The sequence below is a fragment of the Marmota flaviventris genome, chromosome X, assembly GCF_047511675.1.
Source record: "Marmota flaviventris isolate mMarFla1 chromosome X, mMarFla1.hap1, whole genome shotgun sequence".
NCBI classification, from domain to species: domain Eukaryota; kingdom Metazoa; phylum Chordata; class Mammalia; order Rodentia; family Sciuridae; genus Marmota; species Marmota flaviventris.
Window position 1 is genome coordinate 46267028 of NC_092518.1, and position 57196 is coordinate 46324223.

General features: G+C 45.3%; 2 protein-coding genes across 4 annotated transcripts; one reads left to right on the forward strand and one right to left on the reverse strand.

Moving 5' to 3' along the window:
* Nucleotides 1-9603: 9603 nt before the first annotated feature.
* Nucleotides 9604-14511, forward strand: Tsr2 (TSR2 ribosome maturation factor). 2 transcript variants are annotated; one of them, XM_027950203.2, is made up of 5 exons: nt 9604-9698; nt 9862-9952; nt 12590-12681; nt 13216-13392; nt 13637-14511. In XM_027950203.2, the coding sequence occupies exons 1-5, from the start codon at nt 9615-9617 to the stop codon at nt 13769-13771; spliced, it is 579 nt and encodes a 192-aa protein (XP_027806004.1). In that variant the 5' UTR covers nt 9604-9614; the 3' UTR covers nt 13772-14511. The 2 variants fall into 2 exon arrangements, with proteins under 2 accessions (XP_027806004.1, XP_027806005.1); XM_027950204.2 differs by lacking the exon at nt 9862-9952 and having other exon boundaries at nt 9625-9698.
* Nucleotides 14512-14666: 155 nt separating this feature from the next.
* Nucleotides 14667-56541, reverse strand: Fgd1 (FYVE, RhoGEF and PH domain containing 1). Of its 2 annotated transcripts, none has more exons than XM_027950202.2 (18): nt 56191-56541; nt 38071-38244; nt 37561-37738; nt 36998-37439; nt 35326-35415; nt 34479-34627; nt 32492-32648; nt 32243-32381; nt 24973-25031; nt 24684-24830; nt 24203-24295; nt 23959-24038; nt 19448-19478; nt 18853-18954; nt 18390-18515; nt 18052-18213; nt 16357-16500; nt 14667-15606 (listed from the first exon to the last, which is right to left on the reverse strand). In XM_027950202.2, the coding sequence occupies exons 1-18, from the start codon at nt 56495-56497 to the stop codon at nt 15301-15303; spliced, it is 2886 nt and encodes a 961-aa protein (XP_027806003.2). In that variant the 5' UTR covers nt 56498-56541; the 3' UTR covers nt 14667-15300. The 2 variants fall into 2 exon arrangements, with proteins under 2 accessions (XP_027806003.2, XP_071462968.1); XM_071606867.1 differs by lacking the exon at nt 56191-56541 and adding an exon at nt 48613-48707.
* Nucleotides 56542-57196: the final 655 nt, after the last annotated feature.

Below are 57196 nucleotides of genomic sequence, written 5' to 3' on the forward strand. Positions count from 1 at the left end.
GCTGATGATATGATTCTATACCTAGAAGACCCCAAAAAAACTCCACCAGGAAACTTCTAGAACTAGTAAATGAATTCAGCAAAGTGGCAGGATATAAGATCAACACCCATAAATCAAAGGCTTTTCTGTATATCAGTAACTAATCCTCTGAAAGGAAAATGATGAAAACTACCCCATTCACAATATCCTAAAAAATAAAATAAAATACTTGGGAATCAACTTAACAAAAGAGGTGAAAGATCTATACAACGAAAACTACAGAACCCTAAAGAGAGAAATAGAAGAAGACCTTAGAAGATGGAAAGATCTACCTTGCTCATGGATAGGCAGAATTAATATTATTAAAATGACCATATTACCAAAAGCACTATACAGACTCAATGCAATTCCGATCAAAATCCCAAAGGCATTCATCATAGAAATAGAAAAAGCAATCATGAAATTAATCTGGGAAAATAAGAGACCCAGAATAGCTAAAGCAATTCTAAGCAGGAAGAATGGTATCAAAATGGATCAAGGATCTAGGAATTAAACCAGAGACTCTGTTCTAATAGAAGAAAAAGTAGGCCCTAATCTTCACATCTCATGGGGCCAGGCTCCAACTTCCTTAATAAGATGCCTATGCACAAGAATTAAAACCAAGAATTAACAAATGGGATGGATTCAAACTAAAAAGTTTTTTCTCAGCAAAAGAAATAATCTGTGAGGTGAACAGGGAGCCTACATCCTGGGAACAAATTTTTACCCCTCACACATCAAATAGAGCTCTGATCTCTAGGATATGTAAAGAACTCAACAAGACAAGCACCAAAATAAACAAATAATTCAATTAATAAATTGGCCAAGGACCTGAACAGACACTTCACAGAAAAGGATATACAATTAATCAACAAATATACAAAAAATGCACATCATCTCTAGCATTCAGAGAGATGCAAATCAAAACCATTTCACTCCAGTAAGAATGGCAGCTATTATGAAGACAAACAACAAGTGTTGGCGAGGATGCGGGTAAAAAGGTACACTCATACACTGCTGATGGGACTGCAAACTAGTGCAGCCAATTTGGAAAGCAGTATGATGATTCCTTGGAAAGCTGGGAATGGAACCATCATTTGACCCAGGTATTCCTCTTCTCAGACTATACTCAAAGGACCTAAAAACAGCATACTACAGGGACACAGCCACATCAACGTTTATAGCAGCACAATTCACACTAGCTAAACTGTGGAGCCAAGCTAGATGTCCTTCGGTGGATGAATGGATTAAAAAATGTGGCATTTATACACAATGGAATATTACTCAGCACTAAAAAAGAATAAGACCATGGCATTTGCAGGGAAATGGATGGTATTAGAGAAGATTATGCTAAGTGAAGTAAGCCAATCCCCCCCCAAAAAACCCAAATGCCAAATGTTTTCTCTGATATAAAGGGGGTGACTCAAAGTGGGGTATGGAGAGAGAGCAGGGGAGGAAGATTACCTCTAGATAGGGAATAGGAGTGGGAGGGAAAGGGAGGGAGAAGAGGAATAGCAAGGATGGTGGAAGGAGACAGTCATCATTATACAAATTACATGTATGAAGATGTGAATTTGGTGTCAACATACCTTATATACAAACAGAGATATGATAAATTGTGGTATAAAGGTGTATTAAGAATTGTAATGCAAAAAAAATCAATAAGAGAGCTCATGTACAATGGCATAATTTGCCATGAACATACTTTATATACAGAGTTATGAAAAATTGTGCTGTGAATGGATAATTATGAATGTAATGCATTCCACTATTGTCATGTATGAAATAAATAAATAAATAAATATGAACATAATCTCCAAAAAAACCAAAAATCAATAAATGGGATGAATTCAAACTAAAAAGCTTCTTCTCAGCAAAAAAGAAATAATAATAATAATCAATGAGGTGAAGAAAGAGCCTACATTTGGGAGCAAATTTTTGCCACATGAACATCAGATAGAGCACTAATCTCCAGGATATATAAAGAACTCAAAAAACTTAACACCAAAACCAAACAACCCAATCAATAAATGGGCTAAGGAGCTGAACAGACACTTCTCAGAAGAAAATACACAATCGATCAACAAATATATGAAAAGATGTTCAACATCTCTAGTAATTATAGAAATGCAAATTAAAACTACTCTAAGATTTTATCTCCCTCCAGTCAGAATGGCAGTTATCAAGAATACAAACAACAATAAGTGTTGGAGAAAATGTGGGGGAAAAGGCACACTCATACATTGTTGGTGGGACTGCAAATTGATGCAACTAATCTGGAAAGCAATATGGAGATTTCTTAGAAAACTTGAAATGGAACCACCATGTGACCCAGCTATCCCACTCCTTGGTCTATACCCAAAGGACTTAAAATCAGCATACTTCAGGGACACAGCCACATCAATGTTTATAGCAGCACAATTCACAACAGCTAAATTGTGGATCCAACCTAGATACCCTTCAGTAGTTGAATGGATAAAGAAAATGCGGTATATATACACAATGGAATATTACTCAGCATTAAAAGAGAATAAAATCATGGAATTTGCAGGTAAATGGATGGAGTTGGAAAACATCATGCTAAGCGAAGTTAGCCAATCCCAAATGTCTTTTCTGATATAAGGATGCTGATTCATAGTGGGGACTGGGGGGGGGGCATGAGAGGAATAGACAAACTTTAGATAGTGCAAAGGGGAAGGAGGGGAAGGGAAGGGGTATGGGGGTAGGAAAGATGGTGGAGGGCTGGGGTTGTAGCTTGGTGGTAGAGCGCTTGCCTCAAACGCGTGAGGCCCTGGGTTCCATCCTCAGCACCACATAAAAATAAAGACATTGTGACAATCTACAACTAAAAAAAAAATAAAATAAAAAAAGATGGTGGAATGAGACAGACATCATTACCCTAAGTACATGTATGAAAACACGAATGGTATGATTCTACTTGTGCTCTACTTGTGTAATTTGAATTTATTTGCATTCTGTTGTCATATATAACTAATTACAATAAATAAATTTTAAAAAAACAAGATACTACAGTGACGCAACCACATTAATATTTATAGCAGCATAATTCACAATAGCTAAACCATAGAACCAACCCAAATGCCCTTCAGTAGATGAATGGATAAAGAAACTGTGGTATATGTACACAATGAAATATTACTCAGTGATAAGAGAATAAAGTTATGGCGTTTGCAGATAAATGCATGGAGTTAAAGAATATCATGCTAATATCATGAAATAATCAATCCCCCCCAAAACAAATACTGAATATTTTTTTCTGATAAGTGGATGCTAATCCATAATGGGGGGGCATGGGATGAGTGGAGGATCTTTGGATTGGCCAAACAGGAGGGAGGAGAGGGGGTGGGGTGGGAAAGATGGTGGAATGAGACGGACATCATGTATGATGGAAAACTTGGTACATGTATGATTGCACAAATGGTGTGACCTACTTAGTGCACAACCAGAGAAGTGAAAAATTATGCTCCATTATGTACAATGAATTGAAGAGCATTCTGCTGTCATGTATAACTGATTAGAACAAATAAATAAAAGAAGAAAAACGTTAGGCACATGCAGTACTTGCAAATTTGTGCCCCCAACTTTCTTGGGGTTCATTATAATATCATTTACATTTTAGTTTTGACTCTCCTTGTGGTATTCACATAGATGGTTATGCTAAGCACCAGCACATGGGGCCTAAATTTACGTAACTTGTAAATGTCCATCAAATGACTTAGAAGAAAAAGAAGGGATTAATTTATATCCTCACTGGCATAAGAACAGTCACACAGACCCAGGTAGTGGTTCTCACCACTCCTTGGTGCAGCCTGCTTCACTTCCTTTGGAGCATATGTTTGTACTTTTGCTTTGTTAATAAACCACAAATCCACTGAGATTACACGCCTGTAATCTCAGTGATTCAAGAGCTGAGGCAGGAACATAGCAAATCCAAGGCCAGGCTAGGCAATTTAGCGAGACCCTGCCTTAAAAAAAAAAAAATGTCTGGGATGTAGCTCAGTGGTAGAGCAACCCTTGGTTCAATCCCTAGCACCATTTAAAACAAAACAAAACAAGCACCACAAAAACCCCACAAACCACTGCTGCTTTAACTGCTTCTGTTAAATCTTGAGTTACTTGACTGAAATCTTTCTTTCTGGAAGACAAGAACCAACCCCTCACCACCCACCTAATACCCTGCAGCTGGTAATAGGTTCAATCCCTAGCATGGCACACACAAAAAAAGTACAGCAAAGAGTTTACAGTACCCAGAAGTGTAGGAAAAAATTTGATAGAGGTGAGTTGGACAATGAAGTAAAATATTTTATTTTTCTGCAAAAAATAAAAATATAAATAAATAAAACAATTTTTTTTGGGGGGGGGTTGAAAATGTTCATGATATTTTTCAGGGTGTTTTGATTTTCACATATTTTTATAAGGTTTTTTCCTTCCATTTTTAAAATTTGTTCTTATTAGTTATATTTTTCAGTTTTTAAAAATTTGTTATTAAGGGCTGGGTGTGTGTCTCAGTGGCAGAGTGCATTCTTAGCATGTGCAAGGCCCAGAGTTTGAAACCTAGAACCAAGATAAAACAAAACAACTACATATATGACTGCACATATGGTGCAACGATACATCATGTATATCCAAAGAAATGAAAAGTTGTGCTGCAATTGTGTATAATTAATCAAAATGCATTCTGCTGTCATATATGCCTAATTAAAATTGATTAATTAATTTAAAAGACAAACCCCCCCCAAAATACCCCAAAGCAACAAAAAACTTGTAAAGCTTTAACATTTGTGATTTATTTTATAATGATAAAGAAACACTTTTGTACTTGGGGGGGGGGGGGGGCGGGGTGAAGCCAGGGCTTCCTGCATGCCGAGCAAGTGTACTACTACTGAGCTATCCCACCGGCTCTGTTCTCTTTTTCTTTCATTTTCTGTTTTCCTGTTCTATTTTTCTTAGAGAGGGCTGGAAAAATTGTATCTAATCAAGCCTAGATTCACCTTAGGCTCTGTTCATTCTCTGTGGTCTTTGGACAATCTTGCATGCCAGACCACAAGGTCCTTGAGCAACCCATTAAACATATGACCAAGCAGTGCTCATTACAGGCCCAGGCACAAAACTGTCAGGGCTGCTTGATAGCATGGTCTAATTCAAAGTTTGCAACCTTTGATGTGTGAGGAAAATCACCTAGGACACTCTTCTAAAAACAATTTTATTGAGATATTATTTACATGCCATGGCTTCAAGCATTTAAGGTATACAATTGAATGGTTTTTAGTATATGTTTTTAAATTGATAGCATACCTTTATTTTATTTGTTTATTTCAATGTGGCGCTAAGGATCGAGCTCAGTGCCTCACACAAGCTAGGCAAGTGCTCTGCCACTGAGCCACAACTCCAGCCCTGTTTTTAGTGTATATAGAGAGTAAACTCTACTATGTTTCTAGGTCTGCCATAGTAAAATATAACAGACTGGGTAGTTTAAACAACAAAAATTTGATTTTCTCAGTTTTGGAGGCTAGAGGTCTAAGATCAAACTATCAGCAGGATTGGTTTCTATTGATTTCCTCTTTGATTTTTTTTTAAAAAAATTCTTCCTTCCTTCCTTTCTTCTCCTTCCTTCCTTCCTTCCTTCCTTCCTTTCTTGGTGGGGAGGGGTACCGGGACTGAACTCAGGGGCACTCAATTAATGAGCCACATCCCAAGCCCTATTTTGTATTTTATTTAGAGACAGGGTCACACTGAGTTGCTTAGCACTTTACTTTTGCTGAGGCTGGCTTTGAACTAGTGATCATCCTGCTTCAACCTCCTGAGCCACGGGGATTACAGGCATGCATCACCAAGCCCAGCTTCTTTAATTTTCTTGCTGTGTGTTCAGCTGGTCATCTATGTATGAATACACCTATCCACCTGTTGGTGTCTCTGCCCCTTTTATCTCTCTCTCTCTCTCTCTGGCACCTGGGATTGAACCCAAAGGGGCTTAATTACTGAGCCACACCTCCAGCCCTTTTTAATATTTTATTTAGAGACAGGGTCTCGATTAGTTGCTTAGGGCCTGGATAAGTTGTCCTGGATAAGTTGTTCAAGGTGGCTTTGAACTCACAATCCTGCCTCAGCCTCCCGTGTTGCTGGGATTACAGGCATGCACCACTGCACCTGGCTTTTATCTCTTTCTTAAAAAAAAAAATTTAGTTGTAGGAGGACACAATACTTTTATTTTATTTGTTCATTTTATGTAATGCCAGGGATTGAACCCAGTGCCTCATGCATGCTAGGCAAGCGCTCTACCATTGAGCCACAACCCCAGCCCCTTTTATCTCTTTTTCAAAGGATAATAATCCTATTACATTAGGGCCTACCCTTATGACCTCACTTCACCTTAATTGCTTCTTGAAAGGCCTTATCCACAAATACAGTCACATTCTGACGTACTGGGCTGTAGGCTTCAACATGTGAATTTAGGTTAGGTGTGGACACAATTTAGCATAGGTGTGGACACAATGGCACCATATCTGCTGCCATTACAAATGTAATTTTAGAACATTTTCATTACCCCCAAATTAAACTCTGGACCCATTAAGAGTAAATGCTATTTCCTTTCCTTTCCATGCCCTGCAAAACAATTCATCTATTTTCTGTCCCTACACATTTGCCTACTGTGTACACATTTGCCTATTGTGTATAAATAGTATCATATAATTTGTGGTCTCTTTTGACTAGTCAGTAGTGATGTCCCCTCTTTCATTACTGATTTCAGTGATTTGAGTCTTCTTTTTCCCCCTCTTAGTCTAGCTAATGGTAGATAAATTTTCTTGATTTTATTCATTTCTTTTGTAGTCTTTGAGGTACTAGAGGTTGAAACCAGGGCCTCACACATGCTAGGCAAGCATTCTACCACTGAGCTACATCCCAGCCATTTTTATTTTGATATAGGGTCTTGCAGAGTTGCTGAGGCTGCCCCCCAATTTGCCACACTCCTGACTTAGCAGTGGCTGGGATTATAGGCATGTGCAACATCCAGTTTGTTTGTTTGTTTTGGTACCAGGGGTTTTGGACCCATTCATTACTTTGGAGTGTACATTTCCACGTATTTCAGAAGTTTATTTCTGCTATTGATTTCTAATTTTACTCCATACTGTAGCAGAGGTCCACTTTATGCTTTAAATAAGGTCCTTGCAGCTCTGCCATTGCAACTTTTTTTTTTCATTTTTTAAAATATATATATTTATTTTAGTTGTAAATGGACCTTTATTTTATTTATATGTGGTTAACTCACTGAGCCACATCCCCAGCCCTTTTTTATACTTTATTAGAGACAGGGTCTCGCTGAGTTGTTTAAGGCCCCACTAAATTGCTAAGTGCTGGATTTGAACTCAACCTCCTAAGTTGCTGAGAATACAGGCATGCACCACCACACCTGGCTACAATACCCAGTTTGATCTTTTCAAATAATCAACTTTTGGCTTCACTGATTTTCTCCATTGTCTATTTAACGTTTTCTTGCTCTTATTATTTCCTTTTTTATGTTTGCTTTGGGATTACTTTTCTTTTTTCCTAAGCTTGTTAATTTAAGATTCTTCTTTTTAAATATTTATATAATGGGGGCCCACTTTATGCTTTTAATATAAACTTTGTTGCTTGGCAGCTTTTTTTTTTGGTACTGTGGAGTACCAAAGGGCATTTAACCAAAGAGCCACATCCCCAGCTCCCCCTTTTTAAAATTTGAGACAAGGTATTGCTAAATTGCTTAGGGCCTGGCTAAATTGCTGAAGCTGGCTTTGAACTTGCAATCCTCCTGTGTAGGCCTCTTGAGTTGCTGGGATTGTAGGCATGTGCCACCATGCCCAGCTTTGATGGCTTATTTTAAAACTGGCCCTTTCCCCTTTTATCTTCTTCTCCCCCATTTCCTAACAGTGGGAGGAAATAACATAACATTTTCCCCATTGCAGGCTAAGCTATCATGTCCTTTACCGCTCAGAAAGCTATCACTGCCCACAAAAATAAAGAAACTCCAAACCCACATGCTGAAGCAATGACTCTCTCAAGAACACCAGGTGGATATTAACTAAGTACGTCTGTTGATAATATTTAAACACCAGCCCTCCTATTCCTTTTTTTAAAGTGCTCTGTTCCCCTGGGGGAGAATCACAGTCTCTGGGACAGGAGTCCCCTGTGTTTCTCCCTTGCTAGCTGAACAATAAAACTTTTCCTTTTTCTCAATACCTTGTCCTCATTATTGGATTGGCAACAGACAAGGATTGAGATTTTGTTATCATTGACAACTACATTTTGTAAAAAGAATTACAGCTTAAAATTTCCCTCTAAGTGTTGTTCCAGCTATAGCTCACAAATTTTGGTATGCTGTTTTCATTTCAAAGTATTTTCTACTGTCTCTGTGAACTTTCTCCTTTTGGACCCATTCATTACTTTGGAGTGTACATTTCCACGTATTTCAGAAGTTTATTTCTGCTGTTGATTTCTAATTTTACTCCATACTGTAACAGAGGTCCACTTTATGCTTTAAATAAGGCCCTTGCTACTCTGCCATTGCAACTTATTTTTTTTCATTTTTAAAAATATATATTTATTTTAGTTGTAAATGGACCTTTATTTTATTTATATGTGGTGCTGAGACTCGAACCCAGGGCCTCACACATGCTAGGCAAATGCTCTACCACTGAGCTGCAACCCCATCCCCCTTTTTTCATTTAAAAACATTTTTTACTTGTAGTTGGACACAATACCTTTATTTTATTATTTTTATTTTTAGTGCTGAGGATGGAACCCAGCACCTTGCACTACTGATTTTTAAAATGGACATTTTTCTTTTCTTTTGTGGTACTGGGGATCAAATCCAAGGGCTGAGCCACATTCCCAGCCCTTTTTATTTAATTTTTTAAAATTTTAGATGGACATAGCACCTTTATTTTATTTATCTTTATGTAGTGCTAAGGATCGAGCCCTTGTACTAAGTGAGCACTCTACCAGGCAAGTGCGCTACCACTGAGCTGCAATCCCAGCCCATTTTCTAGCCCTTTTTATTTTGAGACAGAGTCTTGTTAAGTTGCCCAGGCTGGTCTCAAACTTGTGATCCTCCTGCCTCACCCTTCATGCACCACTGTGCCCGGCTGATTTATGGACTAATTTATGGTAGATTCTGGAGAATGTTCTTGTGCACTTCAGAAAAATGTGTATTCTGCTCTCGTTGCTTGCAGTGTTCCACAGATGTTAGCATGCTATTTACGATATAGATTTTGTTTTTAGGCTAAGCTCCCTGAGTCCTCTGTCCCAGAGCCTGGAGTCTATAGACCTAATAACTACCCCACATCTTTCTTGCGCAGCACCCACGGATCGGGAAATCGAGGCTCAGAAATCATTCACGTTGGTTGTCCTTTGATTTAATTATTACAAGTGTTAACTGTGGTGGTGTCATCAATCGGTCTGATAGACTTTTCTATTGCTCTGGTCTTGTTGCCAGGTCAGCGGAAAAGAGAGTCTGTTCTCAGAATCAGCTTTCGGTTGGTTCAGCCTGTAACGATCTGTGGCGGGATTGGGCCGCCGGGGTTTCACGTGGTACAGACTGGATGATGGCGGGCGCCGGGGAAGATGCACGAGCCCTCTTCAGGGCTGGCGTCCGCGCGGCGTTGGAGGCTTGGCCTGCTTTACAGGTGAGTGAGGCCACGGCAGAATCAAGGTTAAGGCCCCTCGGGCAAAATAGGAATCGGCCAGGCGAAGCGCCTGAGGCTTGGCGGCGGCGTAAGCGGCAGATCATTCAGGGCACACCAGGCCAGTTCCCAAGCTGACGTGGTGGGCTTGGGCCTGTGTTCGCAGATCGCTGTAGAGAATGGATTCGGGGGCGTGCACAGCCAAGAGAAGGCGGAGTGGCTGGGGGGTGCAGTGGAGGATTACTTCATCCGCAATGGTGAGTGAATGGGAGGCAAAGCGATCTGTGTCTGGGCGTGAAGAAGAGGGGCTCCATCCTGCTAAGTACGCACTTCCTCTTTAGCGGTTGTCGGTTGGTACCTGGACCGCGGTGGAATGGACGCAGGCTTTGGAGTCAGAATTCTATCTTAAGGGGCTTGCCACGGAATCATGCTTTCGCCCCGAGCAAGGCATTTTACCTACTGAGACTCAGTTTTCTAGTTCCCAAAAATGAATGTAAGAGTCTCTACCTGCAGTGCTGTCCAGTAGAATTGTGTGTCATCCATCATGTAACTTACAAACCGTTGGACTGTGGGTGTAGCTCAGTGGTAGAACACTTGCTTATCATGCTTAAGGTCCTGGGTTCCAACCCCAGCACCACACCCCCCCCACACACACACACACCCGTTTTTACTAAAGCAAAGAGAGGCACATGAAATTAATAATACATACTTTTCAACTCACATTCAAAATATTTTAGTATGCCATAAGTATAAAACATTATTGAGCCAGGGGTGGTAGTGCATGCCTGTGATCCCACTAAGTGGAGAGGCTGAGGCAGGATGATAGCAAGTTGGAGGCCAGCTTGGGCAATTTAGTGAAACCCTGTTTCCAAATTAAAATTTTTAGAAAGATCTGATGATGTAGCTCAGTGCCAGGGGCCCTGGATCAAGTTCCCAGTTCCACAAAAACAAAACATTATTGAAATATTTTTATGTTTTTTAGTATTAAGTGTTCAAACTCTGTTAATTTCATTTTAGCACATCTCAGTTTGGCCTAGCCGCATTTCAAGTGCTCAGTAACCACATGTGGCTATTTCCTGTCTTGAGGATTATACAAGAACAAGTGGCCCAAAAGAGGGCCTGTTGCATTCTATGGTTTTTTATAAAATTATTCATTTTTTTAGCCTTGGAGATGATATCAGACAGTCATATCTCAAGACAGTTTACACTCTAGTGAGGGTTGTAAATGGGTAAATGGACAGTTAAAACACTGGGAGATAAGTGTTCTGATAAAGAGGAGCTTGTAATTATTCTGGTTATAGGAACCTTGGAGAGAGGCTTCTCAGGGAAGTGGTGATTGGACTGGGTCTTAAGGGATGAGAAGGAGTTAATTGAATAGGAGAGGCGAAGAAAATAACACTCATGAATACTGTGGTATGAGAAGATAATGTGCTATATTTGGAAAGTGACAGAGGGCTCTATTGTGAAGGAGTAGTAGAGAATGAGGCTAGAGGTAGGGAGACCTTTCCCCCCAAAGGGTAAGACCTGGAAGGCCTTATGTGCCTTTGATTTTATCCTTTAGGCCAGTGTTTGCCAAAATGCATGCTATGGAAAACTTGTCCAGTTAGATGTTCAGTGAAGAAAAAACTTCTCCAGTCAAATTATGTAAGTTCTTTTTCTTCAGCTTCCACTTAAGAGTCACAACATAACACTCATTAACATATTGAAGACATGCATAAGGATAAGAATCACTAAGAACCCTGTTTGCCTTTGTTTTCCATTAACATTCTATGGATAGCTTCCCTTAAAAATCAACAGAACAGATGTTTCCCAAAGGCAAACTATGAAACACTGCAGTAGGTGGTAAAAATTTATGGGCAGGTTCTAAGGTGAGTCAGAGGATGGGATTTGTTGGATAGAAAGTAACAGTATAGAGCATGGAATGAAGAGAGAAAGACTGAAGGGAAGGTGGTTTTGGTCTAGAAAATGATGAGGTCTGAAGTAGGGCAATGACAATGGTCACAGAAAAGAAAGGAATGGATTATGGCATTGGAGAGTACTTGGCAGGAGAGGGGTGAGGGGAAAAAGAGACAGGTTTCTGGTTTGAGTGACTGGGTGGGTGGCTTAGGTGCCTTTTGTAGAACAGAGGAACTCTGGAGGATGAGGTTTGGAGGGCAAGGTGATGAGTCTTTGGATTTGGAGGTCTGAGGCACCTGTGAAACATCTATATACATACATACTCTGAGTTGGAGACAGAGTTGGGTGATATGAGCTTTGAGTGGTAGGGAAAAGCAAGAGGCTTGATGAGTTCTCCCAGGGAGACCATAGAGACAGAAGAGAGACTGAGGAACTTGGTATAAGACATTTTTGAGTTATTCTCTAATTCAGAAAATGTAGAGAACATTGGCCCATAAGATGACTGAAGCCCAAAGAGGAAGACTTGGCCAGAGTCCCATTATAGGATGTGATTTTAGTCATTGGAAGTGGCACATACATTTCTTCCTACTTAGCCCTTTGGTCTGTGGCTTCCTGTATCAATGGAGCCACAGTTGTAATAGATCTATATATTTTAAACACTTCAGCCCATGAGTGATGGATATTTACACAGATTAGGGATCTCCCCTTTGCCATTCATTGGGTTGAGTGACTTCTTATTACAGATATTCAAGGAGGGCACTATTAGACCCACCAACAGAAGAGGCTGAGAGAGAAGTGAGTAGTTTATACAAGATAACATAGAAGGGAGGCCAGTTAGAATAGGCCAGATGAAAGAGAGCACTCTAGTGAATAAAAGGCTCACGGTTTGGTCTTTTACCTCCAACCAGATTCAGACCTACCAAGTACGTATTGAAAAGTAATGGGCAGGGGTGAAGTTGCCTGGTCTTTGACAGAGGGTCCTATTCTTTCCTACTCAGCTGACTTGGAGCTGGATGAGGTGGAAGACTTCCTTGGGGAGCTGATGACAAATGAGTTTGATACAGTTGTGGAGGATGGGAGTCTGCCCCAGGTGAGATTATCATGGACACAACTTCTACCTCCTCTACCTGTCATCTTTCTTCTCCTCAGCCATATGTTTTGGGCTAAAACTGTTCTTTTCTTGGGTCCTGCACAAGATGCTTCTAAGACTCCTTTAGCCCAGAGGAAAAGGTCTAGTTTTTCTAGGTCTTTTCAAACCTTACATTTCTTATATTTCTTCATATATTATTCCCATCCAGGCCTGTATCTAACCCCAGTAGATTTCTACCTCTGCCACGGTTAACACTGCTCCCCCTGCTGAGATTGCTCTCCCTTTGACATCTTCTGTCTTTGAAAGTCTAGTTCTAGTGCCTTTCCTACTAGGAAGCCCTCTTTTAATGCTTCAGACCCTCACCTGAGCCCTACATATGTGATTTCTTCATTAGCAAACTTCTTAGGGAGGAAACAGCCCCATTCTCTTCTGGAAAATACAACTCCTTCCATAGTCTTGCTGCAAGCACAGACTGATTATATATATAGTAGATTCTCTGGGAAAATCTAAGCTGGTTGAATGTTTTCTTGGTAGGTGAGCCAGCAGTTGCAGACCATGTTCCACCACTTCCAGAAGGGTGATGGGGCTGCTCTGAGGGAGATGGCCTCCCACATCACCCAAAGAAAGTGCAAAGTCAAAGCCACTGCACTTAAGGCAGCCAAAGAGACTGATGGGGATCAAGATGATGCAGACAGCGTGGAAGAGATGGAGGTGAAAGGGGTGCTCCTTGGGTGGTGGTGGGGATGCAGATGTTTTCAGTTTTCTGGGGGAGGATCTAAAATCACAGAAATGATTGGGGGTGATTGTTTCTGGAGGTTGTGGTATTATCTGGAGAGGCATAGGTCACAGCCAGTCCTGGGGAAGTTGGGAGCAGAGCCTGGGTCTACAATGGCTAGTGTATTTAACACTCTATCATGTACTTCTCTTCTATTTTTTATATTTCCTGTATTCACAGGTCACAGCTACAAATGATGGGGCCACCACGGATGGGGTCTCCCCCAAGCCTGAACCCTCTGATCCAAACTCCCAGAATATTAAGGAAGAGGATATAGTGGAAGATGGCTGGACCATTGTCCGGAGAAAGAAATGAGTGGGGCTGGAATTAGTTTGGGCCCTTGTTTGCTAGGTATTCTGAAACTTATTTGTAGGGCTTTTATGGAGGGCTATAGACCTCTGGATTGGTTATACTATTCCCACCCTCTTTCTTGTTCCTCTGTGCAGTTCCCTACAGGGGAAGAAAAGCCCTAAGGTTCTTGGTTTTGGGGGGTTCTAAGGCACTTGGTCCATCATACCCCCTTGGGCTTTAAGTTATCTGAGTGATGAGGCCAGTTTTCCCAGCATAGTTCCTCTTGGGTGCAGTCAGTGAAGAGGAAGGATGAGTGAATGTGGGCGTGGATGGAGGAGGAGGTAGATTCTAATGGATACTAGACAGGAGGATTATGGAGAGGATGAGCCTGGGGACCAGTACTCAGTGCCAAGGGCTGGCTGGGTCAGGAATGGTGAGATGAACATGCAGATGAAAGAAAAGTTGAAGATGTAAGCAAAAGTAGCTGTGGTGCCTCTCCCTTACCCCACCCCACCACACCCGACACATAGCAACTCTTATTCCTGCTCAGAGCTTAAAACCTCCCAGGAATGCTCCCTTCCTCCAGCCCAGCCTCTCACCCCAGGTTCCCTTAGGAATTCTAAGATCTTGGCAAGGTGGTGAGCTTGGAAGAAGAGTTGGGCTATTTTCTGTCTCCTCCAACCTCTTTCCTCATTCTTTATCCCATCCCATTTAAGTTCAGGGATGAGGCTTATGACCCTAATAAATAATACCCTCTTGTTTAATCTGTGGCTTGACCTGTGAGTAGCCTTGGAATCAGCCTTCTGGGAGTTGAACTTGAGAGTTTGGCAAGGGAGTGGTTTCTGGGCCCACCCTAGTAGCCTGGTACTTTGTATAAACAAACTATATGGATGAATGGAACACAGCAGTGCTCTGAAAGTTACTGTAAGCCTGAAATAAACTGTATTTTTCTTTAAAAAAAACAAAACAAAACAAAGAGTATCCATTGTCCTCCCCCCTGTTCCCTTGTCCTGCCCATTGGCCCTGCCATGGGTCTGGACGATAAAATACTGGGTAGCCTTGGAGCTGGGTAGAAGCTATAAGCCATGGGAGAGGCAGGAGGGGTCTAGTCACCACCCCACGTGGAGTTGTACACGTGAAGACACTGGCTGAGGAGGCAGGAGTGGTTTGGGGTACCAGGGTCAGTGGCAGAGCTGGCACTTTGAATCCAGAACTCCTGCCTCTGATGCTTTTGAGGGAAATTGGGTGGAGGCAGGATCTGTGGGGTATTGTTTTGGGAGGGGACAGCCTAATTCAGGTGGGTATAGCAAAAGCTCCTACCCTCCCTGGAGATGGGGATTTAAAAAAATGAATATCACTGTAGGAATACTTTTTAAAAGCCCACGTTTTGTGAAAAGATGATTAAAAAACCCAAGACCCAGCATTCGGGATTGAAAGTGCCCGTGATGGGAGTTCAAGTATTGACTGAGCTGGGAAGGAGGGGGCTGGAACCCCCCAACTGGACATGGGCAGCTAGTGTGTGGGATGGGGGCTCCCAGTTCCCCCCAAACCCTCTAGGTCTTGTCTCGGGTCTGGGGGACTTCAGGGGGTTCAGCAGTGGCTCCTGAAGCTGCCACTGGTGGCTCTTCCATCTCCCTGTCCTCGGACAGTGTGGGCCCTGGGCAGAACGTGTCCCCACGGCCTGCCCGGCCAAGCACAGCCATCCAGCGTCGCTGGAGCTCCTCTGTTTCAGGGCTGAAGTACCAGCTTAGGTGGCTCTGGGTGATCTTGAAGACATGTCTTCTGTCGGGCCTCTCCCCTGCCTCAGGAGGCCCCACCTCGAAGCCAATGAGGGGCAGGCTGCGCTGGGCTTTCACATCCTGTGGAGGAGGGATAGGGCTGGGATCACCTGGAGGCTGGACATTCCCCTTTGCCCCAACTTATAACGGGTTTTGCGTCTGCTCCCCTTTTTCTTTCCCTGCTCAAGAAGATTTCCTTGGTTAGGGGCCACAGTGCGTGCCTATAACCCAGTAACTCAGGAGGCAGAGTCAGGAAGATCAAAAGTCTGAGGCCAATCTCAGCAACTTAGTGAGATCCTATCTCAAATATTACATAAGGACTAGGGATCTCAGTGGTAAAGCATCCCTGAGATCAATCCCTAGTACCAAAAAGAAAAAAAAAATAGATTACTTGGCCTTATTGTAACCAATAGGGAAATGTTTGAACTGGGTCTAGAATGCAGGCTGCTTCAAGTACCCGTTTCCTCCCACACCCAAAAATAGCTGGGCTTGTCTCTTTGGCAGTGTTTTCAGGACTTTGTCTAGGTCATTGCCCCTATTTACATGCTTTTCCCCACTCCAAATTGAACCTAGTAGTGCCCTGTCTTCACTCCTGATTCTTCCAGAAAGCCAGCTTCCACCCCAAACTCACCTGTTTTCCCTACATGCCTTGGCCCACAACCACTCCTTGTCTCTAGTCAGTCTTTGTCACACAAGGGTGGGAATTCTAACTTCCCCTTAGGTAGTCACCCTATCCCCCCAAGGCCAAGGAAAGGTCAAAGGACTGGAGAGAAGGTGGGTAGCCTGATTTTGCCAGGTGGCTGAAAAGACCCAAAGGAATAGGATGCACACCTGAGGGGCTCCGTAGATGTACAGCACCAAGGGTTCATTCTCAGGGACCACGAACCATGCCTTGTGCCATCCTTTCCCACCCTTCTCCATGTAGTGCAGGAAGCTGCAGATGACACTGTTCTCTGCAGCCACGGAGGCCTGTTTCTGTAGTCAGAGACATGGGGTGGTGTCAATGTTGATAGAAGGCCTAGCCTGACTCCTCTTGGCTTAAAGAGCCCCTTAGTGTATGGATTCCTATTCCCATGTCTTAGAGGAAAACAGTGAAGCTCAGGTGGCAGAATTGATTTGCCTGGTACCACCCAGAAAGTCAGGTAGAGTCAGAATTCAAAGCTAGGCTTATCTGTCTGGCTCAGGCCAGGGCTGCTGCTTCTAGAGCCAGGGAAGAGGGGGTATAGTTCTCAGCAGGGGCAACTAATAAATGTCTGTCAGGCACTCTTACTTCTGTCAGTCTATTTATTCTTCAAGTCATTCACACACTCATACCTCACCTTTTTTCATCTTTCGTCACATTCATTTGTACACTCAAGAGGCAATCTAGCATTATGGTTAAGGGGTGGGTGGTAAATGTAGTCTGGCTCAGAATTCCAGCTCTAGATGAAAATACATGGACTTGGAAGGAGAGCACAGAGGGCTGTTGTAAACATCAAATGAATTAATACATGTAAATATTTAGGATAGTTCCTAGCACAGAGTAAGCACTCTAGGTATTAAATAATAGTTTGTAAAAACAAACCCTTGGGCTAGGGTTGTGGCTAAGCAGTAGAGCGCTCGCCTAGCACATGCGAGGCCCTGGGTTCGATCCTCAGCACCACATAAAAATAAATAAATAAAGATATTGTGTCCAACTAAAAAATAAATATTAAAAAAAACCCAAAATGTATACATGTGCATGTGCCTAGAAAGATAGGAAGGATTGATGTTAGCAGTTGTGTCTAGGTAAAAGGAATATAGTATTTTGTTGCTTTTTGTTTATGTTATCTTATTTAGCCTACTTTGTAATGAGAAAAGGCAGTTTGTTAATAAAAAAAAAAAATCTTAGGCATGCTTGGTGGTGCGTGCCTATAGTGACAGGTACTTGAGAGACTGAGGCAGCTTTTCCAAGTTCAAGGCCAACCTGGGGAACACAGCCAGACCCTGTCTCAAAAAAAGCAATATAAGCCAGGCACAGTGGTGCATGCCTGTAATCCCAGCAGCTCAGGAGGCTGAGACAGGAGAATCGCAAGTTCAAAGTCAGCCTCAGCAATGGCGAGGTGCTAAGCAACTCAGTTAGACCCTGTCTCTAAATAAAATACAAAATAGGGCTGGAGATGTGGCTCTGTAGGCTAGTGCCCCTGAGTTTAATCCCTGGTACCAATCAAACAAACAAAAAGCAACACAAAACTCTAGCTTTGTCACTCACTGGCTATGTAATGGGCAAATAATCTCTCTGGGGCTCAGTTTCCTTGTTTGAAAACTAGGGATATTAATAGCATGAGGTAGGTTAGTTACTGTGAGGATTAAATGTGTAAAGCATTTTGAAATAATTACTGTTTCATTCACTCTTGCACTCATTTTATTCACTCCAAGCCTGGATCACTTGATCAACAGATGCACATCATACCCTAGTATTTCACAGATTCCCAGGTTTCCTCAATCATACTAGCTAGGTGGCTGATGCCCACTTGTGGGATATTTGGTTAGGGGCCTGGCTCTTACCTCTAGGATGGATCTCCGGCGCTGAGGTGTATGCTGGCTGCAGGCTGGACTGCTCCCAGGCACCCCATGCAAGGCCACGTAGCAGTCAGTGCACACTCGGTTGGAGCGGTTGTTGTCATAGATAAGGCGGGCCCGGAACTCGGAGCACTTCCCACAAACCACCTGGGGTGGCAAGTGGGCAAGAGCAGCCTGATTCCAGTGGGCCTTCCCCTTCAATGTATCAACTCCCACAGCAGACTTGCAGCCTCCCCCCACTTGGAGGGTGCCCACTTATAAGTGAGTCTTTGGGCTGTCAGCCCGAACCCTCCTGAGCTCCGCCCCTGCCTCCCGACACTCACATGCCCGCAGGCCTTGCAGTGGTGCCTGCGTTTGGTGATGGAATTGAAGGGCTCCTGACAGCGCATGCACATGGTGACTTCCTTTTCCCGGATGGGCGTAGGTGCCCGCTTCCCAAGATCCACGTTCTACGGGGAGGGCCAGGTCCCAGGTCAGAGACAGTTCTTCCTCTGCCCAGTCCAACCAGCCCTTGTTTCTGCCCCAAGGCTTAGATCATCACAGCGGGGTTGGGGGGGGGGGCGGGCAGCAGACAGTCAGAAGCCCTGCCTTTGAGTCTGGCTCTGCTCATATCTCACTGTGTCTTTTCCTTTGGGGGCCCTAGTTTCCCTACTGATTTTTCTGTGGCCCTACCAACAGAAGACTGCACATTGACTCCAGAAGGGGAGTGGATCATTGTAAGGGAAGGTGGGAATTTGGAGGCCTGGATAGGGTCCCAGTATAGGAGGAGAGGTTAGGGACTCTTACTGGAGAGTTGGGGGGTGTGTCTTCATCTTCCCTATTTGTTGAGTTCAACAGTTTGAAGGTCTCCAGCGTCTGCTCATGCTTCAGGAGGGTGGAGTTGATGGCCTGGTGAGGGAGGATCAAGAAATGAGAGATCAGATTGCCCTACAAGCCACCCATTTCCATCCTCACCTCACCTTCCTATGCTATCCTGGAGTCAGAAAACTTGAGTTCTGTCCCTGCCAGGCATATGACCTTGAGCAAATTCCTCCCAATGCAAGTCTCAGTGTTATAATTGTAAAATGAGGAAGGGGAGCAATAGTTGAAAAACCAGGGGCCAGCTTTTCTGGCCCCTGTCTGGGCATAAGGTTTTATAGGGCTTGACTCACCAGGATCACACCCTCAAAGAAGACAGTTTTCTAACAGAAGAATTTGTAAGATTCTGTTTAACCTCTGGACCTCAGTTTGCTTATCTGTAATATGGGGATGCTAAAATTCGTTGGAAGGCAAGTGTCCAAGGCCATAGTGTTCAGATGTGTTTTGGGGAAGAGGCCACCAACCCCTATGACACCTGTTAATACTTTTCCAGCCCCCACCACAAAGTCTTCTTGGATGTTACCTGGACCCAGTCTTTCTTCTCCTCCTCTGTCCTTGGGGGAAAAAAGATGTTGGGTTAGGCAGGTCAACAAAAAGCAATTGGAACAACAACAAAAAAAAGCAACTGGAGAGTTGGGGATATAGCTCAGTGGAAGAATGCTTGCCTAGCAGGCATACATGAGACTCTGGGTTTGATCCCCAGCACTGTGGGGGGAAAGGCAACAACAATGACAACAACACAACAAAAGCAACTGGTGTGGCAAAGAGCCAGTGTTTTAGAATTAGACCTGGGTTTGACTATCTTCTTCACTTATTACTATGTGACTGGGGACCTGCCCCAGCCTGAAGTTTGGATGGGGGTTTTTAAGGAAACTTTCCTCAGTGAGGTGCAAGGGCTAATGTAAAGGAGTAAGGGTGAAGTGGGTGTGAGTATAGAACATACACAAAACCACATCAATAATTCCCTGTGGCTGGAATGTCAAGTTTGAGAAAGGAGGCAGTTTATTTTGTTTTCATTTGTAACATAAAGATGATTATCACTCTTTGTGTTGTTCTTAGCATAACTGAGGTGAAAGATAAAATGTCAATCAATGTGAGGTTTTCCTCCCTTTGCCTTCTTCCTGGACTCTCCTGTCTGCCCTCCATTCTCTCAGGTCTCTGCCCTGGTATAGCTTCATCAACTGCTCACTAGGAATAGGACCCTAAACTCTTGCTGCCTTCTATCTGGCCTATTTTAATTTCTTTCCTCATCCACACACTCTAGACATCAAAAACATTCTTCCAATATGAAAGTTCAATTATATCCCTAGAAACACTTCATGAAAAAGTAAGGATGTAAGTCAATGTTTAGCTCCAAGAATGTCCACTGCAAGGCATTTTTATTATAGTAAAAACTGGAAGCAGTTTAAGCATCTGACAATAGAGATCAGGTTAAAACAAAACAGATCATCCATGTCATTACTACAAGAAGACATTAGCTGGGCACGGTGGCGCACACCTGTAATCCCAGCGGCTCAGGAGGTTGAGCCATAAGGAAGTTCAAGGCCAGCCTCAGCCACTTAGTGAGGTCTTAAGCAATTTAGTGAGACCCTGTCTCAAAATAAAAAATAAAAGAGGGCTGGGAATGTGGCTCAGAGCTTAAGCACCCTGGGTTCAATCTCTGGTACCCTCCCCAAAATTAATGGGGATGTGGCTCAGCCCTTGTCTGGCATGGTGAGGCCCTGGGATTGATCCCCAGCACAGAGAGAAAGAGAGAAAGAAAAATAATGGGGGGGAGGGAGAGGGAGAAGAGAGCTATTAATGGTATAGAATATTTATAATATGTTGAGTGAAAAGAACATATAAAATTATCTAATATCCAATATCCTATTATTTTTTGGCACTGGGGATTGAACTCAGGTGCACTATACCCCTGATCGTATTTTATTTCAAATTTTGAGACAGGGTCTCACCAAGTTGCTTATGGCCTTACTAAATTGCAGAGGCTGGCCTTGAACTTGCAATCCTCCTGCTTTAGCCTCTGGAGTTGCTAGGATTACAGGTTGTACACTATCATGCCTGCATGTGTCAAACTCTTGAGGGGGGATGTGTAATGATGTTTGTAATTTATTTTTAAACACGTTTTAAAAACAAATCACTTGGCTTGGTAGATGAATAGAATGATAGATACATGATAAAGTAAATATAGTACAATGTTAACACTTTTATAATCCAAATGGTAGGTTTATGAGTGTTCACTGGGCAATTCTACCAATTTTCTGTATTTTGGAAAACTTTCATAATAAAATGTGGAAAGAAAAGGCCATGGGTTATGTCTGTGTGGTAGGGTTCTAGGGAGAATTTTTACTTTATTCTGATGGCTATTTATGTATATTTTCTAATTTATAATTTCTTTGCAGTGAAAAAGCATTGCTTTTTTTTGGGGGGGGGGGTAATGGGGATTGAACTCAGGGGCACTCGACCACTGAGCCACATCCCCAGCCATATTTTGTATTTTATTTAGAGACGGGATCTCACTGAGTTGCTTAGCACCTCACCATTGCTGAGGCTGGCTTTGAAATCCCAATCCTCCTGTCTCAGCCTCCAAAGCTGCTGGAATTACAGGTATGTACCACTGCACCTGGCTTTCTTTTGTTTTTTAAGAACCAAAATAGTATTTTTGGCCACTCATGCTGAATTATATAGGGATAAAATTTCATGATTTTTGTAATTTAGTTTAAAATGACTCATGTCAGTGCATGCTTATAGTCCCAACTACTTAAGAGGCTGAGACAGGAGGATTATTTGAACCTAGCAGTTTGAGGCCGGTCTGGGAAACATACTGAGACCCTGCCTTGAAAAACAAAAACACAGCTGGGTGCAGTGACACATGCCTGTAATCCCAGCGGCTTGGGAGGCTAAGGCAGGAATCTTGTGAGTTCAAAGCCAGTCTCAGCAATTTAGCAAGGCACTTAGCAACTCAGGACACCTTGTCCCTAATAAAATAATAAAAAAAAAAATCTGGGGATGTGGCTCAGTGGTTAAGCATCCCTGGGTTCAATCTCCAGTACCAAACAAAACAAAACAAAGCAAAACAAACAACAAGAAAGCAAAAACCCCAAACCAATTATATTAAACCAAAAAAGATAGATGGCAAAATGTCCATAGTTGTCTCTCTCTCTCTCTTTCTCTCTTCGTGGTACTGGGAATGGAACTCAGGACCTCATGGATGCTAGGCAAGTGCTCTACCACTTGTTGCATTTGACTTGGTGATTCTAAGCCCTGGTGCACAAATTGAAATAAGCTGGGGAGCTTTTAAAACTTCCCATTTTTTAAGGCCACATCCTAGAATAATTAAATCAGAATCTCTGGATGTGGCTCCCAGCTATCAATAATTACTATAAGCTCCTCAGTTGATTCCAAGAGTTGCCAAGGTTGAGAACCAGTTGTCCAAATTGTGAGCATATGGGTGCTTGTTATAGTTCTACTTTTCTTGATAGTTGAAAATTTTCATTAAAAAAATAATAAGGGCAGTAAAAGCAGCTGCAAAACCAACTTTCCATACCTTCCTGTTGCCACTAGGAGGAAACCCTACACTGCTTGGTCCAGTGATCTCTGCAGCCCCCTCCCTCTCTGTAGTCAACGTGTCCCTGTCACATGGCTTGTCATTCTTTCAGATGTGTCTGTTTTGCTCCTGCTGTCCCTGCTGCAGGCCTCAGGGAGGCTCTCTCAGACTCCTTCCGTTTCAAGGACCAAGTCTCAGCTCGCTTTACTCTCAGTTCACACTCATCTCTGTTCTGTCTCAATGCAGTCCCTCCACACAGCCTGTCAGAGGCAGGTCATCTGCTGAGGTGAATCTATTCTCCAGTCCTGGCCATGACCTTCATATCCCTTTTCTCAGAAGGCAGCCTAGACAGTGGTTGAGGGAGTGGACATTAGACCCAAGTGGCCTGAGCTCCAATTCCAGCTCTGTTCCTTTACAGCTGTGGGATCTGGGGCAACACTGTCTTATGCCTCAGTTTCCCCATCTGTAAAATGGGTTGGTGGCAATCATAGCCGAAGTAGCTACTTGAAATAAGTGTTGTTGAAAGGAAGGACTTCAACTAGACAGTTCAATTAAGTTAAAAATAGTACCTGGCACAAGAGTAAGACTTTATGAAATATAATCTATTAATATAAACATCCACATAGAGGATAGATATCAAAGCCCCTCTGTTAAAAGGCTCAACACTTTACTCATGCTATTACTTTTACAATTTTATTTTATTTTATTACTGTTATTATTTGCAGTACTGGGGATTGAACCCAGGGACACTTACCACTAAGTTACATTCCCAGACTGTTTTCTTTTTCTCTTTTTTTGGTACTGGGGATTTAACCAGTGCTTAAACACCAAGCCACATCACCAGCCCTATTTATTTGTTTATTTATTTATTTATATATTTATTTATTATTTTGAGACAAGGTCTCACTAAGTTGCTTAGGACCCTGATAAGTTGCTGAGACTGGCTTTGGACTTGTGATCCTCCTTCCTCAGCCTCCTGGGTCACTTGGATTATAGGAGTATGACAATGTGCTCATTACATCTAAGGTTCAATTCAATCCTTGTCTAGCAAATCTCATTTTAAGCTGTTTTTCCCAAATCAGGCTTCTATCGTGGAACACACATTGCATTTAGTTATTTTCCTTAAGTCTGTGAATCTATAATAAACTATCTGTGGTGCTATTATTGTATGATAGAGTTAGTATTCTACTCTTCCCTGTCCTCTGACAGAACCCACCAGAAGAAATTCTTGTTTGAATCAGGGAGAGCTTATTCTTTCTCCAAAAGCCCCCCACTGGCAGGAGTGCTGACTTTCCCCATACCAGTAAGTACTTATCCTTAGTCCAAATATCATCTAGCTCTCAGGGGTGGCCCCCATTGCAGAAGAGCAAGCCTGCATCTTTGGGGAAAGGTGGTCATCCTTTCTCTATAATAATCTCCAGGCCTGGAATACCTAAGCATATCTTAAGGAGAGAGGAGGCTGTAAGGAAGGCATAGGCAAAGGCAGGTACCTGGCCTGGAGCTCCAGGGAGCGCTGCTTTCCTGACACCAGGAAGGTCCGAGGCAGATTGAGGTTGGAGCTCTCCTTTAGCTGAATGGAAGGAGAAAGGGTAGTGGTAAGGCCTACTGAGCTCCCTAGAGCCCTAGTCCTCTGCACTTATACACACAGGCTTATGTTCAAAGCTAGCACATCTTTGTTCTTCCCAACACCAACACCCCAGTCTGGATTCCCATTTCCCACCTCCTGGTGCTCACCTCCATGCCATCTACATCAATGCGTGCCCGCACGCTAAACTTCTGGCCAAGGAGCCGCAGCCTGGGCACGCAGTAAAGGAGGCGGTCGTTGAACTAGGAAGGAAAAGGTTTGGGATGTATGTGCAGGAGACCTAGTGGGGATGTGGCCTGGCTCCCCACCCTTATGGGACTTCCAAAGCTTTATTGTTGAGGACTCAAGGCAATAGATGGAGGAAAGAAAGCCCAGATTGGGATCAGGGGTTGCAAAGAAAGAGCCTAGGCATGTGAGTCACTTTCTAGTGGGTGACCTTGTTCAAGTCATTTATCTCTAAGTCTTAGTTACATCATCTGTAAAGAAGAAAAAAAATAATTCATAACATAGATAGTGATAATACAAGATACCATAGGAAAGAAAGTCTGGCTGGAGGCATATTCTTGAGTACCATGTCAACATGAATGGGGATCTGGCATGCCTACCCACAACTCTACACCTGGCACTTACTAGTATGAGGTATCGGTCTTGAGTGGTCCCATTCTTCGCTGACAGCTTAAGGATGTGGCCTTCTTTTATGAGCTCTTTGGTGGGGCTGACAATGTCTTCCTCACCCCCTAGCAACTCATATACCTTCAGCAGCTTGTGCATTCGCTCCTGGAAGGAGACAGTGAGCAAAAGGGAAGGCTTGGGGTGCCAATCTCCCTTGCATGTCCTTACATCACAAGCTCCCCAAACCCTGGAGAGGGACACCACAAGTGGGTGGCAAAGGAAGGGAGGATCTATAAGGGCCACTCACCATTTTTCGGATGGCAGCATTAGAGTGCTCTGCCGCTGTGGCTATCAGCTCCAGAGACTCTACAGGTAGAGAAGTGAGGTCAGATGGAGGGTTAGCAGAAATGAAGCTCTTGGGGGCTTTTTCCCTCCCTGAATACTTCCTCCTGGCCTGACCACACCCCCCAACCCATCTTGGAAAGTTCTAGCCTCAAAGATGTCCAAAGCAACATCATACGGAATCTGAAACTGTCTCAAGGCCACAATAGCAGAATCATAGTATATGGGATGGCAGATAGCCATTAAATGCAAGCTTGGCAAAACTATTATTATCATTAATAGTAATGACAATAATAGTTACATATAAAAATTCATGTTTAGCAAGTTGTCTCTGGATGGTGGGACTGTGGGTGGTTTTTATTACATTCTTTAGATTTTCTGTAATATATATATATATATATATATATATATATATATATATATATATATATATATATATATTTATATATATATAAAATAAACAAATAATATATGAAAACTATATATATTTGTACTGGAGATCAAATGCCAGGGTACTTCACCACTGAACCCAGACCTTTTTATTTTTCATTTCAAGACAGGGTGTAAATTGCCCAGGTTGGCCTTGAACTTGTGATCTTTCCGACTCAGCCTTCTGAGTTGCTGGGATTGCAAGGATGTAGCACCACACCCATCTTCTCTTCCATAGGTGTGAGTGTGTATGTGAGTGTGTGTGTGTGTGTGTGTGTGTTTGCTTTTTAGTACAGGGTGGGGACTGGAGATTGAATCCAGAGGCATTTTACCATTGAGCTACATCCCTAGCCCTTTTAGACTTTTTAATTTTGAGATAGGGTTTTACTAAATTGCTTAGGCTGGCCTTGAATTGACCATTCTGCTTTTGCTTCCCAAGTCATTAGGATTACAGGGTGCACCACTGTGCCTGGCTCTTCCATAGTTTTGACAAAGAACATGTATTACTTTTATAATCAGAAAAGTCATATAAATAAACAAAGAGAGGCTAGAGATATAACCCAGTGGTAGAGTGCTTGCCTAGCATATTTGATGCCCTGGGTTTAATCTCCAGCACCCTAAAAGAGAGTGGGGGAGATGATCCTTTTATCTGTCTCAATAATTCTGATTACAGGCACAAGTTCTATGTATAAATACACTTTCATTGAAGTGATGTTTTTAATGTGCCAAGTTGAAAACAAAAACATCCAACTGTAGCAGTTTGGTTAAATCATGGTACACTCATGTAATGGAATATCAAATGATTTTTATAAGTGATACTTATGTAGGATTCTTTTTTCTTTTTGTACCAGAGATTGAACCCAGGGGTACTTAACCCCTGGGCCACATGCCAAGTCCTTTTTATTTTTTATTTTGAGACAGTTCTAAGTTGCTTAGGGCCTTGCTAAGTTGCTGAGGCTGGCCTCAAACTTGTGATCCTCCTGCTTCAGTTTCCCAAGTCACTGGGATTACAGGTGTGTGCCACCCAGCCCAGTTTATGTAGGGTTTTTAACAGTCTGGGAAATGCTCAGGGTATTTTAAGGATACAATCTTGTATATACAGGATGATCTCATTTTTGCAAATTTACATACCTAAAAAACACTAGGAAGAATAATATCAAAGTGCTCATCATGCTTATTCTACATGGGTTTGGATCACATGAGATTCTCCCCTACTTTAATCTTTTCTGTAATTTCCATATTTCCTACAGTGACCAGGTATCATCAGAAAAAAACTGAAGTGTTCTGGGGATGGTGGCGCATGCCTATAATCACAGCAACTCAGGAGGCTGAGGCAGGAGGATTGCAAGTCCAAGGCCAGCTTTGGCAACTTAGTGAGGCCCTAAGCAAATTGGTAAGACGTTGTCTCTAAATTTATAAATAAATAAAAAGGGCTGGGAAGGTAGTTCAGTAAGGCAGCCCTGGGTTCAATCCCTAGTACCCAAAACAAAACAAAACCCCCAAACCAACAAAAAACCTGAAATGAGTCCCCAAGCACTAAACAAATCCTGCCCCTACTAATTGCCTGGACATAGCTTTACTGGTCCCTATTCTACATACTGTATTTCCCCATGTTTGTATTGGAGGGCCACAGGTACTTCTGAAGAGGCTCCATATGGTTGGTAAACCAAGTCCTGTTTTGGTGTTCAAGCATCAGTTCCCTGTCCTGGCTCAGGCCTCCCCATGCCTTTTAGGTGTTGGGCTATCTCCAACCTCTTTTCTACCCTGATTGCCAGAAGAAGCTTTGTCACACACAGCTCACTGTCACTCTTCTGCTCAAATCTGTCAATGGTTCCCTGTACCTGCAGAGCAACGACTCAGCCCTTTAACCTGGCATTCAAAGCCCTTGGTGATTTGGCTTCTGCTGACCACTTCAGTTTCCTCCTCTGCCCCTCCCTAAACATGTTTATCTTGCTTCACTCGGCCAACTGCTAGTCAGTCTTCCAAATTCTGACCACTACCTCCATTAAGCCTGCCCTGAATTCCCAGGCTGATTGAGGACACCGTGTTTCCAAATTCCCCTTTGCCTCCTTCTGTCCCACTCGTCACACTGTGTGTTCATCATACATCTACATTTGTGTCCCTCAGTAGACTGTGAGCTACTTAGGACAGGGCCAAGGTTCCACTACCTTTTCAGGATTCCCCAATAGATGCTTTTCATAAACTGGCTCCTTTGATCCTCACAACCCTGGCAGATAGATGTGACTGTGTTCTATTTGTCCAATGACAAAACCAAGACTCAGAAAGCAGGTGGCCACTTTAGGTTGGCTAGCTGGGAGGTGATAGTTGGCATCAGAGCAGGGGCTGATCTCCCTGTTGTCTTTTCTCCTGCATGTCCTCCATTCCAGGGTAAGTGGCAGGCTGAGTGGTGAACATAGGGGAGCCCAAGGGAGGAAAGAGGAATATTCTGGCAAGCTTGAAGCACACAAGCTCAGGCCTATTTTAGGCCACTGGGCTCAGACTGGAAGCTTTGCTATAGGGACCTCTGTCTGAAGAAGTATCACTTGAGGTACAGAATGGCATTTCCAGGAGTCTGGTGTGAGCAGGTTCAGTCTAGGGGATTCGTGTGGGGATGTCAGCCCATGATTTCACCTGGGGTTCAGGCCAGGGAGTACAGTTTGGTGCAGAAGTTTGGTCTAGAAGCTTTCATGGAGCCTGGTTTGGGCTTGGCAGTCTGGGATCTTGGTTTGGAGTTCAATCTTAACTCAGTGTAGGCAGCCTACTTAGCCTGGTCTGGGGACTCAGTCTATGGTCTAGGCTCAGGAGTTCACTTTGGAGCTAGAGAGTGGCTAAGTCAGTTTGTGGAACCAGAGATATGATTCAGTGGGGCTCAGCCAAGAGATTTTAGTCTGATGGGTAAATAATAGACAGCTCAGTTTAAGATCTTAGGCTGGGGAGCTTAGTGGGCACATCTTAGCTAGCTTTCATTCAGAGATCATCATTCTGAGCAGCTTATAAAACCGGACTGGGAAGTTCTTGCTGGGGGTTTCACCTTTGGGCTCAATATGGGGAGCCCATTCAGCCAACCTCAAACTCTGAGGTTCATTCTGGGGACTTGGATAGGGTTGGGATTAGTACAAAACAGGAAACTAAGTTTGAAAGGCCCAATCTGGGGGCTAATTTTAGAGGGATTTTGTATGGATGACATTATCCAGGACATTTGGTAATAAAAAACAGCTTGGGCCTTGACCATGTGCCAGGCACTGTGTTTCAAAATTATCTCATTTATCCTCAAAACAACCCTAAGAGGTAGCCATCATCATTCTACTTCTGCATGTACAAAAACTGGGGTGAGAGGCTGAGTAGATTGCTGGAGAATGCACTATTGACAAAAGAGGCTCAACCTGTGGCCCAATCTAGGGAGCTTATATTGGCAGCTCACTTTGGAGTGCAGTTCAGGGAGCTCCTTTAGGGAACTTCCATCTGGGAATCTCATGCTGGGGATCCAGTAAAATGAAAGAACCGAGTCCTAGAAGCTTAATGTGGACATGTGATTCTATGGGGCTCAGTAGAGAAATGAGATAGGAGGTACCTTCTGAGGACCCTAGCTGGATGGTACAAAATGTGGGGAGTTAATATAGCAGTGAGGCACCTTTCTTGGGTCTCAGCACAGGGCTGTCTGGAGACTTGTCTGTTGGACTTGGCCCAGAAAAATCAACTCAGGAATTGAAGTCTGAGAGATAGAAAATTAGAGGTTCAGCATGAGGGAAGTCAGTCTGAGAGTTGAGACTTGGAAAATCAGCCTATGAGGTACTTAGCCTATGTGGCTTAATTTGGGGGACAATCCAGGGCATTAGTCTGAGGGCTTAGTGAAGGACTCTCAATCTGATTGATGAAAAATAGGGCTCTTCAGAGACTTGGGCTAGGGAAAACACAGTCTGGAATACTTGGAGCTCAGGCTGGGCTGCTCAATTTCAGGGTCATTTCTGGGGTTTACATTGGGGAACTGTGAGAATCCAGTCTGAGGATTCAGTGATGTTTCAATGTGTGGGATGGAACAGGAAAATCAGTCTTTTGGGCTCAGGCTGGAAGTTTTAATCTAAGGGATAAAAATGGTGGGATTAACCTAGGGGGTTCAGTCTGGCAATACCTGTCTAGAGAATGATGGCCAAGGAGATAAGATGAGTAGCTCTTTTGGGGAATCTCACTTTGGGACTCAGGCCAAGGGCACTGATTAGGAACCCACTCTCAGGGCTAAGAGTGGGGTGATCATTCTTGAGGCCTAGTCTGGGGATCTAAATTTGAGAGCCCTGTAGGGGTCTATAATTGCGACCTCAGACTTTACTTAGCTTAAGGGCTCAGGTGGGAGATGTCAGTTCATGGGGTTCATCCCAAGGAATCATTCAGGTTCTTTCTAGAGGTTTAGGTTAGGCACCTCAGTGGGGCTCTTATTCTGCGGGAGGAATGAGATACTTAGTATTTTAGCGGGAGGAATGAGATACTTAGTATTTTGTATTCATTTGGAGATCTCAGCTATCAAACTTTCTAGAGGTCTAGCTCTTTCTAGAGGTACAGGCTTGGTAGCAAAGTATCCCATCTGGTAGGGTGAAGAGCTAAGTAGGGAAGCAGACACAGCACAGGACACAGTTGTTTACTCTTCATTCTTGTGGCTTCCACACTTTCCCTGTTTTCTTCCTACCTTTATGGCTGCCCCTTCTAAGTCTCCTTTTCTGATTCTACTTCCCTGAGTTTTGTCCTAGGTCCTTTTTCTCCTCCATTTACACTCACTCCTTATGGTGATCCTGGCCAACTCCATGACTTTCGATACTTTCTATGTGCCAGTGAAATCTAAATCCCTCTCCCTGGAATTCTAGACTCATCTAACTGCCAAAATTGGCAGCTCATTTTTGTCTAAAAACCAAATTCCTAAACTTATCTAAAAAACCAATATTCTTGTGGCTCAGTGGTAGAGCACTTGCCTAGTATGTGTGAGGCAGTAGGTTCAATTCTCAGCACCACATATAAATAAGTGAATAAAATAAAGGTCCATCAACAACTAAAAATTTTTTTTAAAAGAAGATCCATCATTCTTTTTTTTTGTACTGGGGATTGAACCTACAGGTGCTTTACCTCTGAGCCACATCCCCAATCCTTTTTATTTTTATATGAGACAGGATCTTACTAAGCTGCTGAGGCTGGCCTTGAACTTGTGATTCTACTACCTCAGCTTCCTGAGTCACAGGTATTACAGGCATGCACCACCATGCCCAGCTAAGAACCATTGTTCTCAGCTCTCCCAGGCTCCATATCCACTCTAAGGCCTTTCAGTGCCACTTCCAAATAGAATATAACCTGAATTCAATCTTTTCTAACCATTTCCACTATTTCATTCAAGTCAGCTTTTCTCATTTAGATTATTGCAAAGGTCTTCAAATTAATCACTTGGTTCCCTCTCTTCTTCCCATGTAATCCAGACAAAAACTTTCCCATGGCTATCCACCCCACTCAGAATAAATCCATCTCCTTATCTTGACCTTCAAAGTCTTGCTTATCTCTCCAACCCCACTTCTAGTCTACCCTCACTTGCCATGCTCGAAACATAGTGGCCTTTATTTTGATCCAGAGATATGCAAACTTCCCACCTCTCAAAGTTTCCCCAGTATCCCTATTGCCTTGGGGACTCTGCACCTGCTGTTGCCTCTGCCTGAAATGTGCTCCTCCCATTGGCATGTAGCTATCTTCTTCTTGTTATTCAGGTTTTGACTCAAATGTCTTCTACTCAGAGAAGCCATCCAACTTAAAGTAGACTGCCCAGTCACTGTCATATCACTCTCTTCTAATTCTCTGAGTTACACTTAGCATCTACCTAATGCCCTCCTGTGCATTTGTTACTTTAATCATTTCTCTGCCCAACTAGAATACATGCTTTCTGAAATCAAGGCCCTTGTCTGCTTTGTTTGCGTCTATATCTCCAGTGCCTAGAGCTCTGCCCTAAATATTAAGGTGCTCATTTGTTAAGTTAATGAATGAATACATATAAATAGCAGTCTGGGGAAGGGCAAGTGGGGTGGACCCTGGGGAGCTCTACATGGGGTGTGATACTATAGGGATGGGACAGGTACTGGAGGAGTCACAATAAAATACTTTTCTAGTGGTTTAGTGTGTAGGGACTCAGTCTGGGGAGGAAGTTTCTTGGCCTAGAGATCCAAATCTGAGGTAGAAAATAAGGGAACCAGTTTAGGGTGATCATTTCTAGAGGTGATTCTGTGGGGCCCTGATCAAATTTGGATGTTCTTTTGGAAGGTTCATTTTGGGGAGTGGATAGTGGACATAGAATGGAGCTCTTTCTGGGGAGCTCAGCCATGGAGACTTAGTAAAAGAGGTCTTGGTCTGAGGAAGTTAGGCTAAGCTCTAGCCTAGAAGCTCAGTCCCTGGGGGTTCATGTTCAGTTTAATTTTGTACTTGTACTTCATTTGGGGATAAGTCTGAGGGTCAGCCTAAAAAAAGGATGGCTTCCTTTAGGGGGTCCATCTGGGCATGCCTCTCAAACTCTGGGGTTCCATTTGGGAAGTTCCAGCTGGGACACTCCTTTTGAGTGTTCTTTCTAGGTACACAGGGAGGGATCTTAACCTGGAGGTTCATCCTGAGGTCTCAATTCAGTGTCAATGTAGGTCTTTCAGTTTAGAGATTCTTTCTATTCTTGGATCTCAATCACATGTCAATGGAAAGCTGAACCTGGGAATTAAGTTTTGGGGACCTGCATGAGAGGTCTGACCCAGGGCTATCAGTGTCAGGGAGCAGGGCAGGGTCTGGGTACACACACTCACTTTGGGCATCCTTGCTGTCTGGGGAGCCATGAGGCAGCTTTAACAGATAGTCCTTGAGAAGCAGCTCATAGCGGGGGATGCGCTGCACAGGCTCCAGCATGTGGTGCTGCAATGTCAGATTGCCACAGGCTTCCTCCTTCTGTGACAGGCAGAAAGAGAGGAGCTCAGGTCTAGTTGCAGACACACCCCCCAACAGGTCCCTGCAGATCTTTCCTCCCTCTGTCTGCTCCATCCAGGTTCGCCACTTACCTGCACCTCATGGATGATGACTTTGAACTGGGTGGAACGCTCTGTCCAGGTGTTGACCAGCTCCACAGCCCTATCAAAGTTCTTCACATACTCGCCATACATCTTGAGGAAGGGTGCCAGCTTCTGCAGGATGTCTCCAATGCGTGGGTAGCGGTCCCTGGGGTAGAAATGGGGGCTGATGTGGTCCTGCTGAAACTTAGCTCCCAGGGACCTCCCTCATAGGTCTCTAGTCCCAGGCAGATCACTCTCATTTCAGTCCTGGAAACCTACTTCCCAACCAGTTGACTTCTTTGGAAATGCTGCTTACATAGGCCAATTAGGCCAGGAGGCTCTTTTGACCTGAGAACACGGCCTGGGAGGCCTCCTGCCTTGACTCCTGCTCAAGCACCAGGAACAACATGTCCTGGAACATCTGCCTTGACTTTACTGCAAGGCCTATATAATTGATTCTGTGCCCAATCTTGTGTTAAGTGGTGTTGGGAACACAGAAATGAGTCACACCCAGTTGAGCTCTGAGAGGTTCACTGTCCATTGCGGGAGGCCAAGAAACCAGGTCTGCTCATAATCCTCGCTAGTCATAGTCTGATGTGGGAGATAAACCAGACCTGAGGTCATGGGCTCCTGGGGAGATAGCAAAGCCAGGTTTCATGCCAGGCCTCTGTGATCACAGTCTGGTAAGAGGGACACAGTTTATCTTATAAGTGTGGGGAACATGTAGACAATTTTAAGCGGGGACTGATATGATCTGGTTGTTGTTAAATGATCATTCAAGCAGGTGGTATAGACTTGAAAAGGCTGAATTGAAAGAGGAAAGCCTAGAGGCTAGAGTTTATCTGTAAAACCTGCCCTGCTCCCTCAGGACTAGGTTCAGGCATTATCTCCTCTCTAAATCTGTTCTCAGACCCCCAGGCTAGGCTTGATCCATCTGTTTGATCCCTACACCCTCCCATTCTCACCTCTATCATAGCACAGATAAAAATAACAATAGCTGACAAATACTGAGCACTCAGATACTGGGTACTGTTTGTTAAGAGATCTCCACATGTATCAATTTATTTAATCCTTAAAATAACACTTATTATTCCCATTGTAAAGATGAGGGGTCAGGCACAAAGGTTCACACCTATAATAATTCCAGCTACTTAAAATGCGCAGGCAGGAGGATTACAAATTTGAGGCCAGACTCAGCAATTGAGTAAGACCTTATCTCCAAATAAAAAGTAGAAAGGGCTGGGAATATAGCTCAATGGTAAAATGCCTCTGGTTTCAATCTCAGTGCCTAAATAAATATGAGGAAACTGAGGCACAGCAATTTAAGAAATTAGCAAGCAGCAGAGTCAGAATTTGAACATGCCAATTTATCTCTGGATACTTTGGATTCTCTTGAGATTGTGTAAATCTTTCACCTTGTATCAATTTAGCTTTGAACCTCATACTTTTTTTCTTCCAGTAGTGGGGATTAAACCCAGAGGTACTTTACTACTGAGTTGCAGCCTGGGCCCTTTTTATTTTTATTTATTTTATTTTGAATCAGGGTCTGGCCAAGTTGCCAAAGCTGGTTTCCAACTTGTGATCCTCCTGCCTTAGCTTACCAAGTAGCTGGGATTACAGGCATGTGCTACCATGTCTGGCCTGAACTTCACCTGCTTAAGGGCTCTGCTATTCTGTTGTAATCTTCTAAATCTACATCTGTGCTACACTCAGGAGGGCCTAGAAGGTGCAGCTTGGTTCTTTTTATGGAAGTCAGTAAGAGAGGGCAGGTAGGAAACTTTCTTCTTTTTATTTTGTGGTGAATATGAGCAAACCAGGGCATGCTAAGCAAGCACTCTACCACTGAACTACACCCCCAGACCAGGAATGAACTTTGTTAAGAGACAAGGTCTTGCTATGTTGCTCAGGCTGGCCTCAAACTCCTGGGTTCAAATGTACACATCTGGGCTTAGGATCAGCAGCAAATTGTAGGCAGCCTAGCTCTGGGGCCTCTCACCATTCCTCCATGCGCTTCTCTAGCTCAGGCAACAGGAACTGCTGGTGGAAGCAGTAGATGGAGCAGATGTTAGAGAAGATGCCATGTACAACATCAGCTGGGAAGGAACTGCGGTTCCGAGCTTCTTCTAGCAGACGGGCACAGAACACCTGCAGAGTAAGGCAGGAGCATTTAGCCCAGCTGGGCTTGGGGCTTGGCTGGGGAAGGGCTAGCTTGCAGGTGAGGGTAGTGTTTGTGGGAATTTTTGTGAGGGTTTGGGATCAATATTGGTTTGGAGACTGAGGAGAAAGGGAATGGAATTAGGGTTATATATGGAGTTGGACTTCACAATGTTAAGGTTAGCAGTCAGACATTGGAACAATGAGAAGTCAGGATCGGAGTCAAAGTCAGAAACAGATTCAGGATCAGATAGAAAGTTGGAATTAAATCCATTCATTTAACAAATATTTCTGAGTGCCTACTGTGTCCCAGGCACTGTCCTGCTGGTTAGGATGGAGGAGTGAACAAAGTAGATAAAAATTCCTATTGGACTTGGGGTCAGGCAAAGGGCCAGAATTAGAGTGAAGTTCAAATAAGGGGTAAATTTAGGATCTGGAGAATAGTCAGTATTAATGTTAAGAGTTGTAATCAGGGCTGGAATACCTGTCCAGGCTTAATATCAGGATCAAACTTGGAATAATAAAAATCAGAGTTGGATTCAGGGACAGTTAGCTTCAAGGTCAGAGAGGGGCCTTACCACCTCTAGATTCTAACCTCAGTGGTAAGGTTAGGCTCAGGTCCTATCATTTCTTCCTTGGAACCCATCTATCAGGTAATGGGTCCCTGGGACCCCTGAGGGGACATTCACCTGATCCAGTAGATGGAGCCTGGAAACATAAGCCTTCTCAGTTTGCAGGAGCTCATTGGCAATGTGGAACACCTTCTGCTGCACAGTCAACTGAAAGGAAAAGAGCTGACGCTTGATTCATCATCCTCCACCCTAACCCTTACCCAAGTTTCTAGAATAATTTGTTAAGAGACAAGGTCTTGCTATGTTGCCCAGGCTGGCCTCAAACTCCTGGGTTCAAATAAGTGATCCTTGTACTTCAGCCTCCCCAGTAGCTGGGACTCCAGGCACATGCCATTTTACCTGGCTCCCCTAGAATTCTTACAACAGCTCACATCGTGCTCTAAGCCCAATGCTGCCCTGAGATAACCATAACCCCATCTCTAGACACTTAAGTCCTCTCCTGCTTCATCCCTGACTCCCCAGTTGATCACAAAGCCCACCCTCAATTCTGATAATATGTACTTACTCACTCAGTCATTCATTTATCTTTTCATCTGCTCTCTCTGTTCACTGGGCATAGTGTAGTGGTTAAGCACAGGGACTGGAATGTCAAGACTTCATGGGTTCAAATCCTAGCTCTGCCACTTACAAGATTGTGTAAGTTGTTTATCTGCTCTGTATATAAGATCCCTCATCTATAAATTCCAATTATAAGAGGACCTAAGCCCATTTGTAATTCAGACAATTATATAACAGAGTAAACTACAGATCAAGTAGTCTATAAATATTAGTTAGCTATTTATTCACCCATTCAGTTTATAGTCAGCAAAGGCTTGATGATTACCTGGGGGTGAGATAAACACACAAAAGTATAGAAAGGTCTAAAACTCATTGCTGGTTCAGTTTCCTGATTTGCTAGATACATATTCACTGAATACCTTTTATCCCAGTAATTTATGGCCTTAGCCCCCACACTTGAGCTTGGTCCTGGCAGAGCAGCTGAGATCTAACTCAAGTGCAAGGATGCCTTTTGAAGAAATATTAGGTTGTAAGGGTACAGAAAGGGGTCCCTGAAGTTAAGAGTCTCCTTCTCAGGCTGGGGGTGTAGCTCAGTGGTAGAGAGCATGCCTTGAATGTGTGGGGCACTGGGTTTGATTCTCAGCACCACATATAAATAAAAAATAAAGGTCCATCAGCAACTAAAATGAATAAAATAAGTAATTAAAAAAAAAGAGTCTCCTTCTCCACAGGCTTAAGTCTTTCTGAGGCTCTAGATCTTGTGCCCTCCCTCCAGCTGTCAGGAAGCCTCTCTGGAATGTGAGACTTTCTCTTATACAAACAAGGATACTGAGGTTTGTGGTAAGAGAGCAGAGAGGGAAGAGACTTGACCAATGTCACACAGCTACTGAGTCATGAGATTTTTCCCAATTGGGACAGAACTTTAAAGATCCCCCAACCAGAATGCCCATCTTCAGAAAGGAAAAATGAGGTCTGGCTAGTGGTTCTCTGATGAAGGTAGAACCACCTTCCTAGTGGGCATTTGGAATGATGCATGGTCATTTTGGTGGTCACAATAATTAGAGGGGTTTTACTATCAGTATTTAGTGCCAGGATACTAGGGAAGCTAAACATCCTAAATGGAAACAATGCCCTGTTTTGAGAAATACCATGCTGGGCAAGAACCAAGCACAAAAGCCAGGTTCCTGGTTTCTCTGCAAGGTCTTGTCTCTTGGCAAACACGGATCAGTACCTCCACAGACTCCTGTCTCTCCATTGGAGGCACTGGGATTTCTCTGTCCTTCTCCTCATCCTCTTCTTCATCATCCTCTTCTTCCAGGTCACTGTCAACCTCCTGGGAGCCAGGCCGGTGGGGGTCGGCCAAAGCAACAGGCATACTGGCCAGGGCAGGGGGCCCAGGACAGAGGCTGTGGCTGGGAGGCCCATCATCACTGACAAAGCAGGTCTCTTCACTGTTGGATGGCGAGCTGATGCTGTCGATGCCGCTGTCACGGTTAGGTACCTTCTCACCATCCCGAGGCCCAGGAGCCAGCAGGAACAGGCAGCGGGAGGCCTCACCCTCAGGGAGCTGGGACACTGGTGGTTGCGGGGGTGGCTGTGGCAACATGGCTGGCTCTGGGGGACCTGGACAGGGGCCAGGGGCTGGCCTATCCGAGGCGACAATCACAGGTTCTCTGAGGTTGGTGGTGGACACATATGGAAGCAGGGTATGAGGTTGACTGAGAGGCCTCTCCTAAAACCATCCCTTCCTATCCCGATCCATCCCCCACAAGGTCCTAGAGGTACCAGACTTACCTTTCAAACTTCTCAATCAGTGAGGATACTGCTGCAGAACTTGGGCTGGCCTCTGCCCTGGGGGCCAGACCCTTGGCCACTCGGGGGTCTGCAGGTAGTGGGCGGGATGGCGGAGGAGGGATAGGCTCAGGTTGGGGGGGCATCCGGGGCATCTGCAGGTAGCTGGGCTTTGGGGGGACTAGAGAGTTTGAGGAAGAGAAGAGATACCTCAATGAGCTGGGTTTAGGGGTGGCTATATGACCAGGCTACATCCCTCTCTACAAACCCCAGTTTTGTGGGATTTTTTTGTTTTCTTTTGTCTTTGTTTGAGGTAGGCACAGAGCAGGCCTGAGGTGAGATCCCAATGCACATTCACCCCAGGCCACAATCCTCTGCCTGCTGGGTAGGTAGCACTCTCTCTGAGACCACAAGGCCTCTTGTTCTAACAAGCCCTCTCCTCTGACACTGGTTAACTTCTCTCCTCTATCCCCTCCCCTGGGCCATTTTTCAGCTCTTTCTGGAAGCACTTACCCTGTGGCTTTGGGCCTGGTGCCCGCTTCAGTGGTGAAGGACGCTGGCTAGGGGTTTCAGTGGGGGGGCCTGGATCTGAGCGAAGCCGCTGGGGGCCTTCTGGATGAGGCTCAAGGCTCTGGCCAGGGTCAAGGGACAAGCTTTTAACCAGGATCCGGTTTCCCTGGTGCAGCCCTGCAGAAAGGGAGAAACTGGATGTGAAGCAACTAACTTTACTCCAAAGGGGAGTTCCATGTCTTAGCAGGTATCTCGGGTATTGGGTTTCATGGAGCCCCTTTTATGGCCACAATGCACTGCTGGGAAACCCCTACCCCAGCCCTCAGATGTGAAGCCAGGTCTAGGGCTTGGGCTGATTGTTTTCATCAACAGATAAGAGTTCTTTGTGATTAGTGCATTGATTTCATGTATATCAGTGGGCATTACTATTAGGGAGTTTAATCAGGCTGGGGATGGGAATGAGCACTCTAAAGTTTGTATATTTGTAGCATTTGTTTATACAGTTACAGTGGGTATGCTTGGCATAAACCATTTTCTATCTTTTTTTTTTTTTTTTTGTACTGGGGATTAAACCCAAGGGTGTTTTATTACTAAGCTACATCCTCAGCCTTTTTAAAAAGATTTTGAGATAGAACCAGGCATGGTGGCATATGCCTATAATTCCAGTGGCTCTGGAGGCTGAGGCAGGAGGATTTCAGGTTCAAAGCCAGTCTCAGCAATTTAGCGAGGGCCTAAGAAACGTGGTGAGACCCTGTCTCAGAATGAAATGTAAAAAGGACTGGAGATGTTGCTCAGCGGTTGAGTGCCCCTGGGTTCAATCCCCAGTACCAAAAAAAAAAAAAAAAAAAGAAAAAGAAAGAAAGAAAAGAAACATAAACATCTTGGGATTTGGGGACAGGGTCTTGCTAAATTACTGAGGGTCTCACTAAATTGCTGGTTAATTTCACCAAGATTACAGGAATGTCACCATTCCTGGCTTCCACCTGTTTTTTTTTAAGGCTATGAGAATATTTGAACTTTTTTGTCTACAATTTTGTACAGCTGAGTGAGCTTAAAAATGATGAAACTGTGTTTCATGAGCAAAAGTTTTGCTGTTTACAACCCCAGTAACTCGGGAGGCTGAGGCAGGAAGCCAGACTTGGCAATTTAGTGAGACCCTATCCCAAAACAAAACGTAAAAAGGACTGGGAATGTAGCTTACTGTTAAAGTGCCCCTGGGTTCAATCCCTAGCACTGAAAAAACCTCCAACAACAACAACAAAAAACAGTGTCTCACCAATCTGTGTTAGTCTCATCTACTTTCACATCAACACATACCCACACATATGCCACCCCTGACACATACATCCAGAATTCTGAGTTCAGGTCACCAGAATGAGTTTAAAAGAGCAAGCAGCAAATTCAGAAAAACAGGAAGTCTTTTTGTATTGTCCCTCCTCCCTTAGTTTAGGGCCTCCTAAACCCACCTGTTTGGGGCCTTGGAGATGATGGTGACACTTACAAGAGAAATTTCAGTCTGGAAGGCAGTGAAGGGTCTCTTAGGGTTGACACGTGGTCTTGACTGGGGAGGGGGCCTTAGGAATGCCTCAGATTACAGAGAAGTCAGGTGGGGCCAGAGAAGGGGATAAAGCTTGGATGACAGGCTGAGGAGTTGAACATCTATCCTGTGGCAGAAGGGAGCCATAAAAGGTGCTTGTGTAGGGAAAGACGCAGGAAAGCAGGTGTGAGGACAAGAGAGTGAACAGTGGTTCAGAGCTTCTAGAGCTACCAGTTGCACACATTGCCAGTTATGTTGTGCCACAGTTACTTGGACTCTCATAGCCACAAAAGGCCTGTTAACCTGTGTGACAGTCTCATCAATGACCAGTCACAAATGATTCCACACTGTCACAAAAGAACATGGTGTTATTTATAGTTTTACACAACTGTAAGGCCACATAAATTCAAACATCCAAACACAGGTCATTACACTCCTGAAAGTCTGTCTGGTCATATGCAGTTACAAAGACCTGAAGTTATGATCTCACATATGATCACACAGGATCGTGGTATCATATTTACCTGCAAACATGGTTGTACACAGTTACAAAGATACTCACATAATGGCCAATCTACCATCTCATGATAATCACCTAACCACATACCATCATATACCTTATTATACATCCCTCAAACATGGTTCCATTGAATCATAAAGATACACAGTGTCATTTAACTCTATCTCAATTTACAGAATCATGGAGTTGATATACATTATAATGTACCTCCACACATCTGCAAACATGGTTAAACATAAAGACTAGCCATGTGGGGTCAATTATACCAGGCCAGACACAACTTTACACAATGACAACTACTTACTCAGATACATGAACACAGAATCACAGACATAACATAATTTACTATGTCACACTCATGAAACAAACATTAGGGTCTTAGCCCTGGGATACACACAGACATAAGACACTTGCCTCCTCCTGGTAAACAATCACAGTGTCATTTGCTGCCTCCACTACAAAAAGATATAGCAGTGGCACATAGAGATATCCATATCCTCCCTTACAAGGTCATAAAGGCAGAGTTTTAGGGGATTTTTAAGTCTCTGAGTCTTGGAAGGAAAGAATATTCAACTCACAGGATTCCAGAACCTTCCTTGTGCCCCTGACCCCACCCAGGCTATACCTGGGCCAGGTAGGCCCCAGGAGACTCGGGCCAGGGGCCCTTTCTAGCTGAGGGAACATGGTGTCCCAGGCCAAGCACTCCCCCCGCCATCCCGTACCTTGCTTTGGGTAGTTTCCTCACTTCCTTGCCCACTTGAGCAGGTAGGGCCCGGCCAGGACTGAGGAGGTGCTCCTCTCAGCTTAGCTGGGCTGCTTACCCTGCCCTGCTCAGCACATCCTGGCTGATCCTGCCCTGCCCTCCCCCTGGGCATGGGGTTGAGGAGGATGAATCACCTGGATGGAGGCACAGGCGGAGACACAGTTGGAAAGACACTTGTCCAGAGAAAGTAAGACACAAGAGAGTAGCTGACAGGGTCAAAGATCAAGTGAACAAATGTAGACACCTCCTCTTCCAGAAATACACACAAGTGCTAAGACCCCAGGAGCTCCTTGTATGCCTCTCTAGGCCTGTGGAACCCACAAATCCCTTCTCCATACCCCAACCCAAGCGTGCCTCTCTAAGAAAGCCCTCCCCACCTGGGTCTGTAGCAGGGCAGCAGGTCTCCTGTGGGGCTATTCCACTGCTATTCTTCATGGTGTGGTGACCCTCTGCTCTTCCTCACCTACCTCACCCTGGAGTCCACACATGGCCCTGTCTCTCTATTCTCTCTGCCTTCTTGCAGGCAGCCCTACAGAACAGTAGGCTGAATCCCAGGTGAGGGGGGCAGGGATTCTCAGCTCAGTTTCTAACGTGGAGATGAAAACAGACAGAGAGGCAGTGACTACCCCCAGGTCACACAGCAAGTCAATATCAGACTTTTAGGCAGGCTGATTCTGGACTGGACTCTTCTCTTAACCCTGCTTTCTAAAGGGAAGCTGGAAAAGTGGGGAACCAAGAGGGACAGGGTGGATTCCAGGGATTTAAAGTCATAAATCATAGTGTGGTTAATAAGAGGGACAACCCCAACTCTGCCTATAGGGAAAAACTACATGGTTCAAGTTTAGTGGTATAGGTCTGGCTAAGAACCAGGCTAGGTTCCACCAAGGGGAAAAAGGTTTGAGATCCCTCCATTTCTTATTTCAGTATTCCCTTTCTCTTCTTTACCTACACTCCCAATTTCCCTCCTGTTTTCAGTGGATCCCTTGGCCCCAGGGCTTGCTCCCTCTTGGTGGTTGGCTGCATTTTTAATAATATAGCTCGGTCTTATGACTTATCTAGACAAAAAACTTCCATAACTTCCAAATACCCAAATAAAAACAGAAACTATTCAGCTAGGTCTCTGCAGCACCTTATAACACTACTGAATTATCTGATTTCCCCTACAAATATTTCTGAGCCTGGTCCACTGTATGCTGGCAGATAAGAAAATCCCATTCCTGCTCTCAGGGAGCTTCCAGGGTAGGATGCCCCCTTCCCCTTTCTAGAAACCAGGCCTTCCCACTGACTCACCTAATCAGCACCAAGCTAGGTCCCTACATTAGTTTTCTCCAGCCCACTTTTTCTTTGTACTAGGGATTGAACTCAGGGCTATTCTGCCAGTGAGCTACATTCCCAATCCTTTCATTTTTTTCTTTAATTAAAAAAAAAGAATTTAGTTGTAGATAGACAGAATACCTTTATTTTATTTATTTATTTTTATGTGGTGCTGAGGATTGAACCTAGTGCCTCACACATGCTAGTTAAGCGCTCTACCACTGAGCTATAACCCCAGCACCCAATCCTTTAACTTGTATTCAAATTTTGAAATGGTCTCATTAAGTCACTGAGGTTCGTCTTACTAAATTGCTGAGGCTGCCCTTGAACTTGTGATCCTATTCCTTCAGCTTCCTGAGTTGCTGAGATTACAGGAATATAAATGGCCCATTTTAAATGGTTGATAATCCACAACATTCTCACACATATAAATCCATACCCCTAACAAGATCCTCTACCAGCACTGCCCTTTTACCCCTGGGTTTACCAGAGTTCTCATTGCCCAACAGAGCAGGGGACACATCTACTGTACACAGTCCTCAAAGACCCAGAGAGAACCACAAAGCCATTCCATATACTCATATACAACATGCAAAGTGCACATACACAACCACCACTACCACTTGGACATCTCTTGGCACTGACAGGAAGCACATCCTGGGCACCCCAAGAGCACCTGGGTTCTTCTCAGCCCTGCTGTGGGTGTGGAGGTGGGTGTACATCCTCCTTGCTCCACCTTCACCCCTCTTGACTCTCAGCATGCTGGAAAGGCAATTGTTTTTTGCAGGCTGGGTGTAGAACACAGGGCTTTGCATGCTAGGTAAGTGCTCTACCACTGACCTACACCCCCATCCCAAGTTAGGGAAATCTTGACCGTTACCTTCAGGGAGCTCCCGATCTTAAAGACAAGAGACTCTCATTCAGGAAAAGTTAAGTGGTGGCTCAGAAAGTGCAAGGGGGTTAGCCTGTCAGGAAAAAGACAGCCAGATAAAATACAGGACACCCAGTAAAATTTGAATTTCACATGAATGACAAATAGATGTTTTAGTATAAGCATGTCTTATGCATACTTATACTAAAATATTATGCTACACAGGTTGAGCATCCCTTATCTGAAATGCTTCAGACCAGAATTTTTCAGATTGTTTCAGATTTTGGAATTTGTTATGTTTTGTTTTGGATTGGGGACTATTTGCATAGAGTTTACCAGTTGAACATCCCATGAAATTCCAACACTACCATTTACTAGCTAAGTGGCTCTCGGTCCCCATCTTTCTGAGTCTTGGTTCCATGTCTGGAAAAGATAATAATAGCAGCTTCCTGGTTTGGTTCTGAAATTTCCAGAAAGAAGGGAAAGTGAAGTAAGGTTCAGTTCCAGTGGGTGTGGGCCAAAAAGAGGAGTCCTTGCTCTTGAATTCAGCTAGAAGCTGAACCCAGCACAAAACTATTGATACATTGAGAAATGCAAGTAAACCCAGCCAGAGATGGACACAGAATCCAGCCCTCTTCACCACAAGAGCTCCGTAGATCAGGGCAGTATTCCTATTAGAGGTGAAAAGACAATGGTGCCCTGTCTCCTCCATTCAAACACAATTCAAAATACAAACCATACAAAAGTGTAAAATATGTGTCAAGAATTGCATCTGAGTTTCAAATTTTCCCATGACAATTTATTATTGTTGAAATAGCAAAATCATTCCAAAAATTGTTTCTGGTTGCTGTATGCCCCTGCTTGGCAGGTGCCCTGAGCACATGCTTCTGGGTTTACTGGCAGAGGAGGTCCAGCTTATAGCTGAGCTTGAGGACAAGGACTCCTCTTTTGGCCCATTCCCACTGGAACCAGACCCTACTTTTCCTTCACCTCTTTCTGGGAATTTCAGCTGCCAGTTTCCCCTCTTCCCTGGCCAGCAGTATCCCCTCTCTCTTCTCCCAGCTGTAGCCTTGGCTTAATTTCAAGATAGCTCTTAGGGCCCCAAGACTGGACATTGGCCATTAACTCCCTGGTGACCTGGGGCAAGGAGCTGCATAGCTTGAACTCCCAATTTCCCCATTTGTAAAACTGGGACAATATGTGTGTGCTTTTTGTTGTGAGGAATCTATGAGATGCTAGTGGGCAGAAGCTGACCCTAGCATTCAGGCCTTTTCACAGCTGATGTAAACTTCTCCCAACAGCCCTCAAATCTTTGCCTTTCCTGGCTGAGAGGTAGGCCCCAGGGACAGTTGGAATTCATGGGGTGGGGTTGGGGTGGGGAAAGGGAACAGAGGGAGTGGAGAAGAAAGAACAACAGCAAAAAGGAAAATGCCTTTTGAGAAGCCAGCTCTGTGGGGGGGAGTCCCACAGCTTGAGAGAAAAAGCAAGGGATGAAGGCAAAACTGCCCCACCTCTTCCTGCCTACCCCTTGAATGTGAGCTCCAGCTCAGCTGCCCCAATTCACCTTCAAGGCCAGACTGTACACAGGACTTGCTTGGCCTGGCAGATGTTCTTTCTGGAAGTCCAAACACAAAGCTTTGTCAAGTGTGAAATGTGCAGGAGGAGATGTTTACAGGAACCCTGTGGGTAGTCCAGAGGTTCCTTCCCTTAAGTCCACTAGTCTTCTGAACATAAAGGACTCAGCAGAAAAATGGGGGCACTTTCTGCAGAATGAAGACATTGTGTTTGTGTGTGTGTGTGTGTGTGTGTGTGTGTGTGTGTGTGTGTTATTAAGGACTGAACTCAGGAGCACTTAATCATTGAGTCACATTCCCAGCCCTTTTTTTCTTAAAAAACATCTTTATTTTTATTTGTTTATTTTTATGTGGTACTGAGGATGGAACCCAGGGCCTCACACATGTGAGGCAAGCACTCTACCACTGAACTACAACTCCAGCCCATTCCCAGCCCTTTTTTTAAAAAAATTTCAAGATAGGATCTTGCTAAGTTGCAGAGCACCTCAATGAGTTGCTGAGTCTGGCCTTGAACTTGTGATATTCCTGCCTCAGCCTCCTCAGCTGCTGAGATAACAGGCATGCACCACTGTGCCTGACTGTGAAGATACTTTTGAGAGCCTACCTGGCATGCATGAAGCACTGAGTTCGATTCTCAGCACTACATAGAAAAAATGAATAAATAAAATAAAGATATTGTGTCCATCTACAACTAAAAATATATTTTTTTTAAAAAAGAGTATGTCCTCCATACCCTCCTGAAAAATGGAGAAGCTTTCTATAAAATAGAGGTCTCTGATGAAAAAGCCCTTTCTGAAAAGGAAGAAGTTTCTATAAAATGAAAGAGCTTCCTTCAAAGTGCAGGGACATTCTGTAAAATGAGGCAAGTTCTATAAAAACTCTTTTGTAAAATGTATGACCTACCAGTAATTGAATGACTCTGACAAAATAGAAGCTTTGTATGAAAAATGGAGAAATGCTTATTTAGTAAAGTGTGGTCCCTTCTGTAAAGTGTAGGACCTTCCTGTAAAGCATGGACCCTTATGTAAAGGGAGAACCTTTCTGTGGAATGGGATAGTAAAGAGCAATAGGGAATGGTATGAATTGTGGTAAAGTGAAGAGCACATCCTCACCTAAAGTAGGGACAGCAGCTCCTCCCCTCCAATCTGTTTTTACCTTGTAGGACTAGGGCCATGTACTGCCAAATCTTGCAATATTTCAAGAGAATCCAGAAATCCAGATTTTTGTATGAAATTGCATTTTAAAAACAGTGAACAGGTCAAATAAACCTTGGGATCCAATTCAACTTTTAGGTCATCACTTTAAAATCTGAGTTAAGTTATTTCATTTCTGCTATTCAGCTTTTGCCCTACAAGGCATGCTCTGGTCTTAGGGAGGAGCCTTGGTGTTCGACTGTTCCACCTCCTGGAAGTACCTGGTCTCTGTTGGGCCTGAGGAGGCCCAGGAATTTGGCCTATGCAATACTTTTCAGGAGTTCATCAAATTAGAATCTGCTTTTTTTTTCTATCTGGCTCTGTTCACCTTCTGCCCTGCACAGGATGCCTAAAGAAAAGAGCAGGGGATTCTAAGAAAATTCTGAATTCTCTGGAACTCAAGCTGTTAATTTTTCTTGTGTGTGTGGTACTGGCTATTTAAACCAGGAATACTCTGCCACTGAGCTATACCCCCAGTTATTTTTAAATATTTTTAGAGACAGAGTCTCACTAAGTTGTGTTGCCAAGGTTGGCCTTGAACTTTCAATTCTCCTGCCTCAGCCTCCTGAGTCTCTGGGACTACAGGTATGCACCACAGCAGTCACCTATGCTGATAATATTTTAGTGGGAAATACAAGGTATAGCAATTCAACTGTTTGTTGAACACCTATTCTAGGTCAGACATTGTCTTGATACTCTCCTGTGTGCCATCCTCCTACTCTGTGAGCTATTAGCTCCATTTTACAGATGAGGAAACTGAGACACAAAGAAACAAAATAAACTGGGTACCATGGTGCATGCCTATAATCCCAACAACTCCTTCTAGGCAGGAGGATCACAAATTTGAAGCCAGCCTCAACAATTTAGTGTGTCCCTCAGCAATTTAGTGAGACACTGTCTCAAGGGCTGAGGGTATAGCTCAGTGGTAGAGCACCCCTGGATTAAATTCTCAGCACTAATAAATAAATAAATAAATAGGGCTGGGGATATATCTTAGTGATAGAATGCCCCTGGATTCAATTCACAATACTACAAACAAATAAACAAAACAATTAACCACCAACAGCAACAACCAAAAAAATAAAAAGCAAAATAACCTATTTGAGGATACCCAGCTAAAAGTAACTGAACTGGAGCCGTATCCCAAGTGTGTCTATGTCCAGAGTCACAGAGTACATCTTCAGTGAATGTTTGATGACTTGGGAAAGAAATCACATTTAGATGCAGTGGAGAGAAATTTTTATAAAGGAGGTAGTTTTTAGTTGAGCTGTTCAGGATAGGGTGTGTTTTTTTTTTTTTAATATATGGAGATGGACCCACAGAAAAGGAAAGAAGAGTGGGCAAAATTATGGATACTTTGGAGGGTGGTATGGTTGAAGTGTGTGTCTAAAGGACAGAGAGCTCTGGGTTTACAAGAAGGCTCCAGAGCAGGAAGAAGGGGCAGGGGAGACCAAAAGATGAAGGCAGGCAGCATCCCTACCCCACTGACCAACCACCACCATCAAGACATAGACCTATATTAGATGAAGTGGCTTATGCTTATAATCCCAGGGACTAAGGAGGCTGAGGCAGAAGGATCGCAAGTTCAAAAAAGGCTCAGGAACTTAGCAAGGCACTTAGAAATTCAGCAAGACCCTGTCTCTACATAGAATATAAAAATGGGCTGGGGATGTGCCTCTGTGGTTAAACACCCTGGGTTCAATTCCCGGTACTAAAAAAAAAAAAAAAAAAAAAAAAAAGACGTAGACCTATAGGGGACACACAGAAACAGACACTAAATATATAGAGACCCATATGCAGAAACATCTAGAAACCTCCACATGTTTAGATTGAGTTAAGGTGACATACTATCTGGAACATACAATATATCTAGACCCAAAAACACACATGAAAACATACAGACATACAAAAACAAGAACATTAAGACACAAAGAAGACCCATGGGGACAAACACAGGCGGACAGCCAGGCACATGTGCGTGCGCACGCGCGCACACACACACACACAAACATGCACACCACAGTCACATGAGAGCACAAGCAGTCCATCCCTCATCCAGTGGCTTGACTGCTGTGAAGGCCTGGCCACCTCCTCTGTTTCTTTGGACCAGAGGCCAGAGAAGGATAGGGGGTGGTAGCTCCACCCCGGGGAGGAGCTGGGGACTTCAGAGGACAGGAAGGGAAGGGAGTGGAACTGCAGCTGGGAGCACTGGGGGCAGTAATTACCCAGTGCTAGGGCTGCCACGCTGGCTGGGATTCCCCTCCCTGGGAGGACAAAGCCACAACGGGATGGTCCCTCTGACCCCTGCCTCGACCCTAGGGACCCCAACACCCACCCATATCACCTTCCCATGCACGAGGGGCCCAGTCAAATCTGAAAGTTGGAGACATAGAAAGACTATGAGGGAAAAAGACACTTGATAGTGAAAGACACTGGGACAAAGAAAGGAGGGAGAAGACAGGAAAACTAGAGACACACACACACACAGCAAAGGGAGGGGACAAGTCAGAAGGGAGACAGAGACAAAGAGGTCCACATGGAGCATGGAAGTCAGTGAGGGATGCAGACCCAGAAAAGCAAAGGGTCAAGGAGAAAAAGAGCAGGCCAGGGCCACTTGTTGAACCATACTGCAGTGTGCCATGCTGAGGGCTGTGGGCTCTGCCTGTAACATTTAATCCTTAAAACAGCCCTAGGAAGTAGGAATTTCAACCCCATTTTACAGATGAGAAAACCGAGGTTCAGAGAGGTGAGGTGACTTTAGAAAGAATCAGACCTGGTTCTGAGGGGACTCTCCCTCTTGCCAGCCCATGCCAGAGACACGGGCCTGAAGAAAAGGGATCCTTGAAGACACTCTCCAGAGAGAGGAGCAGTCAGTGACACCGGGAGACTCACCCTAAGAGATGCACAGCAAGAAAAAGACCCATGCCTTCCCTGCCCCCCTCCCTTGCGGCCCCGGGGTGGGGGAGGGGCGGCGTCTACACCTGGAATGCATTAGGTAGGGAGGCCCCGCTCAGGGGAGCCAAAAAGAAGCTGGAGGGGAAGCAGGGAAGGTGAAGGTGAAGGTGAAGGTGAAGGCGGCAGCCTGGGCGGCGGCGGTGGCGGCGGCGGCGGCAGCAGCAGCAGCAGCAGCAGCGTCCACAGCGGCGGCCGCGGCGCGGGCCTAGCAGGCCCGGGCGGAAAGGCTTCTATGCCAGCTGCAGCTCCCAGGGGCCAGCCCTGCCAGTCCCGCCTTTCCCGCTTTCCACAGGCGCCTTCCCTCCGTGACTTAACCCCTTCCCTTCAGGGGCCACGGGGATGCAGTACAGACAACTAAAACCACTGGCACCTGGAAGAGCCTGCTGCTCCCTGGAGGCTTCAGCCACACACGTGTGCCCCTCACCCTCCTAACTTTACTCTGGGGCCCACATAGGTACAGCAGATGTCTGTTGGGCGCTCTCACCTAGATATCCTGACTTTGGACTCCTCGGTGCATCCTAAATCAACCACACTGCTAACCCCATTCTAGTCTGCTCCTCCTGCCTTCCCCATCCCAAGAGCAGCACCTCCCTCTACTCACTCCCCCAAGTCCCAAACTGGGCTTTCTCCACCACTCCTGCCTCTCCCTCAAGTCACACATCCAGCAAGTTCCCAAGTTCTGCAGCTGAGGCTCCCTCAGTAGCTGGAGAATCCATACACTGCCCCTCTCCAGCCTCCTAAGTAATTTCCCTTGCATCCGCAGGGCCCTCTTCAAGGCACTCTCTAGAACACAGCCAGCTTTTGGAGAACACAGCCCCTTCAATTCCTTCAGCCTATGAAGAGCTCCCCTTGCCTTCGGGGTGAACTACAAACTCCTGAGCACAGGGACAAGGAAGGCCTAAGCTCATGAACACTTCCCCACCCCCAATCTCCAGCCACAATGGCCTCTTGTCTGTTCCTCGAAAGTGCTCTCTTCTGCCTGGGGCTTGGGCACATGTTGTTCCCGTGGCCTGAACCACTTTTCCACTTCTTCTTACCTCTGGACTGCTATTTATCCCTTCAGGTCTCAACTCAAGAGTCCTCTTTTCCCTGCCTCCTCCCCATGTGTTCCTGCAGCATCCTTGCTTGGAATTATTTGAAATTATTTCCTGATAGAAATGAGCTCCTTGAGAACAAGGATTGTACCTCTCTTGTTGCCCACCCAGCACCCAGCTCAGAACTTAGCATGTAGAAGGCACTCAATGGACACATGTTAAAGAAATGACCTCCTACCCCTTCTTTCTCAATTATTTGCTCACCAAGTATTTATGGCTGACATTATATGCTTAACAAGTGGGAAAAGCAGGTCTGTGATGTTATAGATGGAGAAACTAAGGCCTTGAGTGGGGAGAAGAGGCCTAGAGGAACAATGAACCAATAGTAGAGCCAGGAGTACTGAGGTTCCTTCAGCTGCTGCCCTGCAACCTTGTTTCCAGGTGTTTTGGAGGCATGATGCCTTCCAGGTTCAAGGAACTGGACACTAGAGCTCCAAGAGGCTGGATTTCTTGCTCCAAAGATGTCTGCTCACAAGATGAGGGAACTTAAACCTGAGGGGCTAGCCAATGGCAGACTTCGCTTCCTGCCCTCATTCCAGACAGGTCCTAGTCCCTCCCAGCCAGTGTCTGGCCAGCTCCACATCTGTCTAAGGCATTTAGTTATCTGGCCCCCAGAAACTCATGGCTTGTGTCTGGTGCAATCTTAGCTACTCATCTTCAGGGAGCAGGCAGCCCTACCTGGGCTCTCCCTGAGGTACAGGACCTGAAAGGACTCAGGAGATGATGAGAATCTACATTTGGAAACCTCAATTCTTCTTCCCTTTTTGTTACTGGTATTGAACCCAAGGGTGGCTTACCACTGAGCTACATTCTCAGCCCTTTTTATTTTTTATTTTGAGACAAAGTCTCATTAAGATGTTTAGGGCCTCACTTGTATGCTGAGGCTGGCCTCAGACTTGCAATTCTCCTGCCTCAGCTTCCCTAAACACTGGGATTCCAGGTATAGGCCACTGTGCCCAGCTAATTCTTTTAGTTCTGTCCGTGGAAGTCCTTTGTCCAGCTAACCAGAGTCTTTTAATTTTGTTGTGTTTATTTGGAAGGCCCCAGCTGACTAGGAACCAAATCTGGGTCTTTTCCCAGATATCCCTCCCCCTAGAATCTGACCTACTGTTTTCCAAAACACCCCTCAGAGCCCACTAGGACCCCTCCTGTCCTCAGCCCTCTCTTCTCCTTTCAATGAGTAAACCCCCTCTGTAGCCTCTCAGGATTCCCTCAACAGGGGAAACATTGAGGAAGCCATATGAATTTACTTTACCAGTATTTGGCTTGACTTTCAGGAGTACTTCCTCAGTTCTTTGCAAAAGTCAGCTACGCTGGGTGTATGTGAAATAGGTCTCAGCTCCACATACATTTTAAAAACTGCTCCCCTACAGCTGGGCACGGTGGCACATGCCTGTAATCCCAGCAACTCAGGAGGCTAAAGCAGGAGGATCACAAGTTTGAGACCAGCCTCAGCAACTTAGAGAGGTCATCAGTAACTTAGCAAGATGCTATTTCAAAGTAAAATATAAAAAGGACTAGGGACATTGCTTAGCGGTAAAGTGTTTCTGGGCTCAATCCCCAGCACCCAAAATTAAAAACAAAAACAAAAACAAAACCCTGCTCCTCCAAAAAAAGACACATTTGTAGGGCAAACTTTGGGCAGGTAATGAGTGATTCACCTGAATGTGACTCTGCTGCCCTCACTGTCTTCAAGGATGGGACTGGCCCTCACCGCCATACATATCTCTCCATGAGACACCATGTGGTCCATGGGATGTGTTGGTGGTGAAAACTCCCAAATATCTCTGGCCCAGACCATCATGAGATTTTGAATCCATCTTCACTTTGATGTCCCCACCAGGCCTCTCAATCTCACCATGTCTCAAACACAACTCACTATTTTCCCCTAAATCTGCTCCTTCTCTTGCATGTACATGGCCCCACCATCATTCATCAAGTCTGTGGGTTGGTCTCAGAAAACAATCCTGAGCCACCCTGGCCTTTCCCCTCTTCTGCAGCCTCTACATCTAAGTAATTATCAAGGCTTGTCCATGTTAGCATCTAAATGTTTCTCAGATCATACTTTCCCTACCTGCTGTTACTCTAATGAGAACTACCATCACCTCTCTCTGAAACGACTGCAATACCCACCTGCCTGTCTCCCTGCTTGTACCCTTTTCATCCATTCTCCATGTACACTTATGGGGAGCTTCAAACACCCATATCTGAGCACATCATTCTCCCGTTAATAAACCCTTCAGTGACTACTGATTGCACTCAAGAGAAAGCCCCCTTACCAAACTTATCCCTCTACTCCTCCCAATACCAGCCCCACTCAGTACCCCATGTCTTGGTGTTTTTGCTCTCACCAAACCTCCTGCATAAACTGTCCTCCATGTTCCTCTCTAGATCTACAATTCTTGACACCTCTCTAGGACCTTTCCCTTGGGCCAGGCCCTGTGCTGGGCACTACTGATATCAGGATTTCATCTCCCCAGAGTACCAGAGCTACAACTCCCTTCTAATTGGAAACTGCCAAATGACAGCTGTTCACAAGAGCTGGGGTTAGAGGTAAACTGAGGTAACCAGTGTTTGTGTGTATGTGGGTGAGGGATTGATTCACTCCCTTTATCTTAGATCCCATGTCTCCCTTCTGGGCTGAGAGTAAACTGTGGGAGTTCCATATAAGGTCCTGGGGGGGGGCAATGAATTCTCCTGGCCATAAGGATGCTGACTCACTGTAGGACCATGGCTAAATCACTGCCTCTCTAAGCTTCCACTGCCTCAACTAGAAATTGGGCTTGGATAGTGGTTTCCAACTCTAGGCCATGCATCATAATCACCTGAGAACCTTTTAAAACTTGATCCCTGGGTTCCAACCCCAAGACTCTGGAACTCTGAGTTTGAGTCTGGGAATAGCTTTTATTTCTTTTTATGATAAACAAGGGATTCTGATGCTCACTCAGTTTGGGAGGCCCAGAACCAGACAGTGTCTAGGGTCTTTACCAGTTCCACTATTTTTTCAGTGGTAGGGATGGAACCAAGACCTCACACATGCTAGGCAAGTACTCTACAACTGAATTATACCCTTAGACCCTCCCCAGACTCCAAATCAGAAAGATCCAACCTTTCCTGCTGTCTCCCAAATTGGCTGTTTCCCCTACTACCCGCAAAAAGGCTCTAACAATACATGCAACTCTTTTGAGCTAGGTCAGGCCCTGAGTTCCCCCAAACCTCCAGTATTTGGAAGAACATTCTAGACATCAACCATGGGAAAAAGGATAGGATTCTCTTAAATCCCTATGAGCAAACCTGTACCCTTCCCAACCCTCTCAAAGCCCCTGTGGCAACTCACTGGGTTATCCCAGCGACCCAATTGAAGCCTTAAGTTTTATCAACCTGGAAAATGGGCATAATAACTGTCCCTTCCTTCACCAGGAATCAGATAGGACAGCTAAAAGAGAAAGGACTTGGAAGCAATTCAAGGCTTTTCATACAGATAAGATATAATCATTATTTTTAAAAGCCTCCCCCCCCCACAGGCCTAGGCCACTGGGCCCTAAGGATGGTGATTCAATAAGGCCTCAGCAGTGTAAGGGAGGAAGTCAGCAGGCACACTGAAATCTTAACATGTGGATTAAAATGTTTCAACCCTTTAATTGAAGTTCAGGAAACCCTCTCTCCCCCTCTTACACACACACCCTACAACCACCAACCCTGCCCTCTTTGGGCCAATTATAGGCTAGTCCGGTGGAGAGAGAAGCAAGTCACTTGTGCCTACCCCTGGGCTGGCTGGGCAGTGGGGGAGGCGGGCCTCTCACAACCCATGCTACTGTGAATCACATGGCCCAGCACCCGCCTTGCCAGTGCTTGAGTAATTCCTCCGCCTCCTCTTCAAAAGGTTTTCCTCTCTTCTTATTATTTTCTTTTTTTAAAAAACTCCTGGTTACTGAGGGTTTAAACCATGCTGCAGGCTTTGCAACCAGTACCTCACAGACTCCTCATGGCATTCTCTAGACAAGGCAATTGAGGCTCAGAAAAGAGAAGTCAGTCACCTGGGGTCACACAGTGAGTCAGTTATGAATGTTTGGATGGGAGACCAGGTCCCTCCCTGATACCCTTCTTATGCCCAATCCTCACTTAAAAAACAAAACAAAACAACAACAACAACAACAAAACACCCACTATGCAATTACAGAGGCAGATACTTCACTTGGAAAAATGATCTTGGGAATGCTGTGCTGCTTTTGTGGTGGGGGGTGTGTGGGGTGTGGGATGGGGGGGGGTGGGGGGGATTTGGAAAAATCAGACAGGTCAAGGACCAGGGGTCTAGATGCTCCCAGCTACTAACTCTCAGACCAAGAGTATATGGAGGGCAGGAAGTCAGGGTCCTTCTCTTAAGCTATAGTTATGAGGACCTATGTGCTCACGTAGTATCTGTTCAGGCATTTGTTCAACAAAGATTTATTGAGCACTTTCTGTGTGCCAGGCACTATGCTAGTCACCGGGGATACAATAGTGAACAACACAGACACAATCCCCTTGCCCTCATGGAGCTCACATTCTAGTGGAGGAAGATGGGCAATAAACAAGTAGACCACACAATAAGGTGATTTCAGATTGTATTAAGTACAAGGATGGGAAGCATACTGGCAGCTGTGATAGAGACTCACAAGTGGTCCTACCTAAAGTGGTTAGGAAAGGTGTCTTGGAGGAGGTGACATCTGAGCTGAGACCCAAAAGATGAGGAGCAAACTAGGTGGAGGACTAGGGGAAGAGCTAGCTACAAGGCAGAAGGCAAAGCAAATGCAAAGGCCCTAAGTAGGGTGGGAGTGCTCGTGGGTGTTTTGGGATCTGAAAGAAGAAGCTACATTAAAGTATGAGTAGCCCCCTCCACACAGCATCTGTCAAGGGGAGCTTGGAAAACCAGCAGAAGCAACAAGCAGGGTAGGGTGTTAAGGGCCTGTTGTCAGACTGGCTATCTCCAGTCCACAAGGAGGGAGTTCTCTGAAATCTCCCAGAGGCTCCATGACTAGCCCAAGGTCATGACAGCCCAAGGGGCTCATCCTTTCATTGTTTTATGCTTCACTAGTGCTACCTGGTGCTGGCTACCATCCCAAAGACCTGTGGAGCCAGATGTGAGTCCTGAAAGCCCTCAGGCTCAACAACTCCTTTAGTCCCAGTGGAAGGCAGAGCAGATGTGCACTGCTCTTTCTCCATGGCTCCTGAGCTTAGGCCCAATGAGAATGTCCCCATATGGAGGAGGCCTGCTGGGCTCCTCAGACACTTAAGGCTGTGCAGTTCACAGGCCTCTTCAGGCAGTAGTCTGTGGCCCCAGCCTGACTTAGAGCTGCTCCACCTCTGCAAATCTGAGCAACCATTCTGATTTATCCCCACAAACAACCTCATGGCCCACAGCTTTCTAGCTCTGCTACAACTGGTTTCTGCCCTTCTGACCTTTCTGCTGTCTCCCTCAACCCACCTCTCAAGCCCTTCTCCTCCAGTCTGACCCCCAAGACCCACATCTTCACCTTTCTCTCTCATCAGCACCTTCTGCTCCTCCCTTCCCTTGTCCTCCTACCACACACACCTGGCACAACCCCAACCTTGGATCAATCCACCCGTCCCTCTTTTTTTTTTTCCACTCATACTCCAGGCCTGCTGAATAGTACAGGAGAAAATCACATAAGCAGAAGGCTTGGCATTACTTTCATGGTCTCCAGCCTGAGTTTGGGATAGTGGAAAGACCATAGACTTTGGACTCAGATCTGGTTTTGAATTCAGATTCCATAGTGGCTGTGCGACCTTGGGCAAATTATTTAACTTCTCTGAGTCTCAGTTCCCTCCCTTCCAACAAAATGGGGCTAACATATCTACTTAACAGAGGGCTCCTGAAGGTGAAATGAGAACCTATGTTAAGCACCCAGTTCCGTGCCTTGCACAATGTAGGCACTTGGCTAATGGGAGACTCCTTTACTCCCATTCCCCCAACTAAACTCCCCCAACCAATCCCCACTTCTGTCTTGCAATACTGTCTCTGTTTCTTGAAGTGCTTCCTCTCCCATTAGCCTCAACAGATAGAAGAGAAAGGGGTCGGCAGGGTTGATGGGCACCAGGGACAGAAAGAAGAGTCAGGGAACAGAGGTTGAAAGGACTGGACAGGAGGTGGAGGGATAAGGGGAGGGAATTGGGGTTGAGGGGACCCAAGGAGTCAGGGTGAGCGGGCAGCCCTGAGGTGGGGCTTGGAGAGCCCGAGAACAAGAACCCGCTCCCAGTACCAGGCCTTTGGCCCGAGCTCCCATGCCTTCTTGATCACTCACCAGGCCGAGGCTGCGAGCCCTCCAGGTGGTAGGAGAAGCGCAGGGCCCGGTGGTGCTGTGGACTGGGGCCGCAGGGCAAGACCCGGGGCCCTGGAGCAGGACCCAGGTTGGTGTCCGAGGGTCCGGCAAACTGGGGATCCAGTGGGCCGCCAAGAGTGGAGCCTGAGCCTCTGCGCACGGGTAGTCCGGGCTCCGAGGTTCCAGGGTCCGAGTCGGCACAGGCCAATGGAGCTGCGCCTGGGGGATTCGTGGCCGGGTGTTGGGGATCCGAAGGCCCGGCGCCCCCCGGGACTCGGTGGCCATGCATGGTCCGGGCCTGGGCGCGGGGCCCGGGCTCCCCGCTTGGCTCCAGCTCCTGGGGCGGAGGCGCGGGCGGAGGAGGCCCGGCGCCCGGCGGAGCAGCGGCCTCAGGCTCGGGGGGCGGGGCTGCGGGCTCAGCCCCACTGCGGAGACTGGAGCCCCCGGCCCGGGCCGGGGCCAGCAGCTGTGGCAGCGGTGGCAGTAGCAGCAGCAGCCGCGGCCACCGCCGCTGCCGTGCCAGGCATCGCCGGCCCTGGCCCCAAGCGGGGAGTGGGCTCCGCGGGGCTGGGGGCCCGCTGGGGAGCGCTGTCTATGCGGCTGCGGCTGGGCAAGGGTCGGAGGGCTGCACTCGGCGCGGGCTCTCCACTGGACTGCGAGCCACTTCCGTGGCCCCGGGGCGAGCGGCCAGTCGGATCAGAGTGCGGGGTCTCTTCTTTCTCCTCAAATGGGAATCGATCTGGGCTCTCTTGGCTGGTCGGAAAGGGTTCTTCCTCCCGCCGCAGCGGAGGCTGGGGGCGGAGAAGAGGGAAGGGGAGGGTAAGGGAGGGAAGAGAGGACGGCGGTGGCCTGGGGGCGCGCGTGTGCGCCGCGCGCTCCGGCTGCGGGGCTCTCCTTCAGCCCGTCCTCCGGACGATGCTCCAGCCGCGGGGGGCAGGGAAACTGCCTGGGCCGGGCTCCACCGTCCTCTCCAGCCTCAGCCTTGGTC

Coding starts and splice junctions, on each gene's coding strand:
- Tsr2 (XM_027950203.2), top strand. CDS start 9,615: ATGATGGCGGGCGCCGGGGAAGATGCACGAGCCCTCTTCAGGGCTGGC. Junction 9,699..9,861: donor AGGCTTGGCCTGCTTTACAG/GTGAGTGAGGCC, acceptor CTGTGTTCGCAG/ATCGCTGTAGAGAATGGATT. Junction 12,682..13,215: donor AGGATGGGAGTCTGCCCCAG/GTGAGATTATCA, acceptor TTTTCTTGGTAG/GTGAGCCAGCAGTTGCAGAC.
- Fgd1 (XM_027950202.2), bottom strand. CDS start 56,497: ATGCATGGCCACCGAGTCCCGGGGGGCGCCGGGCCTTCGGATCCCCAA. Junction 32,649..34,478: donor GAGAAGCGCATGGAGGAATG/GTGAGAGGCCCC, acceptor TTTCTACCCCAG/GGACCGCTACCCACGCATTG. Junction 32,382..32,491: donor TCATCATCCATGAGGTGCAG/GTAAGTGGCGAA, acceptor TGCCTGTCACAG/AAGGAGGAAGCCTGTGGCAA.